General features: G+C 37.7%; 4 protein-coding genes and 1 long non-coding RNA gene across 5 annotated transcripts in view; 3 read left to right on the top strand and 2 right to left on the bottom strand.

Moving 5' to 3' along the window:
• The first annotated feature begins 5,254 nt into the window (after positions 1–5,254).
• On the top strand, positions 5,255–21,412 carry TMEM175 (transmembrane protein 175). Its single transcript, XM_015821244.1, has 10 exons — positions 5,255–5,408; positions 7,657–7,695; positions 9,444–9,541; positions 11,165–11,216; positions 13,659–13,694; positions 15,699–15,782; positions 17,015–17,179; positions 17,965–18,043; positions 19,265–19,394; positions 20,032–21,412. Exons 1-10 carry the CDS (start codon positions 5,262–5,264, stop codon positions 20,696–20,698), a joined length of 1,497 nt encoding a protein of 498 aa, XP_015676730.1. The 5' UTR covers positions 5,255–5,261; the 3' UTR covers positions 20,699–21,412.
• A 4,233-nt stretch (positions 21,413–25,645) lies between these two features.
• On the top strand, positions 25,646–26,486 carry LOC107292179. Its single transcript, XR_001548988.1, has 2 exons — positions 25,646–25,691; positions 25,852–26,486. It is a non-coding gene; the product is annotated as an uncharacterized LOC107292179 (long non-coding RNA).
• Positions 26,450–33,481, bottom strand: MYL5 (myosin light chain 5). The gene is made up of 7 exons (XM_015821242.1): positions 33,336–33,481; positions 32,912–33,019; positions 30,801–30,876; positions 30,191–30,295; positions 29,424–29,502; positions 27,519–27,567; positions 26,450–26,612 (listed from the first exon to the last, which is right to left on the bottom strand). The coding sequence occupies exons 1-7, from the start codon at positions 33,336–33,338 to the stop codon at positions 26,514–26,516; spliced, it is 519 nt and encodes a 172-aa protein (XP_015676728.1). The 5' UTR covers positions 33,339–33,481; the 3' UTR covers positions 26,450–26,513.
• A 1,699-nt stretch (positions 33,482–35,180) lies between these two features.
• ATP5ME (ATP synthase membrane subunit e) lies at positions 35,181–40,669 on the top strand. The gene is made up of 4 exons (XM_015821243.1): positions 35,181–35,284; positions 38,226–38,280; positions 39,044–39,142; positions 40,499–40,669. Exons 1-4 carry the CDS (start codon positions 35,249–35,251, stop codon positions 40,519–40,521), a joined length of 213 nt encoding a protein of 70 aa, XP_015676729.1. The 5' UTR covers positions 35,181–35,248; the 3' UTR covers positions 40,522–40,669.
• A 3,972-nt stretch (positions 40,670–44,641) lies between these two features.
• Positions 44,642–51,434, bottom strand: part of PDE6B (phosphodiesterase 6B) — a gene marked incomplete at its 5' end in the record, with an annotated part of 12,169 nt that continues 5,376 nt past the window's right edge. The window contains 5 exons of the mRNA XM_029285102.1: positions 44,642–44,720; positions 45,489–45,642; positions 48,479–48,562; positions 49,909–49,983; positions 50,556–50,619. Coding sequence (XP_029140935.1) covers positions 44,665–44,720; positions 45,489–45,642; positions 48,479–48,562; positions 49,909–49,983; positions 50,556–50,619 — 433 coding nt within the window. The remainder of the gene's footprint in view (positions 44,721–45,488; positions 45,643–48,478; positions 48,563–49,908; positions 49,984–50,555; positions 50,620–51,434) is intronic.

Below are 51,434 nucleotides of genomic sequence, written 5' to 3'. Positions count from 1 at the left end.
CGCTGTTTTTTTAAAAAAGCATGTTTTTACCTGTCACAGGTGTGACATCTATATAATAGTAGGTATATAAAAACACGCGCGTATTCGAATGCAATGTTGTGTCAAAATTTCAAAGCAATTGGTGAAGAACTTTCGGAGATTTAAGATTTTGAACAAACGAATATTTACATTTTTATTTATATAGATATAAATTATATAAATATAAGTTAAAATAAATCATATAATTTTTGATACATTGCTTCAGGTTTTTTCCTACCATCACAAAAAAATTTTAATAAATAAAACAAATCAATAAATTAGCCTGATAGACACAACATTCTATACCAAAACGTAGCAGATTTGGCTTAGAGTATTATATAAACACTTTGATTGGGTTTACATGACAGGCTGAAGGTTAATTGAACCACAGTTTATTTAGTTAACTCAGTTTTCTCAGCTGATATGATATACTGAATTGTAAATTTATAGACTGAATTTATCTAACAAACAGGGGCAGATTATGTTTGGCTAGTCAATTTGTGATTCAGTGTTTTGTACCAAGTAGCTGTTTGTTTGCCCTTGACTGTACTTTTTCGTAACTTACAAAATGCTTGTCACATCCTCCAAATAAATTGCATTATCATACTGGTAACTTGATGTGCTTCAAGCATCACTTAAAAGTGATTTTGGAGGCTGGAAGAAAAAGAATTAATAGAATTCTGACACACTTCACTCTTTCTCTTTTTTATTTGGACAGCATCAGTCAGAGCTATAAAACGAACTAGTAATTCCAAGTCAGTCAATGTGCTCTTTAATTAGCCAGTGTAACTTAACTACATTGGAACTCATCAGACATTGCAATCTCCTGGTGAGACGCAAGGAAAAGAAAAAAAATGGATAGAGGGATATGTAGACTAGTCTTTTCACAAATAGACTTTCAGACACTACATTAATTTCTCAGGTAACATGGTTTGGGGCTCTTATTTTCTTTTCTGTTTGATTCAGAGAAAGTCTTATTTATTACATTAATACCCACCTTTCAGAGTAGAGCTCAAGACAGTGTTTGTAGGCCTACTTTTCCCCAAAGAATAATGTTGTGAGGTAGATAGAGGTGAAAGAGAACGGTCAGCTAAACATTACCAGTGAGTTTCTATGGCTGAAGGTGAGTTTCTATAGCTGAGTCCCCCTAGTGTCTGCTGAACACTAGCCATATTATTAAAAATAATTGTTTCCCCATATGTATTACATATTTAAAATATTTATTAAATAAAATAAATATTTATATATTTAACACATGCAACCTACTTTGCCTCTGCATAAAATTGACCATCCACATTGCTGACCCTTATCCTGCCTCTTTTGTGATTCCCTGTCAATTTGATTCCTGATTGGTTTATGCCCCTGGCATAAGATGTGCCCTCTTTGGTCTTCTCATCTGACTTCACCCTCATCTCCCTTCAACATATCTGCAGCCAATGGGAAATGCTCTACCAATCAGACATAGACAGTGGATAGGTTGGGTCTGACATCACCCAAAATTGCTAGGTGCAAGAATCCAGTTTAGTTTCTCTGCATTGCTTTGTCTGGCCCTACTCCCACATTTTTTTAATTTATTGTTTGTTTATCTTGATGTAAGCCACTCAGAGTTGCCTGAACTATGAGATGGTCAGCAAATAAATTGGATAGATAGATAGATAGATAGATAGATAGATAGATAGATAGATAGATAGATAGATAGATAGATAGATAGATAGATAGATAGATAGATAGATAGATAGACAGATAAAGAAAGAAAGAAAGAAAGAAAGAAAGAAAGAAAGAAAGAAAGAGAGAGAGAGAGAGAGAGAGAGAAAGAATAGCTACTCATCTCCTAAATTATTTTGAGGGGCTCACAATAATTACCCATATTCTGTTTGGACAAGATAAAAATAATGTGAAAAGATGAGGGCTGCTTTGTTAAGAGTCTGGCAAAAGTATTTTTTCAAGTTTGATGTTAAACTTCCAATCTGGGTGATACCATCACATATTTTCTTGACAATACCTAGATATGTGGTGATGGAGGCGCCATCCTATAAAGATTTGTTATATCAGAGTGGCAGTGGTAACTGGTGCCTGAAATCAATAGAAGTTTTGAAACAGAAAAATCCAGACTTTTCTTGGCTTGTGTATAGACAAATTCAAGAGAGATGGCGAATTGATAAAAAGATTACTTTTTCCATGGAAGATGGGAATTTTTTGAAACAAGTAAGGGACGGTGCTAAAGGACACATTAGAAGGATATATAATGTTCTATTAGAACTGGATTCAGAAACTGAGTTAGTTAAAGATTGCATGATTAAATGGGCTCAAAATATAGGAGAAACAATATCTATGGATACTTGGGAGTTGATATGGGTGAGAAATGTGAAGTTTACGCAAGCTCAAAATCTACGTGAGAATTTTTATAAAATGTTTTATAGATGGCACCTGGATCCTGCAACTATGTCTCGCATTTACGAGAATTATGAATCCAAGTGTTGGAGGTGTGGACAACAAGATGCAACCTTTTTTCATATGTGGTGGACTTGCAAGGTTATCAAGGCCTTTTGGATAAAATTGTGGTGGAACTTACAGCAAATTTTTAAAAGAAGAATTATTTTTCTGCCTCAGTTGTTTCTCCTAGGTATTACACAAAATCTGGATGTAAAAGAAACGAACTTGATGTTGTACTGCTTAACCGCTGCCCGTTTGTTGATAGCTCAAAATTGGAAGAGTAAAACTTTACCTACAATGGAAGATTGGAGATTGAAAGTTTCGTATCTTGCTGAAATGGCAAAGATTTCGGCTTATTTGAAGAATCACTCAAATGAACAATTTTTACTAATATGGAGAAGATGGATTGTTTATATTCAAAAGAAGTACAGAGTGGTGGAATATAATTTAGGTTTCTAGCTAACCTGTTTTTTTATATATATATTTTACCTACTCATGTAGAATAATATACTTTGTGGAGTTAGGGATATTAATATTAGTTTACTTATATCTGAATATTATCCTGGGATTAGGTTTGGGAAGTCCGGGGGGTGGGCGGGTGGGGGGTGGGGGCTTTTTCATATAGCATTGTGAAATACCTGTGATGTTTTTTTTATGATGAAAACAATAAAAATTTTATATTGAAAAAAAAAAATAATGTGAAAAGATGAAACTTGGGTGGCTTACAAACTAAAAAGGCAAGAAATATTGTAATATCGGAAAAGAAGAATAGCAGCCCAAAACGAACAAACACCCAATCGGGAGGAATAGCCAGTTTTCCAGACTCATATAGAGGTAATTTGAATATATGGGGGAAATGATATTCTAAAGGTGCTGCTATGAAGAAGGACCACTTTCTTGGATCTACTAAATGACACAGTTTAGTCAAGTGGTTCTCAACCTGTGGGTCGGGACCCCATTTGGGGTCGATCGACCATTTCACGGGGGTCGCCAAGCAAGGCTGTCTGCCATTTTTTTGTCCGCCATTTTTTTCCCTTTTCCGGCGGGTGCCTTACCTCCCTTGGGCTGGGCCAGCTGGTGGTCAGCCTGCTCCGTCTCTGCCGCTTGCCAGCTACGCCTCGGCCGGCGCAGGGGGCGGAACCACGCATGCACGGCGCTCCCGGGCAGGGAAAGTCCTCGACTTACGACCGGTTGGGTAGTCCTCGACTTACGACCGGTTTAGTCCTCGACGTACGACCGGTTTAGTCCTCGACTTACGACCGGTTTAGTCCTCGACTTACGACCAGTTGGGGTCGCGGCATTAAAAAGGTTGAGAACCACTGGTTTAGTCAATAGGACCTGAAGATCCTAACTCTGATCTTACAGAATGAGTAGAACTCATGGGAGGCAAACAATCCCTCAGATAACTAGAACCTATGGCTTATGGGACTTTATATCCACCACTTGGATTTGCACCTCAAATCCTATTAGTAGCAGTGGTGGGATTCAGCCATCTCGTACCACTTCGGCAGAACTGGTAGCTAATTTTTTGTTGCCCAGGCCCAGAATGGACTTCCAGAAGCGGCATCCACACAGAGAACCGGTTGTTCACATATTTGAATCCCACCAGTGATTAGTAGCCAGCACAGTTCATGGAGCAGAGATGTTACCTGGGTTGTAATGACAACTGCTCATAGCTGAATTCTGAACTGTTAAGCTTTCTAGAAGAAATCTCTGATCAGATCACTAAGAATGTAACTTAGCAGTGGCATCATGCATTATGAATGCAGTAGCTTTCTCTCGGAATGTGGGTTGGATCCATTCAAACTGTTTATTACCCCCCCCCCCCCCCCCAGAAATCAGGGTAAATGGCTGGAGGAATATGATGGCCTCAGAGTGATAGTTTCAATGCTAACCAGCAAGGCTATTTTATTTTATTTTATTTTTTCATTTTGGAGATCTCCCTTCCACCCTGGGCCAGTCTTTATCAGCTTCTCTGGTCAGCCAAGGTTGCCAGAGTGAAGTACTGGAATTGCATTTGCAGGAGGAGATGAAAGAGGAAGGGGAAGAAGAGGAAAGAAAGAGGAGGGAAGAGGGAAAGTGAAGAAGATGAGGATGAGGACAGAGAGGAAGGAAGGAAGGAAGGGGGGAGGAGGACGGGGAGGGGGAAGGAGGAGGAGGAGGAGAAGAAGAAGAAGAAGAATCAACAACAATAGAAGATTGTTTATGGAGATTCTTAGTCATCCAGGACATAGTTGTCCCAAAGGTGCTTTTCAAAAGACAACTGTACTTTGTTTTTTTTCCTTGACAACGTTTCGCTTTTCATTCAAGAAGCTGAACTGAAGAAGCTTCTTGGATGAGAAACGAAACGTTTTCAAAGGGGGGGGGACCCAAGAAATTGTCTTTTGAAAAGCACCTTTGGGACAATGGTCACAAATCCTTGCCAATGTTTTAGGGGCCGGGTGGGCTCGTTTTAATTTCACTGTTGAAAAATATTTTTGAGGTTGTTGTTTTTACTTGGGTTGTGAGCCGCCCAAGGTTTGGTTTCAGATTTTTTTAAAAATGAAATAACTACAATCCGCGAGCAAGAAGAAACCGTCGCCGAAAGAGGGAGCCGCTCGCCCAAGAAAGCAAAGACCCACGAGCAAAAACTGGATCCCGCGATTTCTCTCTTTCTCTGCTCCCGATGTGCAAGTCCGGCAGCGCCTCCCCGCGCAAAAGCCCAGGCGGAGCGGTTGGAGGGCGGGCGCCTTGCAGACGAGAAAGCGGAAGCGGCGGCGCAGGCAGCTGCCTGCTCGGTTTCTGCGCGTCCTCCGAAAATCAGAAGGACGATGGCTGAAGCGGGCGGACGTGCCCCGCTCGTCCCGACGCCCCTTAGCCACGACCGGCGCCTGGGCGAGCTTGGCGGCGGCACCCAAGCCTCGCAGCGGCTCTTGGCGTACAGCGATGCGCTCTTCTCCATCATCGCCACCGTCATGGTAAGTGTGGAGGAGGCCGCTGCGCACCGGCGAGGCTTTTAGCCCTCTTGCATTGGGAAACGGAGCCCTGCACCCCGGCAGGCAGGAGTTCAACAGGCGTGTAATTTGATCCACGCAGGCTGGCGTGCCGAAAGAGCTGGGTTGATGTTGCGGGCGCGGTTTCTCCCCCTCCCTCTCTACCTGTGCGTTGCAAGCGACTTCGGTTGAATCCTTCTGTCGTGCAGATGCAAAGAAAATAAAATCTATTCTGCGGCTGCCCTCTTATAAGTAATGTAAAGTAAGGTGGAAGATACGGCCGGTAAAGATCCTGGGAGGTAGGTAGGTGCGTGGGTGGAAAGGGGAGTGAGGTATCAACTTTTGCTGCGACGCACCCACTGCAAAATGTTAACTTTTCTCCTGCAATGCATCAAGCAGTGGTTAGCTTCCGTCGATCATAAATAAATCGATTTGTCTGTTTCTCTCCTCCGTTTCTTCAGGAAGCACAGTGTGTGCAGTGTGTACAGTGTGTACAACAGTTCATTTAGTGGCTGTTCGAAGTTACAACGGCTCTGAAAAAAAAAGAAGTGATATGACCATTTTTCACCCTTATGACCATTGCTGTGTCCCCGTGGTTACAAGATTTACATTCAGACACTTGGCAACTGGTTCATATTAATGATGGCTGTGGTGTCCCCTGGGGGTCATGTGATCGCCTTTTGCGACCTTCTGACAAGCAAAGTCGATGGGGAAGCCAGATTCACTTAATGTCTGTGTTGTACTAACTTAACAACTGCAGTGATTCATTTAATAAACCTGGCAAGTAAAGTCGTAACATGGGGGCAAAACTCACTAAACAAATTTCTCACTTAGCAACTTAAGTTTTGGGCTCAATTATTATCATAAGTCGAGCACTACCTATTTACTATGCAAAATTCTTCCTCTTTATCCTCGTAACTGTGCGAGAGTTTTGCTGAGACAGTGCTGGTAACCAACCTGAGATTATACAGCTTTCTCACTCAGTAGATATTTAAACGATGCTATCTCCAGTTCTGTTCCAGACTGTCGCATTCGCACATCAACCCTGCTGTTAGTGATGTTATGTTCTGGTTTTTGTTTTCAATCTTCATTTACAAAGATGGGAACTGTGTATGTTGTTCAGAGGGAGAGGCTTGTAAATAAATCAGCGTGCCCGACTAAGTTTTGAGAACCCATACCGTATGTGAATCCAAGCACTTGGGTTAAATCACCATATTTCACTTAACAAAGATCCCACATATTGCATGGTGAAGTCCTCTATATACTGATTTGCTGGCTCTGGAATTCTGGGAGTTGAAGTCCACGAGTCATAAAAGGGCCATAGTTCCCCACCTCTGTTGTAGAGCAAGTTTAAATGTTACGATGGTGTTAAAGTTACTTTGCAGCCAGTCCTCATATTTATTATCTTTGCAGGTTTCTAAAGCAAAGAAAACTGAAGTATGGTCATGAGCACAGTTGTGGTTTCACTTAGCATCCACTTCACTTAGTTGAGTTGCTGGTCCTAATTGTGGTCATTAAATGAGGACTCCCTGTATCTTGGATTTTCCCAGTCAAAGCCTCAATAGCAAAAAGTGACTTAAAATCAATCATTTGTCTTTTATTGCAGCACTCTTAAAAGCCCGTGGCATAAAAAAATGGCCTGGGTAATTAGTCATTCATTTAAAGAGAGATTCCTAAGTGTGACCATTTCATCCATATTGGATTGTTTGTCTTTATAATAGCAGTCTTTCATACAGGAATCTTGAAGTCTGGCCAGCCTTGCTTATGGCAAGACTCTACAAAAATGTGGATGTTTATCAACTGGACTCAATGGGATATTGTTGGCCTTAATTTAGACTGATAAACACATTTTTAAAAGTCGTCTTTTTTCTATTTATTTTGCTTCTTTCTTTTCTACTTTTTTATTAGTTTGTGTTAATTTTTGTTCTTTAAAAAAAATTTTAATGCACATTTATAAAAATACATTTCAAAAAGGGGTTCTTATTATTTTGTAATTCAGCTATTGAGATTTGTCAATTTAGAAAATAATTACTGTTAAGTATCTTCAGCAATTCCGATGAAGTCCAACATCCTTGCCAAACAATATTATATTCCATATTTTTTTCCCATTGGAAAGGTATGGATTTCTGCTTTTGATTTCTTTTCAGAAGCATAGATGTTTTCTGCACATATATTTCATGTTTGCAAATTAAAATTTGTACGTTACTTTAGCTACATGATTTTTCTGTTTCAGATTTTACCTGTGGCACATACAAAGATACATCCAGACCAGGTACTATACTGCTTTTTTCATATTTCCACATAAAGGTCAGTTGTGATTCTGTTTAATAACTAAAGTTGCAGTTTGAATTTCCAGTAAGGTTGTTATAACATAGTGGAGCATGCTGTTATTGATCACTGAAATTCAGCCTCTTTTGATCTGTGAGGCCTATAGTGGGTGCAGTACAAAATGCCATAATTTGTCAGCCCAAAGGGAAATCTCTAAGTCAGTGATGGCGAACCTTTTAGAGACCGAGTGCCCAAAAACTGGCCCCTCCCCCTCCCTCACCCCGTCTGCCCACAGGGCCACTCACAATGTCCAGGGCCTGCCGCAAATCACCCAGCAGCGCCATGGCAGCCACACCCTCTGCCCCGCCCCGCAGCATCAACTGTGCGCAATGGGGCGTGAGGGCAGAGTCTTGTCTACGCTGTCTGGCTGCCATGTCCTTGGCTGCACTGCTCCGCGTGGGCCACGCTTGGGGGCGACTCTCCTCCAGGGGGGCTGCTGGTGAGGGGGTTGCGGGGAGAGGCAAGGCTGGGGCAACAGCACGTGTGCCCATAGAGAGGGCTCCGAGTGCCGCCTCTGGCACCCGTGCCATAGGTTCGCCACCACTGCTCTAAGTATTGTTATCATCAGCCTGGGAACCAACTTTGTTTATTGTTTCACTGATATATGCTGTTCTGATTCCCCCCCCCCCAAAAGGGGATGAAAGTCCATTACGAATAATAACAAAGAACAATAGATTACAACATATTTTTCTCCTCCCTAATTCTTGACCACTTTTAGCAATGATGTAAATTCTCCAGAGGAATTGAGTAATGTTAGGAAGGGGGCTGATAATTTGGATGTCAAGGAGTTCATAGCTGAGCATGTCAGGAATTGAATATATAATGGAGAATTGTTTCAGGAGATTGGACATTTTGTGATATAGATTTCAAAGTACTGTACAAAAAAGGTAGCAGATGCTGAAAGACAAGAGTGTGGTATTTTAAACAGAATTTGAATAATATTGTTTACTTAACTTTATTGCAGTCTTTTAGCAGCCCAAGAAAATTGGTATTCAAATATTCAAAATATTCAAAACGAAATTGACAATGCCAGGATAGTTAAGAAAAATACAACAGACCAAACAAATGGCAAAAAGACAATATTACATGAAATATTCTAAAAAGCCTGTTCAACCACACACATACATGACAAGAAGAAATTAAAATTAGCAATCTGGAGAATATAAATGTAGAATAACAGTATAAAATACATAAACATATAGGTGTGTTACATACACAAGGTATAAATAAAATAATTTGGAAATTGCGCTGAATATTTGAGTCTGTTTTCCAAAGCATAGGTATAACACAGGATTGAACAAAAGAGAAGGCGTATCATTAACAATAAGCTTTATTTGCAGTTCCTGAAAATGAAAACACAGTTTATAAGCCAGTTTGAGATCCTAAAGTGTTATCTAGTATTTACAGACAGGATGAATTCTTATTCGTTGATTTTTGTATTTTGTGAGCTAGGTTACAGTAGCTTTATGTCCTTGGAACAATTGAGAGACATTCACTGCTTTAAAATATATAGAATCGAATAGGATAGAATAGAATAGAATAGAATAGAATAGAATAGAATAGAATAGAATAGAATAGAATAGAACTAGAAGGGACCTTTTCATGCATTTGTTTATTTGAAAAGGAATTACGTAATGTCATATGGAAGAACAATTTGTCAGCTTTGTGATGAAGGTTGTGCCTTTTTTGCAGAAACTTGGAGAAAATGTCCAGCAGCTGCTAGCCACCAAAATTGCTGTTTATCTGATGACCTTTTTGATAGTCACAGTTGCCTGGGCAGCTCATGTCAGGTATGCAGTTTGGAGTGTTTTAGATACTGTACATCTATCAAGCCCTTGAAAACTGTAACTTAACCAATCGGAAGTTATTAGAAATGCCAATAACTAGTCTGTGTGGCCAAAGAAAGTAGATGTGATGATGGGCATCTCACTTGACCTAATTCTCATTTATTCTCCTTTCATTGTGATCCACTTTGTTCTTTCTACACAATTCTGCTCCATGCTGAAGTTACTGCTGAGCTTATAAACAAACATTATCCACGGAATTTTACAGACTGGTTAGCAAAATTTACTACACTCAGCCTTATGAGTGAGATTACTTGCCTCTCCCAATCAGTTAGACTTGTCTTCAGAATAAGGCCATTTAAGAACCCAGACAAATTCCATCAGCATCCCAGTTCTCAAGGAAGCAATCACGAAGTACTTCTCCAAATCTTTCATTAGGATATAAGAGTTATCACCCTTCAAGTTGCCACAGCTTGCACACACATTGCATTAAACTTTGGTTTGTTGATCCTGCTGTATTGGCCCTCTTGACATGTAATAATAAATCATTAACCATGATTTTCAGACCATACCAAGTGAGTTTGTGGATCATGTGTAGCCAGAAGCAGAGATATGATGATGTACCTTAATATGCAGATGCAGCCATTCATATTCTTTTGGGCAAACGGCATTGTTGATTGAAGCAGTTCATACATGAAAACCAATCAAGATCAGCTAGACACAAGATAAAAAAAAATTAAGGAAGAATAAGAATTTCTCAAATGGTAGCAATGACAGTTGCTCTAGTATCTGCTTGATTTACTGCTAGCATCTGTACTTGATTCCTTTTCCTTCTTCAGAAGAGGCAGAATTCTCTAATTTATGTTATTGTATGAATTAAGTGAAGAAACCAGTTTGATGTAGTGGTTATAGCATAACACCATGATCAGGAGTCATGCCTTGGGCTGAAAACCAGCTCTCTCTCTCAGCCATAGGAAGGAGGCAGTAGCAAACCACTTCCAAAAATGTTGGTAAGAAAAGATCTTTTCCAGGCAGCCTCCAGGACTGACTAGATTAGAAGGCTTTATCTACTCAAAGTAGGTCAATAAATAAATGACAAATAGAGAAAGAATTCTGCTATCTTATCTGAAACTCGGTATAGGGGAAATATGATAAACTTAAATAAGATAATAGTCCTTTACACATGCCAAAGGGGGAGAGAGAGCAAGATTCCAGAGAATTACCCTTGTGTTTTGCAGCAAACTCACACAGGAAGGAGATACTAATTCCTTTAAGGTAAGACATACCAGAAAATGCAGTGTGTTTTCCTTTCTCCAAATCACAGAACAAGCAAGAATAGTAGCAATGTGTTGGATGACTTCACCAGAAAGTCTTGATGCTCCTGATGATTGGAATTGAGGATGTCTAATTTGCTGACTTTAAAGGCATTTTAGGAATTTTTAAAATTCCTGAATTTTCACTGGCCGTTTCCTTTGCATCTCGTTCTTGTTTCCATTTTTGCCACACAGTAGAATATTTGATAACTATCACCAAGTTTAAGACTTGTCTGTTTGAATGAGTTTAGTTATGAATCAAAACTTTGTGGGTCTGTTTTATAAGACAATTGTTTTGTTTTGTTTTTTCCTCCAGGCTTTTTCAGGTGGTTGAACTCATTGATGATGTACTTGCCCTTGCAAATTTGGTGAGTGATTTTTTTTTTAAAAAAAATCCTAAATCTGTTTTTTAAAATGATAGATGTTCCCAGCTCTTAATAAGGGATGAAATGCAGCTTGATATTTTTAAATCATTGTACTGATAAATCACAGTGTAGTATTTGGGGCTTTGAGTTTTCTTTTTCTTTTTTTAAATGAAATGTGCTGATGTACAAGGAGAGCTTTTAAATTCAAGTCATATCATTTCAAAATGGCCATTTGGGTATGAAGGGAATAAGATTTGGAAAGCAGAATATACTGTTTTTCTTTTCATTATATCTTAATTTGTGATTAATTGTATACATAAAAATGGCATTTGTAGGATTTTATTATAATTAAAAAAAACACAGTGGACGCTAAGTCTCGGAATTCTGTGTGGAAAATGACTTGCTCCTCCACCCCATTCCTTCCCTTACTATAGAAATCAAAAGTGAGGTAGTTTCAAAATGAGGATTTTTCAGCAGATCAAAGGTCTAGTATAGGATGCTAAGCCATAATAGTAAGATTATTCATATTTAGAGATAAACCAAATAATGTGTCTTAGTCTCATTCACATATTTCTCTAAACCATAGGTTTCAAACTTCTCAGATTTCTTGGGAGCAAAAGACACCTAAGTGGTTTTTTATATTTAGAAACCCTTAGTAACCTAAGTAAATTGTAATAGTATTTTTATTTACAAGTAGTCCTCAATGTACAACAGTTCATTTAGAGACCATTCAAAGTTACAACAGCACTGGGAAAAAAAGTGACTTATGGCCATTTTTCACACTTAAAACCATTGCAGCATCCCCATGATCATGTGATCAAAATTCAGACGCTTGGCAACTGGCTCACATTTATGACCACTGCTGTGTCCTGGGGTCATGTGATCACCTTTTGCCACCTTCTGACAGGCAGAGTCAATAGGGAAGCCAGATTCATTTAACAACTGTGTTACTAACTTAACAACTGCAGTGATTCACTTAACAACTGTGGCAAGAAAGGTCGTAAAATGGGGCAAAACTCGCTTAACAAATGTTTCACTTAGCAACCAAAATTTGGGACTCAGTTGTGGTCATTAAGTTGAGGACTACCTGTACTTCGATGATTCGCAAATCTTGCAATTAGAATGTTAAAGAATAAAGAGCGATCCCCAGGATTCTTGCCTTAGAAATTTTCGCATTTCAAAAAGGAAAGGTACATTTCAACTGGCAACTTAGCAAAAGTATTCTTGTTATATGTTTTCCTTTGAAAGACAACGCCAGAGCAATTTGATGTCTGTGGCAAGTGATACAGATTATTAAAGGAGAAAATACGAAATAAAAGGAAATAAAAGAAACCAAAAGATTATGCAGGGAGCTAGACCAGGGGTCCCCAACCCCCAGTCTGTGGACCGGTACTGGGCTGCGGCATGCCAGCAACCTGGCCGCACAAACAAGCAAAGCCCCATCCTCAGGATGCAGGCAGCACACAAAACAACACCCCTCTGGTCCGCGGAAAAGCCTCCATGTAATCGGTCTCTGGTGCCCAAAAGGTTGGGGACCTCTGAGCTAGACAATAGGCTCAGCCAGAAATGTTGAAACCTTTCATTCATATCTCTTAAAAAAAATGAAGGCCCTCATTCCCCTGCTGAGGTTTAACTGGAGCCATTGATTTGAGATGGTTTTAAAAGTAACGGTGGAATAGAAGTACGTGTAAAAGTAGGTTAATTTCCAGACCTGTGGAATTTTTCCCAAAGATGGGGGTGATATTAGCCAGTATGCTAGGGAGTGTCTGATGTTATTTTTGCCATTCAGAAAAGAATTGAACTGAAGTATTAATACCACTTTATAAAGCCTTAGTAAGGCCACATCTGTAATACTGCATCCAGTTTTGGTCACCACATTACAAAAAAAGATGTTGAGACATTGAAAAAATTGCAGAGCAGAGCAACTAAGATGATTACAGGCCTGGAGACTAAAACATATGAAAAATTGTTGCAAAAATTGGGTATGGCTAGTCTAGAGAAAAGAAGGAATAGGGGTGATATGATCGCTGTATTCCAGTATTTGAGGGGCTGCCACAAAGACAAGGGGGTCAACTTATTTTCCAAAGCACCAGAAGGAAAGATAAATAACAGTGGATGGAAATTAATCAAGGAGAGAAGCTGGAATTAAGGAGAAACTTTCTAAAAGTGAGAACAATCAACCAGTGGAATAGCTTGCCTTCAGAAGCTGTGGGTGCTTCATCACTGGAGGTTTTTAGAAGAGACTGGACAGCCATTTGCCTGAAATGGTATAGGTCTCCTGCTTGAACAGGGGGTTGGACTAGAAGACCTCCAAGATCCATTCCAGCTCTATTCTGATTGATTGATTGATTGATTGCCTCCACAGAATGATAATTGAATTACTGTATATATATGAACAGGAGACGGTTTCTTTTCATCTACTAAATCACTTTTTCCTTTTCCTAGGCATGCATGATGAGCATTACTTTTTTGCCATATACAGTAAGTAAACACTCTTATGTCACATCTTTAGGCTGCTGCCTGGATTGGTTACCAGATTTCCAGATTTGTACATTGCATTGAACCACAAACTGACCACGCAAGCTGTGTTTTTCACCTGTGCAGGCGCTGATTTGTAGTTCAATACATTGTGCAAATGTGATCTATTTAATAGAGTTTAGGAGCATGCTGGAATCTTGAGCCAATATTTAATACATCTGAGATCAACTGAATAGATGTAAAACGTTAAACCTGCTGATCCAATGCAGGATGCATTTTGAAGATGCAGGAGCCACAATGGGTAAGAGTATGTATGAACTTAACTATACATGTTACCTTATCTGATCTAGTAGGATCAGACTTTGGAGGTATCAAACATCAAACAAAAAGAAACGCATAGAAGCAAAGTAATAAATAAATAAACCCAGAACAGAAAATAACCACAAAAAAGCAAAGATAACACCCAAATAAAATCGAAAGAGGCACCCGCAGGCAGTCAATCATCTGGGATCAAACACAAATTGCAGCAGAAGACCTTCGAACTGTTTCCAGAATTGCAACAAGGTGGAGGCTTCACATATTTCTTGCTGGAGAATATTCCATTAGGTAGAAGCTAGTGCAGATGAAGTAAAATGGGTGGATCTGAAGCATGGACATTCTTATAATGTATATAGTATGTATAATGTACAGTGTTATAATGTATATAATATATATAATGTACAGTGTTATAATTTATATATATATAGTGTAATAGGCGCGCTCCCATTGACCTACATAGATATATAGTGTAAAAAGCGCGCTCCCATTGACCTACATAGATCCCTGAAGATGCCGGCAGTGAGCCGGTGAAAGCTTGGATCGTAATTTATTAAAACTTTTATAGTTTTTTACCTTTCCTGGTGTTCACTGTTGTCTATATTTTTACCATGAATGCACCCAGGAATCAGTCATCGGTTTTTAGGATTGTTTTTAATATATATATATATATATGTACTTCCTACGTTTGGAATGGAATTTGGATATTTTTTCTTTGATGTTTAAAAACTATAGAGCTCACACTACAATCTGTATATATTTTATTTCTCAAAATGGTAATATGAGACTAGGCTGAAGCTGCCATACCTAAAGATGGAGTAAGCACCTAAAACAGCCAGGAATCTTGTCTAAAAGATCGCTTAGGGGAGGTAATTAAGAAGGAACTAGGTTGTTAAGAAAAACAAAGGAAGAAAGCGGCATGTGAACCAGACAAAGGAAGCTGGGTCTGAGCAGATGGGAAATCTAAGCCCCATCAACAGTTACCTGACTTGAAAATCAACAAGGCAAGAATAGCTGACAGTATTGTGAATCAACAAAGCAAGGACTTTGGGGGGAATAAAAGGGATCCTGAAGCCTGCTCTTTGAGTCATCCTTGGATCCAGAATTGGCAGTTTCCATCCCTCTGGCTAGTGCCTAACAACCTATTACTTTAGTTATAAGACCCATGGTGGTGCAGTGGTTAGACTGCAGTATTGCAGGCTAATTCTGCTCACTGCCAAGAGTTCGATCCTGACTGGCTCAAGGTTGACTCCGTCTCCCATCCTTCCAGGGTCGATAAAATGAGGACCCAGATTGTTGGGGGGCAATATGCTGACCCTATAAACCACTTAGAGAGGGCTGTAAAGCACTATGAAGCGGTATATAAGTCTAAGTGCTATTGCTAGTTCTGAAGGACCTGAGTAAGTATGGGTGTGAGGAAGAGCAAATATACATTGCTACTAGTAAGTTTTGTTGTTTCTTGAAATTGACCAGGTCTCAAATGGTTGTGTGAGTGACCATAAGCCAAACATGGAGTGTATGTAACAACAGCAACTCCTGCCACCAATTTTCTGCAGATTGATTTGGAACAAGCAAGGCATGGAGAGTCACAAAAGGGATTCAGGGAGATAAATTTGGTCCTAGGATCTCAGATTAACCACTTGCTTTAATATGTTCTGAAATACAGAAAGAATCTAATTTCTTATTTTGCAGTTCTCCTTAATGGCGTCTTTTCCTGAGGAACCATTTGGCCTTTTTATCTTTAGTAGCTGTGCTGTTGTATTTGGTGTTATCCAGGTATAGTTGTTTTATATTTCAGTACAGGTAGTCCTCGATTTGCAGCGGTTCATTTAGTGATCGTTCAAAGTTACAACGGCATTGAAAAAAGTGACTTATGACCATTTTCCACACTTATGACCATTGCAGCATCCCCATGGTCATGTGGTTTACATTTGGATGCTTGACAACTGATTCACATTTATGACGGTCGCAATGTCCCGGAGTCACATGATCAACTTTTGCGACCTTTTGACAAGCAGAGTCCACGGGGAAACCAGATTCACTTAACAACCGTGCTACTAATTTAAGAACTGCAGTGATTCACTTTAACAAACGTGGCGAGAAAAGTCATAAGATGGGGCAAAACTCACTTAACAAATTTCTCACTTAGCAACATAAATTTTGGGCTCAATTGTGGTCGTACGTTGAGGACTACCTGTACTGTATAGTTTAGTAAACCATAGTTAAAATGAGATGGGTAGTAATTACAAGATGAACACTATTTTCCTTTGTGAGAGAATGTTCAGGTAATTCTTCATTTCCACTGCTAAGTTAGGCAGTTGTTAAGTGAGTCCCACCCAGTTTTACAACTTCTTTGCCATGGTTGTTAAGCGAATCACCACAGTCCTTAACTTATTAAGAATCCAGCTTTCCCCCATTGACTTTGCTTGTCGGAAGCTGGCTGGGGAGGTTTTAAATGGTGATCCCATGGCCCTGGGACATAACAACCATGGTAACTGTGTTCTGGTTTTATGACTATATGCCAAGGAGCACGGAATGCTGCTACCTTCCCACTGAAGCGGTACCTATTTACTCCCATTTGCATGCTTTCGAACTGCTAGGTGGGCGGGAGCTGGGGCAACTGACGGGAGTTCAACCCGTTGTGCGGCGCTCGGGTCTCAAACCCAGGCTGTTAGTTTGTCAGCTGACAACCTCAACATCTTTAATCTCTGAGCCATCATGCTCCCAGTTTAAGTTAAGGATGCTACAATAAGGTGTTTTGACGTGGGTGGGCACACAGCTGCTCTGTAAGCCCAGAAAAGTGTATGGCTTCTTTAAGGAGCCTCCCAAAAGTATGGTATGTGTATCTACATCTGCTCCAAAATATTTATTCAGCTTTGGATCCAAAGTGCAGCATATCCCTATTAGAGCTCAGGGCAAATCTTCCGAGCACCCGTACTGTGATTTGAATTTACAGCCAAACAATTCTTTGCCTTCTAACGGTGCAGCAATATTTTCTTGTTTTGCAGGTGATGATTGTATTATATGGCTTCAGACATTCGTATCTACTGAATCATCAGATACAGGAATCTGAAAATAAGGCATTTTATAAATACCACATTTTAAAGATCATCCTGAGAGGGCCAACGCTGAGCTTTTTGGCTGCCATTTTTTCATTTTTCTTCTTTCCATTGGTAGGTTCATTGAATTGGAACAGTGTTTCCCAAATGCTGTACCATTATGTTGTGGTGGGCCTTAAATTTAGTGATTATATAAGATGAGGGTCTATCCAAGAGATAGGAAACCATGGCCCCTTTATAACTTGTGGACTTCAACTCCCAGAATTCCTGAGTCAACATGGCTGACTCAAGAACTCTGGGAGTTGAAGTCCATAAGTCATGAAAGGGCCATGATTCCCCACCCTTGATCTATACATTACGGTTTTTCTACTGTTTCAGACTTGGAGTTATTCCAGCCTTTTGATGCTTTCCTTCACGTGAGAGTAATTCTCTTCTGGCTCTATAAAGCTTTTGAAGATCATCCTTGCTATTAGGATTCTTTATGAATTGCAAGAAAAAGTTACCTTATTATTATATTGGAAGAATTGTTGCTTTATACAGACTACATAAAAGAAGCAGATGTCTTTCTCAGGGACATGTATGCTTAAGAGGTCCATAAGCACTGGAATGTTCTGTCAAGAGTCCTACAAGGAATTGTAAAGTACATGACTCTGAATTGCCATTATTTTTCATTGTGATGACGTGTTAACTGACAAATGTGAATTTGGACTTAACTGCTGTTTTTCCTCTAAAACCCATTTTTGCTAAATGGTTCAAGAGAATCATTTAGAGTCTTTTATTTAATTAGGGAACACACAGTGCATGACAAGTAGGACAAATGGGAATGTATCCTTTTCTACTTATTACCATTGTATTAATGCAAAAATATTCAGTAAACGTGTGTCTCTATTTCCTTGCAGTCATACATGTTCCTTGGGCTCATTATTTTTTTCCCACTTCTCAGCCATCTAACCAAATGGTTTAGAAGCAGAATTCTTGGTGAGTGTTGTTTATAAAGATTTTTAAATTCCCCAGGGAAATTTAAGAACTAGATGATGTATACCAACAACCTTATCATCATTTAAGTTTTCATCTTTTGGTTCAGTCACTTCCCTGGATAATTTCCTGCTCCTCTCAGTACAATCCTTTTCACACAAGCTCCTCAACTTTGTAGTGAAACGTTTGTGGAGTCCTTGATGTTCTCTGAGCTTGGTTGTTTGCTTGCAGACATTTCATTGCCCAACTAGGTAACATCATCAGTGTTACTGAGAGTTATTTACAGTAACTTGCCCTGCCCGTTCCTTGATAGTTCCTTGATTAGGATATTGCTTTCTGCTTGATTGTTCGCCTGATGTTACTTCCTGCTTATGTGGGTGTTGGCTGTTGGAAAGAATGTATCCTGGTCTTTTGTTTCCTCCTTAGCTTTTTGTTGTCTCATTTGAATGGTGTGTATTTCTATATATTTGTTGGTGGCTGATTTTCTTCCCACTGCTGATGAAATATACACAGCTGAGGCAGCTATTGCCTTTTTTTTTGTTTAACCCATCTTTATTATTTTTATAAATACCTCAAGGTGGCAAACATATCAATACTCCTTCCATCTCCTATTTTTCCACAACAACAGCCCTGTGAGGTGGGCTGGGCTAAGAGAGAGAGTGACTGGCCCAAAGTCAGCCAGCTGACTTTCATGGCTAAGGTAGGAGTATAACTCACAAACTCCCGCCTTCTAGCATGATGCCTTAACCACTGGACCAAACTGGCTCTTTTCAAGACTCTTGTGTGTCTTCCCTGAAGCCTCAGCACTGGGAGGAAGACAGTGGCGAAAGTAAGCTGGGGGCAGGAGGACTAGGCAGCAGCAGAAGACTGCAGGCAGCCGAGAGAACAAAGATGGCGGGAGACAGGCAGTCAGGAGGAGTTGAAGCACACACTATGATTGTAAATGCAGGTGGACTGCCAAGTGCCCAACTTTTGATCACATGACCAAAGGGGGCCCCGCAACAGCCATAACTTCAAACCATCGCTGAATGGTCAATAAATGAAGACTACCTAAATACTTCCCAACAACGTTGGGTAAACAAAGCACTTATAGTATAAGAATGATGATAATCCATATTGATAGTGCTTTTGGAGGAGGGGCTTGTGGGCTTTATGAAGAAGCAAACCAATTGTCATCTTAACATGGAAACCAATTTTATTAAGCGTGGTCATTTTTGTTGGCAGGTCAAGAGGAGGAACTCCCTGTAGAGTATTTTACTTCTTACCTTAAGGAACCCTTGAGTAAGGAACGAGTGGAAAGTTTCAGTGATGGAGTTTATGCAATTGTTGCAACTCTGTTAATTCTGGATATATGGTAAGTCTTCGGCAATAGAATAAAATTGCACCCAGGATTTTCAAGTGTGATGCAGTGCTAAGAGAAAAAAAATAGTATCTGTAATTGCGGATATTTATTATGGTTGGCACGATGATCCTGATCATCACGGTCAACATGATCCTGCCCACCTAGCAGTTTGAAAGCATGCAAATGCAAGTAGATAAATAGGTACCACTTATTTAGGAATGTAACAGCATTCCATGCATCTTGGTCTGTAGTTTGCTCTGGAGCTTCCTCACTTAAATATTATCTTCAAAATGTATTGCTGTGAATACTTTACTTTGCTAGAAATGCAACAGAACGTAGATTATAAAGGAATGGGTGAGTTTGCATAGGTCTGTATTGCATACCCACATTGGCAGATGGTTTCCAGTGTAATCAGACGTGACTATTCCTGAAGCAGAACTCTATTACAATCGCAACAAAAAGTAGTCTGATGCGTTTACATTTTCTTCTTGGTTTGGCATGGAATGAAATGGATTCAAGACGTTATTGAGGTTATAAACCAACTCAGTCAACCGAAGTTAAATTCATGAAGTATCACTTTAAAATAGATTATTTGTTGTGAGGGTATTCTAAATATATATATATATATATTGTTTACTTTACTCAACAGTGAAGATAATGTTCCTGACAATAACATAGTTAATGAGAAATATAATGGTCATCTTGCTGAAGCACTGAGAGAATTTGGTCCAAGTTTCCTTGCCTACTTCGGATCGTTTGTAACTATTGGTCTTCTCTGGTTTGTCCACCATTCACTCTTCCTCCATGTGACCAAAGCCACCCGACTGATGAGCCTCCTTAACACCCTCTCTTTGGCTTTTATTGGTGGACTTCCTCTTGCTTACCAGCTGACCAGTGAGTTTGCCGAGAAGTCTTACAACGAAATAGAAGCCATTCAGATCAGCTGCGTTACCATTTTTTTTGCCAGCATCTTCCAGTTCAGCATATGGATTGCTGCGCTGTTCCACGAAGTTGAGACATTGCATCCTTTTGCGAGGTACGGTGGCAAAGAACACGCCTTCATGTTTGCAAAGCTTTCTCTCTACCCCTGCGTGAGCCTTGCAGTCTTCTGCCTGACGTGTGTTGTGAGTGAGCTAAGTACGACTATTTTTCATCTCACACAAATAATCGTCCCATTTGCTTTCCTTGTATTGCGCATCTTCGTCAGAATCGGCTTGATGATACTAAACTATATAATGTCGATGGCCAGGCCAAAGAACAGTGTTTTAGAAGAAGAAGAAGAAGCCTGTTTATCCCCAGCCGATACGCTATCGTAGTTTTCCCTGCACTTTACATGGAAAATCAAGATACTCCTGTGACTTGGAGATTTCTAGATTCAATTAAAACTGAATTGTTCCTTTCTTTAGGGATGCTCAGCTTTCCCTTTTATTCGTGGACTGGGGTCTGGAGAGTGAGTTTGGCTAGAATACTTATCACCTCAATAGCCTCACTGATCATAGACGATTGGTGAGGAATCGTAAGATGCTTGGGCGAAAATAATGGCATTAGCAGTTTCTTGGGAAGTGCCATTTGTCATAGCCAGGAAAGGTGATAATATGAATGTCCTTATCCATTCCATGGCCATTAAGTGACCTGGAGGATGTATTAAACTGCTAAATAATTCAATGTGTGTCTTGATTTGCAACCCTAACAGCTGCTGTCTAATCTATGTAATCTAGCAAATCAGTGTAAAGTAACATGATTAACTGAACAAAGGAATTGTGAGTCAACAAATTACTATCAGCAATTATACAAGATGTAGTTCGTTCAGCACTGGCAACTTCTTAAAGAAACCTGTATGTTCAGCATGCTAAATGTTCAGAGAATATTTAGAAAGAGTTGGCTGTCAGTATAACCAAAGTTATAACTTGATGAGGGGATACTTACGATATAGGTTTGTCCCATTATTGCCCCAATAATGTGACAAGCCTACTTCGTAAGTATCCTTTAGAATCCAGTGTTAATAGCCATAACTTTAATAATGTAATTTTCAGAAAATAAATTAATATTATTGTGATGCTGTATTATATCCCAGTCATTTGGAAATTATCAGTAGATGAAGAACGATTAATGAAACAAGAAAGATCATTCTGTTATGATGGGAAGGTAGAACTTAAAATAGTCCTTGGATTATCATGACAATTGGGACCGGGAACTCTTTTACTAAGCAACAGGGTTGTAAAGTGTAACATCACATGACTATGTCACTTAGCAATGGCAACTCTGGCAGTCCCAGGTACTGTTATTAAATGTGGGTCATTAAGTGAGGACTTTGCGTGACTATGACTTCCAACTTCCTGCTGGCTTCCTCAACTGATCAGGAGACAAAACCAATCTGCTGCCAGCAGATCTAGCAGCATAGAATCAACAAATGGAAACTTATCCAAGTAAAACATTTATTTGTGGGAAGCTGGAATGGAGAGTCAGAAATTGTAAAAATGCCACGCGACTACAGAGATGTTGCAGTTTTGGAACTCCAGGGTACTGTCGTAAGTTCCTCTTGTTTAGTTTCATCATAACTGAATGGTTGCTGAATGGTGAATGGTAGTGACCTGCGAACTTGTACAATGCATGATGATGTGTGTTTGTTCTCTGCTTATGAACTGATTCCCTGTGGATGTAATGAAAAGACTACAGTAGTGGCCAAAATTGTGGAAAACTTTTGGGAAAAGTGTACAGTAGAAATGCCACCTTTGGTTAAGTTTCCACCAATTTTCTTTCTAATTTCTTTATAACTGTAGCCTTGTTCACTTAATAATACTATTTTACATCACTTTCTGGGCAACCAGTCAACTCTTTGCACCATTACTTTAATTTTATTACGTTTTACAAGCTCACTAAGTGAAAGAACAAAAAAAAAACCCAACCAACTTGATAGCGATCACATAACACACTGTCAAATGTCCTCCTCTCAGCTTCAATACATGACATCAATAACTGAATCCTACTGTGATCTGATTGGTTCATTGCCAAAACAAGATGACACCTGATTGGCTCTCTAAACACTCATGCTCATTGGCTACAATCAGATGAAGGAAAGCTACCTGATATCAACCTAAGCAAGTTGTGCTTCCTTTTTCTGGTTATTTGGCTATAACTTTTCATAGAATGCAGTACAGATAATTGAACAAACTTTGTTGCATTACATTCTTGATTAAATTATCTTTCCATTTATATATAGTTTTATGGTACTACACCAAAAAAAGTGGTGTTATTAGCCATCAAATCTCAAAAATACACTTTTCCCAAAAGGTTTCCACAATTTTGGCCACTACTGTAATGTCACTCCACATCCTCAAGGTTAAATGATGTGTTTAAAATCTGACCTCTTTTCTATTCATGCAATAATGTTTCTGTCCTTATACTTTTTTGGTTGATGTTCATTTCCATTTATTCTTTCCCTAGTTCTGTATCATATTATTATACTTCCATTGTTTATTTTTATTGTTTTATTCCTTTGTTCTTGTTATGGTTACATATTTTTATCATTTTTTCCTGTTTTATTGTTGTAAGCCACCCAGATTAACCTCACAGGGAGATAAATTTAACAAATTAAACAAACAAAGAAATAAGTTTAAAAAAAAGATTCTATTTGATGCTAGCTAGAGCCTTGAAACAGATAATCCTTTGGCAGCCTTATATTGCCTTTTGAGGATAGTTGGCTCATATCATAAATGTGAAATATTTTCCTAGCTCTTTGTGCTTTTTTACGTCGATATTATTCTCCTCTGCGCCTTAACAAGGTTGCTTTCAGTATCAAGCTATTGATATGTCTACAAGTTTCCTGATAAATTCTTTTTGTCATTTGATGTGAGAATTTTTGCACATAATATTTGGTGTAGTTTCTCAACAGAAACTCATCATTACTGCTCTCAAAAAAAAAATGAATAGTAGAACTACTTTAAAAGCATTACACAGGCAAGCTGTGAAATAGCTTGTTTTCTTTCTTCAGTGCACTATATTATATAAATGTAAAATGAATTTATGGTATTTCATTAATATGTATTTGCAAGATATGGTAGATTTGAGATTTGAGATAGATTGAATTGCAACACAGCTGCAATGCTCTTGGATCCTTTATTATTTGACTTATGTGTTAATTAAATGGAATCTTTTATTTTTTTATTTTATTAAAGATGTTACTTTTACCAAGAGTTGATATATCATTTCAATGTTTCTTCTCAAAATGTCTTTGTCACTATTTCAACTAAAACCTATTCCCCATAGCACGGAGAAAGAGAATGTGACTTAGACATTTTCCTTCACCATTTAGAGGAGCTTGAAAAGTATTTTAGAAACTTCTGGATGGTCATGAAGTCCAACACTAACATAGCTGGTGAAAACTTCCAGGTATCTTTTCTCTTAATTTAGTGGAGGAAGAAACCATCTGTAGTTTTCTAAACTAGAAAAGACCTAGTTAAGATATTTGTCAACATTTGACTTAGCCCAATAGCCAAACTGACTTGTTTGGTCAGAAAAAAGATAATATGTTTATTGCCGAATGGAAAACCATAGTGGACTTTTATGTAAAACGAAAAAAATGAACTTATGATTTGTAGTTTTAATAATTACCTAGGACAGATTATAGAAGTAAGAGTCATAACATAACTTTAGACAAAGTAAATTTATAATTGTATCTAAAACTGCTATAAAGAAGTTCAGAAACCACTTCGTATCTTTTTTCTTTTTAACGTTTACTTTTTTCTTGAGCAATTAGCTGTCTTTTTGATCTTTCTTTTTCCTTTTTTATTCCTTACTCTATATTAATCTAAATTACCTTTTAATCTTTAAAAAAGCTTTTAATAAATATATATTTATATATATATATAAGTTTGAGCACATAGACACTTCTAATTGTGGTAAAAGTGACAAGCAAAAATCCTTGAAATGGCTGGGTCAAACAAATCAAATTCCTCGATAGAAAAGTATGTAACAAGATATATTCCCCAGTATCTAAGAAGAACATTCTCCAGAGAACTGTTTAAACAACTTGGTTTCGTAACAAAATATGGAAGGTCTCATGAAGAAAGATTCTGTATAGGTGGTATACCCAGTTTAGAAATATTGAATCTGTTTGGTTGCATACTATATTCTGCAGAAAGGTATATTTACTTAATCCCTTACTTAAAAAGTTAAGAAATATTGGGACACCCAGGCTAAACTGTCTTCTTGCATAGAAAAAAATCAGCATAATGCTAGGGAGACTACAATTTTAATATCAAAGACCATTTTGAAGAGAATGGATTACCTATTAGGGTTGATTGCAGGGATGACAATTTACTATGAATATATCCTTTGATATAGTCAGACAGTTAATCAGTAAAATTTTCTTGTATCTTGACCAAAAAGTGCAATCGTGAAAATATTGTGAGTGTAGTTTCCTTTCCATGGATGGAGATGCAGAATTAATTGAAAACCTAAATCTATGATGCAAAATTCTTACTTTGCATGGCTTTGGAACTTAGAGTATATCCTCTCTTGCTATTTCCCTTTCTAAATCCGCTATTCCCCATCTACTATGAGTTCTGTAAAAACGTGAGTAGTTTTCCTTTGTTCCCTTCATGAAAGCCATACACACACACACACACATGTAGTCACAAAATGAATTTTGTTGAGGAACAGATGACCACTGAGAGACAGCCCATCGTAATATCTTTTTTTTCATATTCGCTTGTATTTAAACACAGTACATTATCTACTTTTTCTCACAATAACAACCCTGTAAAGTAGGGTGGGCCAAGGGAGCGATGCGAAAGACAGAGGGGATGGCCTTGGGAAAAGAAAAGAGCTGCTACCAAGACAATGGTCAGATAAAAGAAGATTGAGTCTGGAGCAGAAAGATAACTCTGGTAAACATCTTAGACAAAATCCTAGTTCTCACAGAGATAAAGTGTGTGTGTGCATTCGGGCTTACAAGATTCTCTTACTATAGTTTTACAATACAAGTAGAACTGACCTACATGATATTGGATTCCTAGTCTGATCAACCTTGAAGAGCTGAGATTGATTGTCCCAAATCAGTGAGCTTCAATCCCTGAGAGTAGACTGTTGTTTTCACCATTTTGGTTCAACCCTGTTCAATTCTTGGAAACTGTTTGGACAAGGCTCTGCAGTTTTCTTGGGAAGGTTTTTCAGAAGTGCTTTGGCTATTGCCTCTTTCCAGGGGCTGAGAGAAAGTGACTAGCCCAAGGTCACCCAGCTGGTTTTGTGCCTATAGTGGGACTAGAATTCACAATCTCATGGTTTCTAGCCTGATACCTTAACCCAGGGGTAGGCAACCTTGGCTCTTTTATGAGTCATGGACTTCAACTCCCAGAATTCCTGAGCCAGCCATGCTGGCTCAGGAATTCTGGGAGTTGAAGTCCATGACTCATAAAAGAGCCAAGGTTGCCTACCCCTGCCTTAACCAAACTGACCCTCAGACTAAAAGGTAGGTCTCTTTTAATCATAACAGAACAATGTCTCTCATCCTGATCTCTGTTCAACACATACAAGTAGCTGCACAATAGATTGCTTGGAACATTCCAGGGCAAAGGTGGTTTTTTTTAACAAACCCTAAGTCTAATCTATTTCCAGGAGGATTTTAAATCTCAATTACATTAAGGGTCAGATAGTCAAGTGATGCAGATGGGATATTTCCAGGTGGCTGCTATCTCAAATGATGTGTTTAAAACTAGAACAAGGAGTATTCTACCACAACAGTTTATGCAACTGCTACCATTCCACTCTTTCAAATATTCACCATGAAGGGAGAGTCAATAACCATATGGAATATACAAAGATGCGCCAACTGAATATTTGATCTGCATAACAGTATCCCTACAATAAATGCTAATTTCAAAGTATATTTAAAATGCAATGTGAAGGCACACACTATAACTGTTCTTTTTTAACCGTTCGGTGGCACAAACACACAAAACTGAAATAATTGATTTGTGTGTTTCAAGTGACCTTGGTAATAACATCAGTTCAATATCTGGAAAGATGGCCATTTAAATAAGTGTTTCAAATCATAGAGAAAGCAAGAAATGTTCGCCATTTTGTTTAATTAATGTGACAGATGTTAACACAACTTCCTAAAGCTGATGATTTTCATTCTTTTTCATCTCCGTGTGTGATGGTGTAGCAGAGAGCTTTGTAATCCAGATTTCCTGCCGAGTCAATAGGGGAGCATTGAAACATCTGATCCATCTGTACAACAATAGAAAAAGGAAGAGTTTAACCAAGGAATTTGAGCAGGACAAGCAATGCTGGCTGTGGAATTCTGGGAGTTGAAGTCCACATACCTTAAAATTGTCAAGGTTGAGAAACACTGCTTTAAAGTCTTTAAAGTTGGAAACTGTAGAAGCAGGTCTACTAAAAAAAATTCCTGCTAGGCTCAAAAAAGCATACATTTTGTTTATAGAAGTAACAAAACTAGAAGCTGCTATCTCAGGGTTCTCCATAAAAGTTTTCACACAACTGAATTGCTATTCATCAGGACCAAAAGTAATTTCAACAAAGGAAACGTATTCCATTAGCTACCTTCTGCCTGATTAACAGTAATGATTAATTAATTTTTCTAAAAAGCAATAATTTAGTGTGGCCACCAAGTACATATTACATTAGCTACTGATTATAAGTATAAAAGAGGTTAGAAATTATCTGCACTTTCTTTAGATTAAACTTGGCAATCTTTTTCTTTTCAATGAGAACCAGCTCTTTATCAAAGAATTCATAGTTCAGTAACCACATGTTCATGTTGCAGATAGAACATGTGGTTACTGAACTATGAATTCTTTGATAAAGAGCTGGTTCTCATTGAAAAGAGTTGTTGCCATTCGATTTCAACCAGGTGACAGATGTTTCAGTGATCTGGATTATGTAAAGCCGCTTCATGGATCCTTCTGTCACCTTCAATGTTTTATTTATTCAAATATGTTATAATTTTGCAAGACAGGTTTAAATGGGTTTGGAAGAAATTTGTTTTGAATTTGTTGGAATAAGACGGTAATTAACCCAGTAACAAATATTCCACCATACCAGCTACAGAATTTGATTTTTAATTGGGATGCTCCTAGCTGCATTCTAAAAAGTGCTTCTCTTAAAAATACAGACCTCTTCTGCTGAAAACTTATCGCCTTGTGACATCATTAAGCGTTTCATACTGTTGAAGAAGCAAAGAAAAGATTTGTTTTAAAATTTTATAAAGGGTTGCATGTAAAAAAAATACATATTTGTCCATTCTTATGTGGGAGAATGTTTGCTGTACCTTTCTTTCAATGAGATAAGTGCCACTGAAGTCTTGTGCATTACTTGCAACATATATTTTATATGTCTGTATGGGTATCTCAATTTACTTGATTTTTTTATTTTTATTTTTACAAAAAACAAAATACAAAGTACATTTTTCTTTTTTCTTAACAATACTATGTCCTATATCTCTTACATTTATTTACAATTATTTACATTACTTCTCATACTTTTTATTCCTCAATTCTAACCAATTGTAATACATGTCCCATATCTCATAAAATTCTGTAGCTTCCTTGTCTTTTATTTCTAGAGTAAGTTGGTACATCTCAGCACATTCTAGTATAAATAATCATTACATTTGTTGGTATATTTTCCCTTTTCCAGTATTGCGCATATGCAATGCGTGCAGCAGTTATTATGTGTATAATGATGTATTGAAGTTGTTTTTCTATCTTTGGATTGATTATGCCTAATAGGAATATTTCGGGTTTAAGTTCAATTTGTTCTTTTGTTATTTCCTGTATCCATCTCCTTATCTGCTCCCAATAAGTCTTTACTTTGGGGCATTGCCACCACATATGATAAAATGTTCCCTCTTTATTTTTACATTTCCAACAGTCCGGATTCATATTTTTATATATCTTAATGGCACCATGGAAGATATAATCTTTCTAGATTAGAGATCTAGAAATATTACATGCCAGTTTTTACTTTCTATCTGAACGTGTATTCAGGTTTGTCATGTTTTTGCCTCAGTTGAACATGGTTATAAACAGGAACTCTAGGTTGACTCTCATCCCTTTCCTCATTCTGAAGATATTTCCAGGCACAAAGTACAATTGTCACTTCTTTTATCTTCCTAGGTTTCCCAATTTGGGCCTCTATGTGTGCTACTTGTCTTTTAACTGAAGATTCTGATTTTGCTTGTAAATAAACTATCATACTTCTTCCAAGGTACAAATACATGGACCATATAAAAGACTTCCAAGTTGGCAGCTATAGCCATTCAATTTAGATTTAGAACCTATCTAAATCAGATTGAGGCCAATTGCCAATCATCTTATCTGGTTATTTCATTCAATATTTTATATCCCAATATGCTCTATTACCTTGTTTTATTTGACGTGGCCATTAAACTCAATAATCAACTACACTACTTATATGTATATGTTATTTTTCTTATTCTATTATTATACTTTTATTGCTGTACTTTTACATCCTTTAATTTATATTCTTTGTTTTTTATATATATTATATTTATATATACTTGTCAATTTTTATATATGCATATTGGTATTCACTTACTTTTTAGGTTTTCTATTGTTGTTTTCTGGCCTTATGGCTGTAATGAAGTGGTTTGATTTGATTTTCTCATTTAGCTCCTTTCTGGAAGGGGAACCTTTGCAGAAAGAGCTCAAATCAGAAGTAACAATCTGAGAAGACAATTTAAAGGGACAGATGCTTGTTCAGGTCATCTGCCTTCTGGCTGTTTAGGACTTTTAAAAATTTATACCAAGGCTTTGAACTGAGAAAGAACTTGAGAGCAATTTTCATTACTTTGGCATAACTTTTTGCATTTTAAATGATATTAGATTCTAGCCTAGAATGCATTCAGGCAGAAATGTGTTGAAATATCATCCCTGTTATGTTCAATACAAACTGATAGTATGAATTGCTTCACAATGAAAGGCTCTGATTATTATTTTTAAATGTGTTTTAATTTATGCCATCTGATTCCCAATGACCTTTTTGCCATCTAATACTTACTAATCCTTGTTAATATTGCCTTTAGCTTCTGGATCAAACATTTTAAATGCAGTCATTATAGTCTCTTCAGTATCTGTGCCTGCAGAAAATAATGAGATACAGTTGAATTTGTTGGAAATCTTGTTCCTTGTGAGCCTTAAAATGTTAGACTAGACTAGAGGATATAGCATCAGCTTCAATTGTTTTCAATAATTTGTTGTAGTTTTGAGGTCGAGCTGCCTCACAGGATTGGGCAAAAAACACTCAGCATTGTCTATGGTCCCTTGATGGGTTGACAAGTCATTAATCTATAAAAAAGGGATTGTTTAAAGGGAAAACAATTGCTTTGATTTGGAAAACTAAAATTAGGACAACAGGAATTAGGAGTTCCAAGTGAAGTCTGTTTCCAAATAAATCAGTTCATGCCTCTCTCAGTTTTCCACTTGGATACTCGTTTTCCAAACCGAATTTGGTTCTAAACATAATTTTGAACACATTTTGAGCGAAAATGCCACTACAAAATTCAAAAGTATATGGATCTATGTGGATCAGCTCACATCAAAAGTGGTGAAGACTCAATTTGGCAACCCCCAAAGTTTTCAACATTTCCTATTTGTTTTTATTTTAATTTTTATAGCCATTTTTATTACAGGACAGCCTGGCCAAATAAGGAGATTTGTAGGATCACTATTAAGCTCATTGTCCTAATTCAGGACAAACAGGAAAAACTCAGGCTAGGTTTTTGAAAAAAAAAATGGCTTCATAAGATAAGATAGTGCTAAACTTACCACTTAACTTTTCCCCAAATAGATTCAAAAACATGGTGAAATTAATAGGTCCTGTAGCTTCTTTAAGCATAGATTCTAATTCATCATCTTTGACATTTGCTTTACCTAAAATCAAACAAGAAATTAATTGCATCTGTCTTTAGCTATATCAGCTTTACATGGATCTTGTTGATGGTAAATTCTATAACTATTATAAATGCCAGCAAAAAGTAATTTTACCCGTTTTAAAAAAAAAAAACCAATTTCTAATTACCCGTTCCCCTTCAATTTATAATCATTTTAAAAGAGCATAAAGAGCTCAAGCAATTAATAACAAAAGTAGATTTTAAACTGAACTTATCTGCAATCTCCTTGAATCAATGGGGTAATATACTTGGAAATAGATTGAGAAATTATTTTAATTTACATTTAAATTATATTAATATCCTATAAATATATTTGCCATCTGTTGCTCTATAGAGAAGAGTCTGATTTTAAAGCTACTCTATTTTATTGCAATTTATTTCTGTTCCTTGTATTCTACTTAAGTGTAATTATTACTGTATCAAATTACAAAAGAAAGGAAAACAATTGATTTTAAATTGAGATGAAATAATTTCATAACACTTGCCCAATGATGCATAGGTATCTTTTAGGTCTTCTTTATCTATGAATCCATCTCTGTTCTGGTCAATTAGGGTGAAAGCCTATTTTTAAAAAAGGTATTTTATATTATTTATCTATTAGTTACTAATGCCATTTCAATCCTAATCATACTTACTTTGGTCTAAGTTCAATGTATTTCAATGGATAGGAAATTGGCACGAGAGCTTTTTCTATATTCCAACATTTGGAAAAGCAAAAATGTGATGGTTAAGCTTACACTTAGAGCTGTAGACTTCAATTTTTTTCTTATCAAATACATTCAAACATACTTCTAAGCCAGGATTTAACCATGCCTTTTGAATAAACCTAATTGTCTGTATTCACCCGTAGTACTAAGCCATAGCCAAAAAAAACCTCAGGATACTTTAGCACAAGATAGGAACACAGCCAATAATGTTATGGTTATATATCAACTAAAATGCTAACTCCTCTCCCATCAACCAATCCTGAGAATTATGTTTTGGTGTGGAATACTGATAGTCCCATTAGGTTCATTATTATAGTTCCATTAGGTTAATCATTCCTCTTCCAGAATTAGAGTTACAAATTATTCTGTGGGAAGATGGAATCATTATTGAATAGGCTCCTCTATTTGTTAGCAATGCTCTTAAATTTAGCTATTTGGACAAGCAGAAATGGAAAATATGAATTTCTAAATAATCAGCTTAAACTGGGTTAACAGTAATTCCCTTGATTCCAAGAACCACAAATACTGTAGTTATATGACATATTGTACAGTAGCTATGGAAAAAACATCGAACATCACAATAAATAGCCATTCACAGGACAGATTTGGGGGAGACTAATGACTGCTTCAGTAATATAGAGTAAGGTTTCTCAAGCTTAGCAACTTTAAGATACGTGGATTTCAACTCCCAGGACTCCCCAGTCAGCAAGCTGGGAGTTGAAGCTCACATATCTTAAAGCTGCCAAGATTGAGAAAACCTGAGCTTAGAGGAATTGGCTTTTATGGGTTTGAGGGCCACATTGGGCTTGACTTGACAGGTTGAGGGCTTCATTTCCAATGTAGGAAGGAGCAGGGTCTGCAAGGTGCAAAGTAAAGGTTTCCTCCATTCAGTAGTATCAGACTCTAGAGGATGATGTTCATCTGCATTTCCTAGCTGAAGGAGCCAGCATTGTCTGAAGATGCTTCTTCCATGGTCATGTGGCCAGCATGACTATATACTGAGGCAGACGGAACATTGTTACTTTCCCACCAAAGTGGTACCTATTTATCTACTTACATTTGCATGCTTTTGAATTGCTAGGCTGACGAGCTGGGGTAAGAAGGTATAGATTGGAATTAAGTGGGGGGAATAGATGCCCTTGTAAAAATGGGGGGGGGGAGTATTTTATTCCCCAATGAGGCTATGTTTTGCAACCCTGTCCACTACCCATCTGCCACACTTTTTGCATTCCTGTAATAGCAAAATATTTTCTCAAATCTTAAACATTTTTATCCAACTTTGTGAGTCAAGCAGCAAAATGTTTATACCTTTGTTCCTTTCAAACATGAAAAAATACATCTATTTATTTTTAGTTCAAACAGTTTTTCAACTGTAGACAAAGAAAATATTTCTTTTCTTCCCATGAAGAATGAAAATTTGAAATGACATTTCAAATTACATAGGTAGACTTCCACTCGTGTCAGAAATTCTTTTGTCTATGTTTCTCTCATCTCCCAAGTACTCTGAGCAGATCTGTAGGCTTGGGAAGAGAAAAAAAAAATCCCACTAGCAGACGTTTAATTCCATTATGAGATGAACTCCTTCACACAAGCCATTGTGAATGGCATGAATGTTTTTTTCAAAATCGAATCTGTAGACATAACCAGGTAGATTATTTGTATATTATTTATTCTGCTCTACATTTTCTATGAGGGAGAGAGAGAGAGAGACACCCTCTGATTTAAAGGAAACTATTCAGATAAATATTCACAGTAAAGATCTCCTATTTTTAAAGCACGGTAACAAGCCAGTTGTGTTGGATGACAATGGGTTAAGCTTGTCCAGTTTTTATAATGGAAGTACCCCTTCTGCGCAGGTTAAAACATCCTAAAGGGAAAAATGTTCTTACTTCCTTAAATTCTTGGATCTGGGTCTGTTCAAAGTTGGAGAAAACATTAGAGGAAGCCCTCTGAGCACGTTTGGCACCCCCTTCCTTCTTTTTCGTTTTTCGGCTGGCCTGAAATGAAGAGAATTATTAATTCAGTTAGATAGTACCTTGTTCTGATTACACAGTTAGAAGTAAATAGGGCAGTTGATAATAATTCTCAGGTTATTTTCCTAAATAACAAAATGCAGTCTTGATGCTATAATGTTTTATACATACCTTCTTGTACAAAAGCTACAGGGTATACAAACTGTAGTTTGGAGGTGGTTTATTTTTAAAAAATATATATATTTATCCTCTAAATATTTACCCTTTAAGAGATTACTCAATCAAGTTGGTGTTATGAAAACCTTACAGACATCATTTTTTATATAGGTTAAAAACTCACCATCTTTCCTGGAGAGATTCTCTGTTTCTCTGGGAAGCTGTCTGTATCAAACACTTCTTATATGTAGAGGAGGCTCTTGTCTTTACAGATGGCATTCCCAAAGAAGATCTCAAACACTGCAAGAACCCCCAGCTCACAAGATGACTCCATACTTGGTCAGAACTGCAAGATACCTTCTATTCCCTGGTGAATAAACAACAGTTACTTGAAGTTGTCTAGTAAGACATTCCTTCAATTGCTATGAGCTGCAATATCTGTGGTGGTGAATTCAACTGTCACTCAAGCTATTTTTGTGTACCTTTTGAACTCATATATTATAACAGTAAGAACAGTTTCTCACTGGACAGCGATTAAACAAGCATTAACTTTTTAAGGAAGACTTGTAAATTCTACCCCTGTATATTCTGAGAAATACATCTGGAAGATGCTATATTGGGAAGGAGCAATTTCTTGATGTAATTCATCATGATTTCTTAGAACTAAACAAAATTTGATTTTGTAGTTTCCTCCATACTTCAATAACAACAACAACAATAGTTATTGTTATTGTTACTAACTGTAAATACAAAAAATCCTGGAGAATTCATCATGAACTTGAATGCGGTAGAGTAGACCTTGATGGTTTTGACTTATTTAAACAGGTTAACATATTCAGTCCCAGCCATTCCTATTTATAGAAAGCTAGATATCCCTTTTGAGTATCTGGATTCACACAACATGGTAAATCATAATTATACAATCATAGTTGCCATCATACATAAGCAAACTGTATTGGGGTTTGCTTTGGGTACCAATTTTTAAATTTAAACAATTCATTTAATTTATTGAAATGACTTATGCAATTAATGAATTACTTTATAATTTATTGCAAAATGAAATATCACTAAACAAACATTTAAAATGACCGGCCTTGTTAGAAATATTTATGGTCTCCAAATATTCTTGTGGAATGGTTTCTTGCAGTTCAGATAATTTGCCCACAGCTGCTCATGCTAATAATATTCACTGATTATATTGTATTGTGATATTCTCCCTGGGACTTTGGCAGGCTGTGTGTGTGTATCTTTACTCTCTGCTGTTGCTCTCTTCTTTCGGATCCAATTTAAGGAAGTTTTAAAGATGCTGTGTCTTAGAGTAGTTGAAAACATTTTCAACTTGTATCTTTCAAAACATATATTGTTCTTTTTAAGTAAATCAATAATAACAAGCTTTTCCAACTGCTTGATGAATTAATCATGGCATATAAATTCTATTGCATCAAACAATATATAATGTAAAAACCCTTTTATTTGGATATAAAAATGATTAAATTCATAAATACTGTAGAATTGCTGAGCCAGTAAGAATTATGCTTATTGGCTTACACTACTAGACTGCTGTGTGGTTGGTCTACAGCAGGGGGGGTCTGCAACCTTGTCAACTTTAAGACTTGTGGACTTCAGCTCCCAGAATTCCTCAGCCAGCTATGCTGGCTGAGGAATTCTGGGAGCTGAAGTCCACAAGTCTTAAAGTTGACAAGGTTGCAGACCCCTGGTCTACAGTACACAAACATAGGGATAGACATTGTTAGAATAATTCTTAGATTCTAAGCCTACAAAATATCACCATATAAACATGTTGATGTTATTTATAAAGATTTCTTTTTATGTGATTTTAAATATAGTTCAAAACGTTAAACATGCAATGTTAAAAAGAAAATTGGTCGCAGACTTTCCGTGGGATTCCTCAGAGGCGTATTCTGCCTGTCGTAGCTCTATAAAAAAAAAAAAAATCCCTTTCCAGTGTGATCTTCCATTTTCTATCTCTACCTTTCTCGTTTTGGATCGTCGACGCTGCTAACGTCAAAGAACGCGCCTGCGTTCTAAACGGCTGGGTGCGTCACATCCGTTTTTGCCTTCGGCCGGGAGGAGAAGATGATTCCCCCGGTGGAGGTTTCCCCGCTGATCAAGGTGAGCTGAGACGCCGCGCGTGCCACTTCGGGCTTCCGCGTGTATGTTCGTGTGGAGGGGGTGTGTGTGTGCAATTTGCACGCGCTCCGTCTCGTGATGGGCGAGGCCTGCAAAACGGGGGAGGCCAGCCGGCGTCCTCTTTTAGTCGGAAGGTGGCGGTGGAGGTCACGGAGAATGGGGGACGGTGGTGGGTCCGTCTCCTGCCCTTTCGATCTGGTTGCAGATCCAGAGTCTTCCACGTAGACTCGTCTTTCCTGAGTTTTCGAGTGAATTTCCCTTCCCTCCGTCTCTTGGCTCAAGGGGCGTCTTGTTCAATAAAACTCTCGGGTTTTTTGCAAAACGTGATAATCTTGTGGAATACGAAAGGGCTCTTACGAATTCCAGAGGGGGTTAGCAGAAAGGTTTATTTGCGCAGGTTCAGAGGCATATGGAGACAGGCAATTCTGAACAAGGAGGGCGGGATTAGACTTCAGTTTTATACTTTCCTTTTCTTAGGAACAAAGGACTACACCTTGTAATACACCTTGTAATACATTAGGATCGTTTCTCATGGGCATACAATGGTTGGTTTTGCTACATACAAAGTATCTATGTGCAATGTGCGTTTGGTTAGTCACATATTATTGACACAGAACTTTCTCAGTGATTATGCATTACATCATTATTCTAGCAATTATGCAGACAAATCATTATTCCAGCAATTGTTCATTATTCTACCTTATTTTACCACATTAATAAGATAGCCTTTATGGTAGCTTTTTTTTCTGTGAACACACTGGCACACATTTAAAAAAAATGAAATTCTGATGTTCGCTGTCAATACAGTAGTGGCCAAAATTGTGGAAACCTTTTGGGAAAAGTGTACAGTAGAAATGCCACCTTTGGTTAAGTTTCCACCCATTTTTCTTCTAATTTCTTTATAACTGTAGCCTTGTTCACTTAATAATACTATTTTACATTGCTTTCTGGGCAACCAGTCAACTCTTTGCACCATTACTTTAATTTTATTACGTTTTACAAGCTCACTAAGTGAAAGAACACAAAAAAACCCCAACCAACTTGATAGCGATCACATAACACTGACAAATGTCCTCCTCTCAGCTTCAATACATGACATCAATAACTGAATCCTACTGTGATCTGATTGGCTCATTGCCAAAACAAGGTGACACCCGATTGGCTCTCTAAACACTCATGCTCATTGGCTACAATCAGATGAAGGAAAACTACCTGATATCAACCTAAGCAAGTTGTGCTTCCTTTTTCTGATTATTTGGCTATAACATTTCATAGAATACAGTACAGATAATTGAACAAACTATGTTGCATTACATTCTTGATTAAATTATCTTTCCTTTGTTATATAATTTTATGGTACTACTCCAAAATAAAGTGGTGGTATTAGCCATCAAACCTCAAAAATACACTTTTCCCAAAAGGTTTCCATAATTTTGGCCACTACTGTGTATATATATACACACAGACACACACACATATACATATATACATATACATACATATGCAATATATATACAAACATACACACATTTATTAATCACAGACCATTTACAATACATAAAAAGCATTTATAAGTGGTGTCTCATTCAGACTCTTCTGAGCACTTAACAGAGATGCCCAAAGAATAAAAAGACTTTTTATCTACAAGTTAGCTGTACCAGAAAAGTTCTTGTGAAATATAATAACGATACCTAAATATACCCATCATGGAGAGTCTGTCTTGAATGCTGTTTAAAAGCCATTTTGGCTTTACCAAAGGATATATGTGTTAGTCCTGTCAGGTAGTCCAGACAAGAAGAACTATGAGTACTAGCTCTATCTTTGTTGTAATATTACATTAAAAGCAGTAATTGTTACATTAACGGAATTTTATAAGTCTTAAAGTATTTCTGCCCTGCTTTATTTTTACTTTCTGGAATGCTTTTGTGGGCTGAGATATTGTTTACATGATGGTTCTATAATCTTCAACTCCCTTTTGTCTCGCAAGGACCTTCCAACATACCATTACAATATAAAAATATCTGGGAAACCTTTGGAAAACATGGTCAAAGTGTTCAAACAAGTATAATTATTGCTATTTTTGTATTCTGTGTTTTGTATTCTGGTTACTGCTTTTATGCTGCTAAAAGCAAGTATAGTATACAAAATTGTATAGGTACTCCTTGACTTAAGACCAAAGTTGGGATCAGAATTTCTGTTGCTAAGCAAGGTGTTGTTAAGTGAGTCATGTCAGACCTGGGCATTTTACAGCCCTCAGGCCACATCCAGCTCTTTGGTTGTCCCTGTCCAACCCGCATGACGTCAATCAGAAATTAGAAATAAAATGTAAATAAGTGCACACTATGCATTCAATACAACTGTATTACTTTTATTTTGAAGGTGACTGCTTTTTTTTCCTATTTACATATGGTGTGCGTGCATGCCTACACACTTTCACAGCCTATTGGTTCGGCCTTCCATAACAGTCCCAGTTCCTTGTGTGGCTATGTGGGGAAATTAATTGTCCACCCCTGATTTAAGTGAATCACTGCCATTGTTAAACAAATCTGGCTTCCCCCATTGACTTTGCTTGTTGGAAGCCAGCTGTGATCCAGCCAGCAAATGGTGACCACGTAACTGACTCCAGGACACTGCAGCCATGATAAATACATGCTAGTTGCAAAGCATCTGAATTTTGATCACATGACCATGGGGAAGCTATGATGATTCGAAAGACATTTTTCTCAGTGCTGTTGTAACATTGAATGGTTGCTAAACAAATGGTATAATGTGTATACCATTTTATAACAATAGTGGGTATACAGAATGGTATAATTTGTGTGTGTGTGTGTGTATTGCATTGCATTGGAATATTTCAATTCAGTCTTTTTGTGAATTAAGTATAACATTCTTTATGGTTTACATTTCTGTAATTTATTTAAAGTTCTGCAGATACTCCGCACTGCTGTTGGGAATCATTTATGGAGCAAGAAGATATGGTAAGTGGTTAACAAAAATAACCTTTTTGGTTATGTTTGCATTGTGAAAAGCTGATGTTTGGTTTTGGAAAATACATCAGTAATGCAATTAAACAGTACTGTAATATTTTTGCAATAGATGCATTTACATCCAGATGTTTCATCTGGCTTCTTAACAGTTATTCACAAGCATCTTCTGAGAAGTCTTAGATGACTTCATGTGAAAAAAATAAGTGCACAAGATTGCTTGTTGTATATTGATATGATATCAACTTATTTTTTTATTGCTCCTGATTGGAGTTGGCATTTATACTTCCAGAATTACAATTTGATGCATATATTTATTGATGCATGAACATTATGAGCGTATTCAGTTTTATAAAGCATTTAAAAAAAATCAGTATCAGTAAAATGGACAGCATATAAATTTAATAAATCAATTAAGAGCATTAAAAAACTTGTTAAAGAGCCATTCTGAATGTAGAAGTTCAGAGCTTATTAATAAGTAAAAATATATAAAGTATGAAATAGTATACTGTCTATATTTACCTTTTTTCTATATTTTGTGAAATTGCATCTTAATTAATTAAATATTAGCAATGCTAAAAGTGGAGAACAAGCCTGATCCACTGTGAAGCTAAAATTATTCCAGAGGCCTATGTTAAATATTTTGTATCGTGAAACTCCACCTGCTTTTAATGAATTGAAAGTACGGAACTGTGAAACAATAAATCATAATGCATTTCTCTTTCCTCTGAATACATATTGTTTTACTTTACAATAGCTTATTTGAAGCCTATCGCTGCAGAGGATAGGAGAATAGAAGCAGAGGAACGAGCAAAACAGGAGGAATTGAAAAGAATTGCAAAAGCATTGGAAGAAGGTATTTTCTGTAAATGTGTTTGATTTTGACAACAGTCGCTAAATGGTTGTAAGTGGATTACCTCTTTGTCAACAGAAAGTTGATGTTTTGGATTTCAGTGAAACTTCTCCCCCCCACACACACATACATACATACACACATATATACAAACAAACATATAGAGAGATCCAGTTTTGTTTAATGGTTAAGGCACCAGGCTAGAGAGTGGGAGACTGAATTCTAATTCTGCCATAGCCATGAAAACCAGCTGGCCCAGTTACTTTCTCTCAGCTCAACCCACCTCACAGGGTTGCTGTTGTGAGGAAAATTGGAGGAGGAAAGTATGCTGGATGTCTTCACCGCCTTGAGTTATTTGTAAAAATAACGAAGGATATAAATGAATTATATGCATTTCTAATATAGTAAGAATACAAACAAAAGATAGGAAGTGGGAAAAAGAAAGGAAGTGAATAAAACATATAATTATGCCTTCTGCCTGTCTTTCTATTGAGTAATGATCATAATATTTTACCCCTCTTCTTTGTCCCTTTTTAATCTTTTCAATCTTTTTACTTTCAACAGAAAGTCCACATAAAGTTTCTAGTCTTTCAAAAACGTCTTTCTCCTATTTTTGTTTTCCTGACCAAACTGGCCAGCTTTAAACATTTCTGCAAATTCCGTTAACTTTAAAATCCAATCTTCCACTGGAAGTGTGTCGTTGCTTTTCCAAGTTTGTGCATTCAATACTCTTACTGCATAGGAAAACAGTACTTCAGGCATATGCTCCTGGGGGACTGCAGGAAATGATGAAAAATACCTCATGATGCAAACACCATGGATTATATGCTTGAATCAAATGTTTCCATGTATGTCATTTTTCTTTTATTGTGGTTGGCTGTGGAGGCCTATCATCTTAGGCATCAGTGGAAAGAGCGAGTCCTATATCATCAGAGGTTTCTCCAGGACAGTTGTTGATTTCCATGAATGTGCTTCAAGAGTGGCTATATTTGATTGTACATGATTTTAAATATTACTTTTAATTTGGGAAAAATATAGTATAAGATAAGATAAGATAACCTTTATTGTCATTTTTTTTATTGTGGGCACAACGGCACACATCAAAAATGAAATTTAGTTGCCCGCTCTCAAAGTGAAAACACATACATGATGCATCTAAACATACTATGTACAATATATGTATAGACCCACACCCCTACATATACATAATAATATTATTGTGTCTTTGATCATCTGGCAGCTAAGCTATCATCAGTTAAGGAGAAATATATTTCATATAGCTTTCTTCAAAACTCTGTTTAAAACCTGTGTGCATTTAGGATGCATCTTGGTGCTTAATTGCCTCTTTTTCTTTTTCAGCTCAAGAATCAATACTGAAATAAACCTCCTCGGTCCTCATCTTTATCTCCAGTGCTTGAAATGTTGAGGCAGATAATTCTGAATGGCTAAAATACATTTATTTACTTCAGTAAATAGACATTCACGACAATGTTGATTTCCTTAATGTGTATAGTGCTAATTAAAAAAGAAATGACAAAATGAAACACAATGTGCTGATCTGATTTTGTTCTCGAAGTCCTTGTGTTGATGCTGGGATCTAGCCCTTCTAATATAATAAAGCATTAACTGTTCAGCCACTGTGCTAGAGAAAGCCCATTTGTATTCTGTCTGGAACGAATACATATACTCTAGTGCTAGTGATGTTAGCGCTGGTAATGTTATCTAGCTTGGGTAATGAAACATCTGCAAGAAAACAGCTAAGCTTGGAGAGCACCAAGGACCCCTCATTTCAACCCTGAGCTGTCCAATCTAGGGCAAATGAGCCTGAAATAGCTATACTAGTCTCCCACTAACTCTTTGTCAGCCACAAAATTTTGAATTTATAGTGTTCACAGTATGTGAGGTCTGCCTGAAAAACATGCTCCTAGATTGGAGCAAAGCGCAGAACAGACTGGTTTATAATTGGTAGACCGGGTGCCTCACCCAACAGATAAGATATATATCCTCCCTGGTTTCGGCTGACAGGAGTAAGGGGGAGCCTGTGGTTCAAAAGGGTAATACAGCTGCCTAACATGCAAGCTGCCCAGGTTTGAATCCCTGAAGGGTGTGACTAGCTTTTTAGTTTTTATCAGGTATGGATTGTAAAGACATTATGTCAGACTAATGTTATTCACATTTGCATACTTAAGAAAGGTTTGGAAAAAATCAAATGAAACCTACTGAAATCAATGTTGTATTGTATTAGAAATATTTGAAGTGCAGCAGTCAGAACTTAGGTGAGGGAAGAAGTGCTAATTTCTTAAGAGGTTTAGAAAGGGGTAATTCAGTTCCACTGATAACATTTTTTTCTGAAGGTACATATGTTCGATTATTTATAGTGTGTACTCCCAAGAATTATAAGTTAATATTCATTAATGATTAATAATTGAAAGAAAGCAGTTATTGAGCATATAACTGAAAATTTAGCTTTTCCCAAATGCCCTGGCTATGTTTTTTTTTTATTAAAACTAGAATACTAGTTATAATAATGAATGAAAGGTGGATGCACTGTGATTATTAAAGAAATATCCCAACCCCATAAACACAGGTTAAATCTGTTGTCATCAAGATATCACAACAGGTTGGCTGGAAAGGGAATATTCAAATAAATAATAGTGACACAATCAGAAGGCATATTTGTTAATAAACAGGCATTTGAAAGTCGTAGTCTTCTGTTAGGTAGACTGTATCTAAAGAAGATGTTCCACAGTGTTTGGAGACACCTGCCTACTATATATGATGAAAGCTATATATTAAGTGGTGAAAGGACAAATGTTTTTGTTGGTGACTAGATAAACTGTCCTGAGGTTCATTGGGAAGCAAGCTGCTGTGATTAAGAATAGACATTGGTCTGATCCAAAGAATATTCCAATTTCTGCTTTTTATAGCATTCCATTGTATGAAAATAACAAGCTTTTGCTGACCAATGTGAATTCTACCAATTGGAAAGCACAGACCACCAATTAATTCTCAATAGGGGATGTAGATTTTCTTAACTTTGCACTACTACTATGTAGTTTTCGATTTCCTCAGAAAACTACCTGCCAGTAACACCTTGTGCACTAATCAGTAATCCATTTTCATTCTTCCTGATGCCCTTATGCCAAACCTCATCCATATACCTCATGCTATTTGGCTGTTGCCTTTTCTCTATTCTCTGTTCCTAGAAGTCGGTACTGTATCCATCTGCATGTTTTATTTTCACGTTGGAAGGAGCTTAGGCACAGCATATGCTGAAAAAAAACTGAGAACTGTATTTATATTGAAAGACTTAAGGCAGGTAGATGAATGAATGGGAGGTTTTTAAATATTTTATTTTAAAAAACAACTCTCTTCAAGTTAAATTTGTACACAGACTTGTGAGATTTAACTACAATTATACAGTCAGTTACCAGAAACTAGTCTCTAGCCTTGCTATCATATTTGTAATACGATGATGTTATCCAATCATGTCTGATTCATTGTAATTCTACGGACCAGCTCTCTACACATTTTTGTTCATCTTTTATGCCTTTTTTCATTTATTTTATGCTTTGGCTGGCGGTAGCTTTGATAGTATCTACTTATCCTGTTTTTTTGGCAGCCTCATTGCCTCTTACCGCTGACCATGCCAAGGATAACTTCCTTTTCCAGTGAGTTTGATCGGATGATGTGACTGAAATAAGTACTGTTAAGATAGAATTTTGTGATTTTGCACAGCAGCGCTATGTCTGGTACCGTATGCTCCAGTATTTGTTTGCCACCTTTGCTGACCGAAGCATGTTCAGGAGCCTTCTCCAAGACCACAGCTTGAGCAAGTCAATTTTCTTCCTGCCTAGTTTTGTCATGGTCCAGCCATTGGTAGCTTTGGAAACATGATAGAGCGGAATAATCTCCATTTAGTTGCCAGGCTGATGTCCTTGCTTTTCCATATTCATTTCCATACTCATTTGTGATGTAAGAGCAATTTGCTTATATACAGTTTAAGTTCTATTTCATTCAATAGTACTAAATTATAATTCTGGATGCTCAGTCCCCAATTCCTCCCATGTTTTTACAGAATTTTATTTTATTTTACTGGAGCTGGGCAGCCAATAAATATAAATAATAATAATAAAAAAATTTCAAACCATGAATGCTTATATGCTCTGCTTTCCCATTATATCTCTGACATTTTATTTCATGAAAATAAACTGCATTTGCCAATAATTACTAGCTCTTCTGGATGTTTTAGTGGTTATTTGGTCTATAAGCAGAAACTGTTCATAACAAATTATTGCTTTGGATCTGAAAGGAAGCCTCACATTTGTGTGTGTGTGTCTTTAAGCTGGGATGTGCTTCTTTCAATACAAGAAGGAACTATTCTGTAAGAACAGGTAAAGGTTAATGTCCAATGCCAGATTTGAGGCTTTAGACCAGTGATGGTGAACCTTTTAGAGACTGAGTGCCCAAAAACCGGCCCTGCCCTGTCTCACCACCCCAATCCGCCTCCCATCCTACCCGCTCCACCCCCACCTGGCCCACCCACAGGGCCATTCACCACCTCTATGGCCCGCCGCAAATCGCCCAGGCAGCTCAGCAGCGCCATGGCGGCCGCGCCTTCTGCCCGCACCCCGCAGCATCAACCGTGTGATGGGGTGTGAGGGCGGAGTTTTGTCCCCGCTGCCCAGCTGCCATGTCCTTGGTTGCGCTGCTCCATGTGGGCCACGCTTGGGGGCAACTCTCCGGGGGGGCTGCTGGTGAGGGCCGCAGGGGAGGCGGGGCTGGGGTGACGGCGCACGTGCCCACAGAGAGGGCTCTGAGTGCCGCCTGTGGCACGCGTGCCATAGGCTCACCACTACTGCTTTAGATCCTCTACTGTACATATGAAAGAAAGATTGCAACTTAATGTCTTGCAGATGCAGGATTTGTGGCCATAGTGGGTTTCTTCCCTAGTGATTTGCATGGGGATAGACTTCATTTTTCCCCTTTGATGGCTGATTGTATCCTATCTATAGATTAGCCTCTCCTTTGTATACACTGCTGTGAAATAATTCATTGTAGAGACTATCAATGAGAGCACCTTAGATTCTCCAAAGCTTTGTTGTGACCCTGCTTACTTTCAAACTACTTCAGCCATGATGGGCCTTTGATTTTATAAGCCAGTCTTGAGAAGCAGTTTATTCTAGATTTCTAATAATATAGCCACAAAATACCATAAGAGGCAGAGAGTTAGTTCAGCGATACAGAATGTTCATATAGCTCACACATGTCTGCATGTCATGTCCCAGGACAACTTTTGAACATATAACAGCATCTTCAGCTATTTAGCTATATATCTTAAGTTTTTCAAGGGGACGGATCAATGCAGAGTTTGCATTTGAAAATACACATTTGATTCTCTAGATCCATGTTGCTACGACTCTTGTTCATCTGTACATGTGGCAAATCTAGTTCTGACGTTGAATATGTCAAACAGCCCTTAAGTAATCTTGGCTTATTGTAATCTTGCACTGTTATGTGTTGACCTAAATAATGCAACAAGTTGAAGATGAGGTAACAGGTCCTCCATTGGCCATTGGTGCTGCAAAAGAAAAGAACAATGATTAGCTGAGCTCTTCAATGGGTGTCAATGTAAAAATTGGCTATGAAGAACCATCTGCTTATTGTTTGCATGCCAGGCACTGTTTTAATTTTAGGACATGAAAAAGAAGTTAACTGAACTGAGAGGGGAATGTCAAAATCAATTGGATTTTGGAATTGCTAGAAAGGAAGAATTTTGTTGACAGAAAGGAGATAAGTTTATAAAATTGATATAGATGAGGATGGATGAAAGGGCATGACTAAACTTGTACTTCATTTAGAGAAATTGCTAGCTGTGCTCTAAACCTACCGTAATTCCTCTATTGATTTTGTTCTTATTGCTTTATTCTTTAAACAAAGAACAAAGGGGGGGGGAGTAAAAAAAAAAAGGAAATGCCACGAATAATACACAGTTATGTTTTACATGACAATTTCAATAGAGGATGACCATGTTTCATTGAAATTTATTCATACTCAATCTATGTATATAAGCAATTTGTTTATAAATCATAAGTCATACCATGTCTTCAATCCACTGAACAATTGGGGGTCATAAATTAGTCTTTCCAATTCTGAAGGAACCTCTCCTCTTAACCATAGCAAAATAAACTAACCTTCCTCCTGTACATAGGATGCTTTGATATTTTAATATGTTTTATCAGAATCAGCTCTCTCTCTCTCACACACACTATTCAGGTCAGATAATTTAAAGCCAGTGGCTGGAAGGAGAAAGAATATTAGAGAGCCTAAGTTTCATTCCTTTTCTAACCTTGAGGAACATCTGTCTTTTGATCCTTCTTCTGTTCTTCCTGCACGGCTGCCATCTTTGCTTCATACACGTCAGCCAGAGCTTTCCACTCTTTGCGATTGTTGAGTAGTCTTTCATACATCGGCAGAATTTCAGGGTGGAACTGTGAAAATTCCTACATGAGCAAACAATAGGAAGAAGGATCCCAAGTGAATGATCTCCAAGTCTTTTGGCAAACTTGAGCCTCCTGCAGTGTTTGTAGCCTTTACCGGTCATTGTAATATCTCCTTGTTACAGATAGTCTTCAATTTATAGGCCACAAGTGAGCCCAAAATTTCTATTGCTAAGCAAGACAGTTTTTGAGTGAGTTTTGATCCATTTTACAACCTTTTCTTGTCAAAGTTGCTAATAATAACACTGCGGTTATTAAGTTAGTAACACAGTTGTTAAGTGAATCTGGTTTCTACATTGTGTTTGCTTGCCAGAAGATCACAAAAAGTGATCACTTGACCCTGTGATACTGTAACCATCATAAACACATGCCAGTTGACAGGCGTCCAAATTTTGATCACGTGACTGTGGGGATGCTGCAACATTTTTAAGTGTGAATGACAGTTATAAGTCTCTTTTTCCAGTGCCGTTTAAACTCAGAACGGCCACTAAATAAATGTCTTTAAGTTGAAGACTACCTGTATAGCTCTTTTGAACTCGATTGCTGCAGCCGCTCTCTTCCTATAAAGTCTGAACTGTATGATCATCATCAGCCAAGCATGTTGGGGATAAATGTGGGTCATTTACCTGTCTGATTTTTTTATAATAATAATAATAACAACAACAACAATAATAATAATGCGATGATATCCATCCTGATAACGATGTGGATGTTGAACTGAAGGTATTCCATCCTGCGACGATATCTGTAATACCTTCAATTCAAAAATCCACATCTGCTATCTCAGGTCTTTGGTAAGGATAGGTAGACAAAAATGCCAAATCCAGTCTGAACATCTGGGTGACTGTGTGATGATCAATAATAACAATAACAGAGTTGGAAGGGACCTTGGAGGTCATCTACTCCAACCCCTCCTGCTCAGGCAGGAAACCCTATACCATTTCAGACAAATGGTTGTCCAATCTCTTCTTAAAAACTTCCAGTGTTGGAGCATTCACAACTTCTGGAGGCAAATTGTTCCACTGATTAATTGTTCTAACTGTCCGGAAATTTCTCCTTAGTTCTAGGTTGTTTCTCTCCTTGATTAGTTTCCACCCATTGCTTCTTGTCCTGCCCTCAGGAGCTTTGGAGAATAGCTTGACTCCCTCTTCTCCTGAGATATTGGAACACTGCTATCATGTCCCCCCTTGTCCTTCTCTTCATTAAACTAGACATACCCAATTCCAGCAGCTGTTCCTTATATGCTTTAGCCTCCAGTCCCCTAATCATCTTTGTTGCTCTTCTCTGTACTCTTTCTAGAGTCTCAACATCTTTTTTACATTTTGATTTGTAGAACAAGGATAAACTTAAGTGTTATGATTTGGGATGTAATTGCCTTTATAATATTGATTTCTATTTATCTTGAGGCGTTCCTCAGGAAAGCTAATTCCATTTCTTGGTCATTTCAACTACCCCTTTCTTATAAGCTGCATTAAGCATCACTTACACAGCAAAGAACTACCCAAGGTTAAAAGCATAATTTGCTTCAAGAAAAGAGAAGGGTATCTTTAAGAAGTAAAACCTTTAATTGGAAATAAATCTGACATCTTTCTGTTTTGCTTGATGATTTGCTTATTTGTTGTAGTCACTGGAAATCCTAACCTAACTCTACCATCTGTTCATTAAGAATACTGTCCACCAAGAATAATATCGGAACTTGAAGAACACGTCTTTGGAAGATGAGATATTTTAGAAAGGAAGCAGTGAATGCTCTCTTGTCCCACATAGAGCTGATAGACATTTTTGAGATTGCAAAAGCATTTTTCTCAAGCATCTCAAAACAACAGCTAGGTCAGTTGCCTTCCTCACCTAATAATGCAAATCATTTGCAAGTTCCATTATGCAATATCAAACAATGTAAAATAAAGATATACAGTATAAGGTAGAATTCTTGATGTTCTCTGAAGTTCTCTGATTGATTGAAGACAGTTCATCACCCATCTAGGTATGAGAGAGTGTGGGTTTGTTTCCTGTTTGTATAAAACAGCTTCTACTTTTTGTGGGAGTATAGTTTTTTGGGGAGATAGTTTTGTCCCTACCCTGATGTTACTCATTTTCAAACTTGATCTTTTCTCCTCGTCGCTCAAATTTCATCAGATTCTGTTTGGTTTTGGAGAGCTGTCTTGTTGACTGAGAAAGTTCAACCAATTTATATATATATTTTTCCAACATCCCACTGGAGAGGATAGAAAACTCAGAAAATGCTAGAGTGCCACTCTAGATTCTCATTTTAAAAATAGTGAACAACAACAAAAAAAGCTAGTTCCTGAACAAAAAAACAGAAAAGGAAATGGAAATCTGGCTTCTTAACTCCCAAAAGATTTGTACTAAGGTGCTATAAGGAGAGATGTTGGGGATAAAAAATATCTGCCTCAACTAGGTATAAACAACTTAATGCCATCCAGATGGTTTGGATTACAATTTTTATAATAGCAATAGCACTTAGACTTATATGCCGCTTCACAATGCTTTATAGCCCTCTCCAAGCGGTTTACAGAGTCAGCGTATTGCCCCCCAACAATTTGGGTCCTCATTTTACCGACCTCGGAAGGATGGAAGGCTGAGTCAACCTTGAGCCGGTCAGGATCGAACTGCCGAACTGCTGGCAGCCGGCAGTCAACCGAAGTAGCCTGCAGTACTGCATTCTAACCACTGCTAATCCCTTGCTATTGCTTATGTTTCCTGAAAGTGAGGGGAGATGAAATCCAAATCACCTAGACGAGGGCAAGAGGTTTCATACAGTGACTTAGACTTAATAAAAGTTCCTAGAGCTTATAGATCAGATTGTTAATCTGCTTACCTTGTATACAAATGTGCACACAAAGTCAATGAAGCCAACCTGAAGTTTGGGAAGCTCCGCAGCTTTTCTTCTGTCCATCATAGGCTAGGAAACAATAGCAATGGTTGTAGGCACACTCATTAAATCCTCTTAAGAAACAGAGTTTTGAAGTCTGAATTATAATGTTGCCAAGAAACCTTGGGGTTTAAAGCACGCTATTAGTATAGGAAGCCCTTGACAACAACCACAACTGAGGTCAAAATTTCTGTTGGTAAGTGAGACATTTGTTAAGTGAGTTTTGCCTCATTTTGTGACCTTTCTTGCCACAATTCTTAAGTGAATCATTGCAGTTGTTAAGTTAGTCACACGGTTGTTAAGTGATTCTGTCTTCCCCGTTGACTTTGCTTATCAGAAGGGCACAAAAGCTGTCCACATGACCCCGGGACGCTGCAACCGTCATAAATATGAATCAGTTGCCAAGCATCTGAATTTTGATCATGTGACCATGGGGATGCTGCCATGGTTGTAAGTGTGAAAAATGATCATGTCACTTTTTTCAGTGCCGTTGTAACTTCAAATGGTCACTAAATAAACTGTTGTAAATCAACAATTACCTGTAATGAGCCTCATAACTTTAGTGCAGGGGTCTTCAAACTTGGCCCTTTTATGACTTGTGGACTTCAACTCCCAGAATTCCTCAGCCAGCGTGCCTGGCTGAGGAATTCTGGGAGTTGAAGTCCACAAGTCATAAAAGGGCCAAGGTTGAAGACCCCTGTTCTACTATATAACAGAATAACAGAGTTGGAAGAGACCTTGGAGGTCTTCTAATCCAACGCCCTGCTTAAGCCTATACCATTTCAGACAAATTGTTGTCCAATCACTTCTTAAAAACCTCCAGTGTTGGAGCACCCGCAACTTCTGGAGGCAAGTTGTTCTAATTGTCAGGAAATTTCCCCTTAGTTCTAGGTTGCTTGTCTCCTTGATTAATTTCAATCCATTGCATTGCTAAATGTCTATGGAGAGTCTCAGTCATCCAGGTCATAGTTGTCCCAAAGATGCTTTTTCATGAGGCAACTGGTCTTTTTTTTTTTCTTTGAGACATTTCGCTTCTCATCCAAGAAGTTTCTTTAGCTTCTTGGATGAGAAGTGAAACGTCTTCAAAGAAAAACAAGAAAGTCCAGTTGACTCGTGAAAAAGCATCTTTGGGTTTCCATCCATTGCTTCTTGTCCTGCCTATGTTCTAAGCAAGGCTGTTATTTTGCATGTCTTGCAGTGCTGATGCCCACTAAATCAGAACTGAGCTAACTCTGGCTTTTCCTCCTACTGGAAGGACATTGGAAAAGAGGGCTGCCCAAAGTACAGGTTTTCATCTTCTAAGAGTAGAAAGGTTACTAGAGGAAAAAGCAGAAGAAGGGAGAAAGCAACTCATTGACTATTTTTAATGAACTTACAATAGGCTGTTGTTGAAGTACAGAAATTTCCAGATCTCCCTGTTCCCAGAATTCAGCTGCTACAAATAATGCCACCTGTACATGGAAACAAACTTTTAAGATGTTGGCATTCACATTTCACGACTCTTGTTATTTTGTCATTGTAGCAGCTATAAAATCATCTTATCATTATCAATTCCCACACTTGGAAGCATTCTATATGTTTGAGTGCTCCTTTACCACCTTGTTGTTTCAAGGTATAAACTCACAAGGTCATTGAGGCCAATGAGGTTTTAAACCTCTAAAATTTGTAGAGCATCACTTAATAGTTTTCTTAAACACAACCTGTGACTATTATCTGTAAAAAAAAAAACCAAATCTCTGGAAGATAATACTTTTTCACATCTGACTTGTTAAATAGAGATGTTAGACTGGTTGCAAATTGTGTTGATGGAATTTCTCCATTATATGAAAAACTACAAGTGAAAGACCAAAGTGATAAAGAAAGAAACAATCGCAATGCAAAGTTTATATTGTCTTATTGGGGCAGGATCCAGTCTTTTCTTTATACTGTAGGATCAACGCTCCACTCTATGATAAGGAAAATGCACAATCCACAAATTGCTCTTAACTTTTAAAGAAAGGGTACTGAGTGAAAGGCACCTCACCTTACTCTGGATTTCCCAGGGTTTTGCTATAGCAGATAAATCACAGGCAGTCATCATCATAGCCCTGTAAAGAAGAAGCCAGAAGGAAAAACAGAATGAAGGAATGTGTGCTTCTCTGTCCATTCACATTCTCTCAAGTAGCAAAACTATTGCACCAAAGCATTTCCAAGCAGCCCTCCAAGGCAGATACATGCATATCCTTACAAGGATACATGGAAGGCCTGATCGAAAAGGAACCCATTGAGAAATAGAGAAATGTGTTTTGGGAGAAAAGCTGGCTGAGGAATTCTGGGAGTTGAAGTCCACAAGTCTTAAAGTTGCCAAGGTTGAGGACCCCTGTTCTAGAGAAACAGCTCTAGAAGGCTTAGCTATTTCCATCAGGGTTCTGCATCAAAGTGCCCACATTGTTTTACTCTGAATTACGTTTTTTTTAAAAAATTAGTTGGAATCATAAGTAATATCTTGATATGTCAATAATTTTCTTCCCATGACCCAGTTGTTCAAATCATAGTCCTACATGTATAAGTCTTAGAAAGGATTGGGCAAAATCGTGTCTTCCCATGTATTGCTGATGATCAGTATGCATGCATTTGTGTGTAGCCTCCAGGTAGCTTTGGGCCAAATTGTCCACGTTCTTTAAGGTTTTATGTCTATTATATTTTAATTTACAGCAATAGTAGGAGTGTTAGTTCCAAAAGGCAGCTGTTAGAATATTCTCATCCAATCCAAGTGGCTTAAATGACTATGGTCTATGTCTGCACTGAGAGTAATCCCTCCTAGAGAGAACACTGAAAACTTAACATCAATAATTCCATATCTTAATTCCCAACAAGTCTCTCAAATAACCTATGTTCTAACCCAGACATGTCAAACTTGCGA

The sequence above is a fragment of the Protobothrops mucrosquamatus genome, unplaced genomic scaffold (genome assembly GCF_001527695.2).
Source record: "Protobothrops mucrosquamatus isolate PMUCROS unplaced genomic scaffold, P.Mucros_1.0 scaffold1284, whole genome shotgun sequence".
NCBI classification, from domain to species: domain Eukaryota; kingdom Metazoa; phylum Chordata; class Lepidosauria; order Squamata; family Viperidae; genus Protobothrops; species Protobothrops mucrosquamatus.
This window is presented reverse-complemented; position numbering and strand designations above follow the sequence as displayed.

Bases quoted from the DNA above. Each gene is read 5' to 3' on its own strand.
- TMEM175 (XM_015821244.1), top strand. From the start codon at position 5,262: ATGGCTGAAGCGGGCGGACGTGCCCCGCTCGTCCCGACGCCCCTTAGC. The intron at 9,542-11,164 runs GTATGCAGTTTG...TTTTTCCTCCAG, and splicing joins GCCTGGGCAGCTCATGTCAG to GCTTTTTCAGGTGGTTGAAC. The intron at 17,180-17,964 runs GTAGGTTCATTG...ATTTCCTTGCAG, and splicing joins CATTTTTCTTCTTTCCATTG to TCATACATGTTCCTTGGGCT.
- MYL5 (XM_015821242.1), bottom strand. The intron at 30,877-32,911 runs GTAAGAACATTT...TTTTAAAAATAG, and splicing joins AGATCCAAGAATTTAAGGAA to GCTTTCACCCTAATTGACCA. The intron at 29,503-30,190 runs GTAAGTTTAGCA...TATTTTCTGCAG, and splicing joins ATTTGGGGAAAAGTTAAGTG to GCACAGATACTGAAGAGACT.
- ATP5ME (XM_015821243.1), top strand. From the start codon at position 35,249: ATGATTCCCCCGGTGGAGGTTTCCCCGCTGATCAAG. The intron at 38,281-39,043 runs GTAAGTGGTTAA...ACTTTACAATAG, and splicing joins TTATGGAGCAAGAAGATATG to CTTATTTGAAGCCTATCGCT. The intron at 39,143-40,498 runs GTATTTTCTGTA...TTTCTTTTTCAG, and splicing joins TGCAAAAGCATTGGAAGAAG to CTCAAGAATCAATACTGAAA.